Source organism: Arachis hypogaea, chromosome 16 (assembly GCF_003086295.3).
Source record: "Arachis hypogaea cultivar Tifrunner chromosome 16, arahy.Tifrunner.gnm2.J5K5, whole genome shotgun sequence".
Classification (NCBI taxonomy): domain Eukaryota; kingdom Viridiplantae; phylum Streptophyta; class Magnoliopsida; order Fabales; family Fabaceae; genus Arachis; species Arachis hypogaea.
In genome coordinates this window covers 122611794-122673996 of record NC_092051.1, presented here as the reverse complement: position 1 = coordinate 122673996, position 62203 = coordinate 122611794, and the positions used below count along the sequence as shown (strand labels likewise).

The 62203-nt window shown below is 35.9% G+C and overlaps 5 protein-coding genes across 7 annotated transcripts; 3 read left to right on the top strand and 2 right to left on the bottom strand.

Moving 5' to 3' along the window:
• Nucleotides 1-10564: 10564 nt before the first annotated feature.
• On the top strand, nucleotides 10565-15407 carry LOC112754822 (4-alpha-glucanotransferase, chloroplastic/amyloplastic). Of its 2 annotated transcripts, none has more exons than XM_072221039.1 (16): nucleotides 10565-11072; nucleotides 11148-11210; nucleotides 11380-11468; nucleotides 11559-11619; nucleotides 11754-11832; nucleotides 12363-12499; nucleotides 12637-12771; nucleotides 12873-12949; nucleotides 13306-13445; nucleotides 13526-13557; nucleotides 13634-13708; nucleotides 13867-13939; nucleotides 14055-14143; nucleotides 14436-14480; nucleotides 14567-14719; nucleotides 14842-15407. In XM_072221039.1, exons 1-16 carry the CDS (start codon nucleotides 10722-10724, stop codon nucleotides 14944-14946), a joined length of 1704 nt encoding a protein of 567 aa, XP_072077140.1. In that variant the 5' UTR covers nucleotides 10565-10721; the 3' UTR covers nucleotides 14947-15407. The 2 variants fall into 2 exon arrangements, with proteins under 2 accessions (XP_072077140.1, XP_025658387.1); XM_025802602.2 differs by having other exon boundaries at nucleotides 12613-12771.
• A 1237-nt stretch (nucleotides 15408-16644) lies between these two features.
• LOC112754821 (F-box/kelch-repeat protein SKIP6) lies at nucleotides 16645-18215 on the top strand. The gene has a single exon (XM_025802601.3). The coding sequence runs from the start codon at nucleotides 16876-16878 to the stop codon at nucleotides 17989-17991; it is 1116 nt and encodes a 371-aa protein (XP_025658386.1). The 5' UTR covers nucleotides 16645-16875; the 3' UTR covers nucleotides 17992-18215.
• Nucleotides 18216-18563: 348 nt separating this feature from the next.
• LOC112754820 (shikimate kinase 1, chloroplastic) lies at nucleotides 18564-21211 on the bottom strand. Of its 2 annotated transcripts, none has more exons than XM_025802599.3 (11): nucleotides 20993-21211; nucleotides 20538-20758; nucleotides 20376-20434; nucleotides 20231-20285; nucleotides 20045-20117; nucleotides 19852-19939; nucleotides 19602-19684; nucleotides 19383-19512; nucleotides 19224-19302; nucleotides 19022-19086; nucleotides 18564-18883 (listed from the first exon to the last, which is right to left on the bottom strand). In XM_025802599.3, the coding sequence occupies exons 2-11, from the start codon at nucleotides 20743-20745 to the stop codon at nucleotides 18833-18835; spliced, it is 891 nt and encodes a 296-aa protein (XP_025658384.1). In that variant the 5' UTR covers nucleotides 20746-20758; nucleotides 20993-21211; the 3' UTR covers nucleotides 18564-18832. The 2 variants fall into 2 exon arrangements, with proteins under 2 accessions (XP_025658384.1, XP_025658385.1); XM_025802600.3 differs by having other exon boundaries at nucleotides 20538-20755; nucleotides 20993-21107.
• A 4797-nt stretch (nucleotides 21212-26008) lies between these two features.
• Nucleotides 26009-27385, bottom strand: LOC140180203 (serine/threonine-protein phosphatase 7 long form homolog). The gene is made up of 5 exons (XM_072220643.1): nucleotides 27269-27385; nucleotides 27119-27187; nucleotides 26664-27007; nucleotides 26459-26546; nucleotides 26009-26365 (listed from the first exon to the last, which is right to left on the bottom strand). Exons 1-5 carry the CDS (start codon nucleotides 27383-27385, stop codon nucleotides 26009-26011), a joined length of 975 nt encoding a protein of 324 aa, XP_072076744.1.
• A 10206-nt stretch (nucleotides 27386-37591) lies between these two features.
• LOC140180202 (uncharacterized) lies at nucleotides 37592-39213 on the top strand. Its single transcript, XM_072220642.1, has 4 exons — nucleotides 37592-37899; nucleotides 38035-38671; nucleotides 38740-38775; nucleotides 38887-39213. Exons 1-4 carry the CDS (start codon nucleotides 37592-37594, stop codon nucleotides 39211-39213), a joined length of 1308 nt encoding a protein of 435 aa, XP_072076743.1.
• Nucleotides 39214-62203: the final 22990 nt, after the last annotated feature.

Genomic DNA, 62203 nt, shown 5'->3' with positions numbered 1-62203 from the left:
GCATTTTTTAGGGATAGGACTTGATCTTTTCTTTTCTTTTAGTCCGGGTACCAGCTTAGGGGTTTTTATATGAACCAGGTATCTGGGAAGTTGTCAGTTGTATACACATCTATATATATGTGTATTTCTAAGTATGTCAAGTTTGTGTGAACTAACTTGAGGTGTACATATGCACGAAGCTTTTCTGTAATCTTGTTGCTAGTTTAATTTTGCTGTAAGTTTAGTGTTTATTTTATATTGTATATCTTTGAAGATGTTTATGGTTTTACTAATAAGTTTGTTAAGAAAGACATATTATAAAAATAAGCTAACATACACAATTCCGTTAGTACAAAAGGCTCATATGTAGTAAATATTACCGAGTCTAGAGTAATATAAAGCTATTGAGAAGTAACACCTGATGACTGGCAGTGATTCGGACCTGCTGGAAATCGGGTCGTTACATCTAGGGGTGCACATGGGTCGGGTGAAGCCGGGTTTGATGGGACCCAGACCCGACCCGAAATATACACCGGGTTTATTTATTAGACCCGAACCCGACCCTAGACCCGATGAAACCAATACACTTTCGGGCCACAATTATACCGGGTGAAAACCGGGTGAAACCGGGCCGTTAACATTACATTACGTTGATACCTTCTTGTAAGCTAACATGTAAAAATATCCAATTTTGCAAGACTCCAACCATTATTTAACATGGTAAAATTCACTTAGAAAAATATAACAAGAACCAACCCTTCTTTAAAATTAAAGCATAACCACAATCAATACTAAAGCAAAACCACAATCAATACTAATATTGTCTAATAATATCAAATATTTAAATCAATACAAATAACACAATATTATGCATTAGTCTAAAGTCTTATGCATTCTAAACATAAAACATTAACTTATAGTCTTATAATGACTAATAACACAAAATATTAAGGTTTACAATACTTAAATTTCACATAAGAATAGTCATGATCCATTACTAATAACACAAAATATTAATTGTGTATGATGACCGGGCCACCGGGCCGACTTCGGGTGACCCGAGCTATGCCCCGGACCCGACCCGAAATAATGACCGGGTCTATTTTTGAGACCCTTACTCGGCTCTAAACCCGATGAAATCACACCAAATTAGCCCCTAAAGTGTTCGGGACCGGGCCAGGCCTTCGGGCCGGGCCGGGTCTGTGCACCCCTAGTTACATCTACTACACAGTAGCCTCATCTCTTATATTTTCCTTATCTATTGTCATGAGAGTGTTGATAAAACTTCTCCTCTATATATCATTGTCATTTTAAATCCAAACATATCATGATTCATTATTTGCATTAGCTATTCTTATCCATGTGTCATACTTGTCGAAGATGTTTTGTTCTCTATACTCCAAAATCAAGGTCTGCAAATCTATAAAAAAAAATTCAAATGTCATTCTTAAAGTTTGATAAACTACAACATCAAATCAAAAGCATGTTTAATTTCAATTTATATATGAATTCATTCATCACACATGAACAAATTTCACACATATTATTATGCCATTATAATTTCCATACCATGCTAATTTTTTTTTCATGAATTATATTTATTTATTTATTTTTATTATCATCTATACAATTAGATGAGTCCAAGCCTCGAATGTAATTGAATTCTTTCAAAACTCATAATAAAACTTTCCAATAATACTATTTCAATCTCTATTATTTATTTTATTATCAATACTTCATTCTTTTTTATTACAAAATGTACTTTTGCATGAACTTAAATTAAAAATTGAATTGTTCAGAAATAATCCTAATAGCTCTATGTCATTTGATTGATTTTATATTCTTTATTCTCTAGCAATATATAACTATTGCACTATTTATTTTATTAAATTTTGTTACTATTGATTTAATACAAAAAGTTAAGAAAAAATATGTGTAAACATTCAAAATTTACTATTATTGCACGAGAAATATCCCTCGTCATACTGTAACTGCTAAAAATATTATACTAAATGTATCATTCAATGACTGTTATTTTATTGTTTTATTATCAAATTAAAGCATGTCCTGCAAAACAAAATTCAGATATTCAAATTTGACATGTATGACATTCATATATGTCGTATTCTTCTCTACAATTATCAACTTTTAAGTTATTTTTCTACTTTGAATTTTTTTACTTTTACAATATATATTATTCAATATATGTTGCGACTTTGCACGTATTCATTTTCTCAATTTATCTTATTCATTGCATACCTTCACTATAAATTGTAAATATTCAATAACTAATTGCTTTGAGCGAAAAATTCATCAATAAGTTGTTGTGGGCTGGAAAATTTTTCAAGATAATTAACCATTATATTCTCGGATTGTACAATCGATTCCATCAACAGATATCTATTTCTGAACTTTTCAGTTCACATACAATCAAATGCTAAAATTATTCTTAAGCAAAAAAGTATTTCCCACACAATTATCTTGATTGAATGACTCTTATCACTCAATTATTTTTTGAATAAGTGCCGACATAATAACCCGACTAAGCTTGGGGGCTCATCATATCATTATTCACTTATCTTTTAACCGAGTTATAACTTATTTTATTTTCTATGCTTAGCCTGGATCATATGATCGGCAGACAAAGCTTAGGGGCTGTGATCCGTCACCTTATAACTCAGTCTTTATTGTGCATTATGAGTTATAACTCGGCGTTAACTATCATTTATTCTTTGCTTGTAACCGACACCTTTATTACCGACTTAATGACCAAACAGTCATAACATGAATATTATTCATCAACTTTATGCCTACAAAAGGCACCAATTTCTATATCTCAAGACAGGCAATACATGATAAGTTCTATATCATGTCTTATATTTTATATTCATAGAATTATTATAATACACAACACATGATATGTTCTATTTCATGTTTTACATTCTATATTCATAGAATTATTATAAGGACGCTCACGTGATAAGTTCTATTTCACGTCTAACATTCTGTATTCATAGAATTATTATATACCTCTTAAATATTTACTGACTTGAGCGTGGGAGTGTCTTTTGTAGGTACCACCCCCTTGTTCTCTCATTGCCGACGTATACCTCATCTCGACAGACGAGCTATACACCAACTAACCTCTACAAGAACAAACTCATTACATAATACATATGGTGCTAAATATTTAATTTTTTTGAGGAGTTAAATCGGTAAATTTTGCAAGCAATGAGACATTTATGTGAAAATTGAATTTAAATACCCTAAATAATCTATCTAACGCAAAAAGTTTAAGCAATAAGACTTGTCATGATCGAGTTTTTATATTGGGATTGATCCGTTCAAATAAGTCTAGGTAGATAATTTTATAACATTTATATAAAAAATTAGTTACCATTCATCAGTCATTAACCAATTATTTGATTTTGAGAGTAGAAAAAATAATTCAAAGAGTTGCAACCACTCTTAGAGATGAGAGTGGCTTCATAAGGGGATTTGGGGCCTATATCACCACTGCCTCGTGGATTTCCTAGGTAGTCTTTCAAGTTGCTTCGGTTTATTTTTTATGCTTAGCCTGGTTCATATGATCGGCAGACAAAGTTTGGGGGCTGTGATCCGTCACCTTATAACTCGGTCTTTATTGTGCATTATGAGTTATAACCCGGCGTTAACTATCATTCATTCTTTGCTTGTAACTAACACCTTCATTACCGACTTAATGATCATCATTTCCATCTTAATGACCAAATGGTCATAACATGAAGATCATTCATCAATTTTATGCCTATAAAAAGCACCAATTTCTATATGACAACACACAACACATGATAACTTCTATTTCATATCTTACATACTATATTCATAGAATTATTATAAACAAAACACATGATAAATTGTATTTCATGTCTTACATTCTATATTCATAGAATTATTATACACGCGCATGATAAGTTCTATTTCATATTTAACATTCTATAATCATAGAATTCTTATACCTCTTAAACACTTACTGACTTGAGCGTCGGAATGTCTTTTGCAGGTACCTACCCCCTTGTTCTCTCATTGCCGATGTATACCTCATCTGGACGGAGAGCTTACAAGTATTCACCGGTGGACGAGCTATACACCGGCCAGCCTCTACAAGAACAATTGGCCATCACCTTATAACTCGATCTTTATTATGCATTATGATTTATAACTCGACGTTAACTATCATTCATTCTTTGCTTGTAACCGACACCTTCATTACCGACTTAATGACCATCATTTCCATCTTAATGATCAAACGGTCGTAACATGAATATCATTCATCAATTTTATGCTTATAAAAGGCACCAATTTCTATATTTCGACACAGACAGACAGACAACACAACACATGATAACTTCTATTTCATGTCTTACATTCTATATTCATAAAATTATTATGAGGATACACATGTGATAAGTTCTATTTCACATCTAACATTCTATATTCATAGAATTATTATATACCTCTTAAACACTTACTGACTTGAGCGTCGGAGTGTCTTTTGCAGGTACCCACCCCCTTGTTTTCTCATTGCCGACGTATACCTCATCTTGACGAAGAGCTTATAAGTATTCACCGGTGGACGAGCTATACACCGGTCAACCTCAGCAAGAACAATTGGCGCCCACCGTGGGGCCGGTAAACTAATTTTCTGCTCCACCGAATATATTCAAAGAATTTGAATTACATTCAAATACTTGAATCAATTTTCAAATAACATTTGCATATTTTAGCAATTTATGTTTTCTAATTTTTTTTCTCAACCTCTATTCAAAACTCACTTTCATAAGGCTAAATAATATTCATTGAGGATTTTACAAACAATTCATTTTGAATAATGAAATGAGTATTGACACTAATCTTTAATTTGTTATACTTTCTATCAATAATTCAAATTCTAAAAATATGCACTTCAAACTCCTAAAATTTTAAATAAATCAATGTATGTCACCTACAAAATTTCTTTAATTTCATGCTTTTTAATTACTTGCCATATTCTATCTTTTTTATTCTTGACCAAAAGCGAGAAGAGTACAAAACCTGTTATATAGTCGCTTATAATTTTGCTTTCAGTTCTTGGGATCATCTACTATACAATAGCATCATCTCTTACATTTTCCTTATCTATTGTCATGAGAGTGTTGATAAAACCCTTCTCTATATATCATTGTCATTTTAAATCCAAACGTACCATGATTCATTCTTTGCATTAGCTATTCTTATCTATGTGTCACACTTGTCAAACATGTTTTGCTCTCTATACTCCAGTTGCGCAAAGACTTCTTTATACTCAAAATATTCCTGAATTATTATTAGGTTTAATTACTCTGTTGGTCCCTATAGTTTCGCAAAATTTTCAATTAGGCCCCTATACTTTTTTCCTTTTAATTGAGTCCCTAGACATTTTTTTTTCAATTTGGTCCCTATTAACATTAAACATAAAAAAAACGTTATTGAAGTGTGAAATTACTTGTATAGCCCTGTCTTCCACCTATAAACACTTCATATTTCTGATTTCTTTTCTTCCCCATTTTTTCTTCTTCCTAATTTTCCTCTTCCACAATACAGCCCAAAACTTTCTCATAATACAACCCAACCTACAACATCCAATTAATTTTTTCATCAATCCAACATCATTGTACCATTTTATCATTTTATAAAACTCACTTGCACAAGAACAATTGATGAACAACGAAGTTCAATCAACTTAAGGATCTTCACCCTCTGTTCGTTACAGTGAACAGACATTCAACAACTTCTACATATGATACTTACCAAAAAGATTCATCAACAGTTCTATAAAATGAGCTGTGATCATATTGGGTAGCAAATGGAAAAACTTTTGAGGCAGTCAAACAAAGAAGCAAATGACCACTTTTCCCATTCAACCATGAAAGTACCAAAAATAATCTAAATCATTACTGAAACTCACCATGAGATAGAGAATCCACAAATGCCTAAGGAAAAAACCATATTCCCTTATTAGAAGCATGAAAGTACCAAAAACCTACCATTTCTCTATGTAAAAACCCAGCGCTTGCAAAATTCATCATGTAATAAATAGAAACACATGAATAATTGATACATACATAAAAAAGAAGAATAATATAATTTAAAGGTATGACATCAACCAATATTTGAATTTGAACTTGAAATTTTTAATTCAAACCATCAACTACGTCTAAAACTAATGCCTGTAGAGGTGTTTTGAAAGATTGACATGAACCCTTTTTTACTAAAAAGCATGCCCATAACCTCCAATATAATTTAGAAGTTCAGAAGTTCAATCAAAGCAAAAACAGCAAAACCAAAAGACAACAGAGACCTGCCTAAAGATCTTAGAACAAACACCAGGTGAGGCGTGGCGCGGTGGCGTCGCCCGGCGAGGCACGGTGAGGGAGCGCGATGGAAGCCACGGACGAACAACGCGGAGCAGAGTACAACAGATGCACGAACAGCACAGAGCAGTGCAGTGCAGACCAAGGATGATAGACCACGATGGACGCTTACGCTACCAAGGACAACAACGACGACACAGATGGACGGCGGAGGAGAAACACCATTGACTTCAGAGAACAAGTGATGGCTAGGGTTCTTTGATTTTAGGACAAAATATCAAGGGTAGTTTTGGTATTTAAAAAAATGGAAGTGGTTTAATTAGCTAATTTAGCTTAATTATGAGAATATTCGATTTTTTAACAGAATATTCTGTTATTCCAAACGGTTTTGTCACGGTAGGGACTAAATTGAAAAAAAATTAACGTGTAAGGTCTCAATTGAAAAGAAAAAAAGTATAGGGACCTAATTGAAAATTTGGTAAAACTATAGGGACCAACAGAGTAATTAAACCTTATTATTATTATTATTCAAGTTTCATTAAGTTTGCTCTCTAAACTCTAAAAATCAAGGTCTGCAAATCTATAAAGAATTTTCAAAAGTCATTCTTAAAGTTTGATAAACTATAACATCAAATCAAAAGCATGAACATTATTTACTAGTTATTTCTTTAGCACTTTTTTAATTTCAATTTATATATGAATTCATTCATCACACATGAATAAATTCCAAACATATCATTATGGCATTATAATTTCCATACCATCATGTTAATTTTTTTTCATGAATTATATTTATTTATTTATTTTTATTATCATCTATACAATTAGATGAGTCCAAGTCTTGAATGTAATTGAATTCTTTCAAAACTCATAATGAAATTTTTTTCAATAACACTATATTAATTCAATCTCTATTATTTATTTTATTATCAATATTTCATTCTTTCTTTTTCCTACATTTATAAATTTAAATGTATTCTTATATGAATTTAAATTCAAAATTGAATTGTTCAAAAATAATTCTAATAGCTCTATGTCATATCTTCTTTATTTTCCAGCAATATATAACTATTGCACTATTCATTTTATTAAATTTTATGTTATTATTGATTTAATACAAAAAGTTAAGCAAAAATACGTGCAAACATTCAAAATTGAATATTATCGCACAAAGAATATCAGTCGTCATATTGTAATTGCTAAAAACATTATACTAAATGTATCATTCAATGACTGTTATCTTATTGTTTGGTGAATACTTGTAAGCTCTCCGTCAAGATGAGGTATACGTCGGTAATGAGAGAACAAGGGGGTGGGTAACTGCAAAAGACACTCCGACGCTCAAGTCAATAAGTATTTAAGAGGTATGTAATAATTCTATGAATATAGAATGTTAGACGTGAAATAGAACTTATTACGTGTGTATCCTTATAATAATTCTATGAATATAAAATGTAAGACATGAAATAGAACTTATCATGTGTTTGTTTATAATATTTCTACGAATATAGAATGTAAGACATGAAATAGAACTTATCATATGTTGTGTTTGTTTATAATAATTCTACGAATATAGAATGTAAGACATAAAATAGAACTTATCATATGTTGTGTGTTGAGATATAGAAATTAGTGCCTTTTATAGACAAAGAGTTGATGAATGATATTCATGTTATGACCGTTTGGTAATTAAGATAGAAATGATGGTCATTAAGTCGGTAATAAAGGTGTCGGTTACAAGCAAAGAATGAATGATAATTAAGGCCGAATTATAACTCATAATGCACAATAAAGACCGAATTATAAGGTGACGGATCACAGCTCCCAAGCTTTGTCTGCCGATCATATGATCCAGGCTAAGCTTAGAAAATAAATTAAGTTATAACTCGGTTAAAAGACGAGTGAATAATGATATGGTGAGTCCCCAAGCTTAGTCGGTTATTATGTCGGCATTTATTCAAAAAATAATTGAGTGGTAAGAGTTATTCAATCAATATAGTTGTGTGGGGGATACTTTTCTGCTTAAGAACAATTTTAGCATTTGATTGTATATGAACTGAAAAGTTCAGAAATAGATATCCATTGACGGAATCGATTGTATGATCCGAGGATATAATGGTTAATTGTCTTGGAAATTTTTCCGGCCCAGAACAACTTATTGATGAATTTTTCGTTCAAAGCAATTAGTTATTAAATATTTATAATTTATAGTGAAGGTCATATGACATGAATAAGATAAATTAAGAAAATGAATATGTACAAAGTCGCAACATATATTAAATAATGTATATTATAAAAGTAAAAGAGGTTTTGAATAGAGGTTGACAAATAAAAATAAAAAAATTAGAATACATAAATTGCTAAAATATGTAAATGTTATTTGAAAATTGATTCAAGTATTTGAATATAATTCAAATTCTTTGAATCTATTCGGTGGAGCAGAAAATTAGTTTACCAGCCCCACGGTGGGCGCCAATTGTTCTTGTAGAGGTTAGCCGCTGTATAGCTCGTCCGCCGAGATGAGGTATACGTCGGCAATGAGAGAATAAGGGGGTGGGTACCTGCAAAAGACACTCGACGCTTAAGTCAGTAAGTGTTTAAGAGGCATATAATAATTTTATGAATATAGAATGTTAGACGTGAAATAGAACTTATCACGTGAGTGTCCTTATAATAATTCTATGAATATAGAATGTAAGACATAAAATAGAACATATCATGTGTTGTGTATTATAATAATTCTATAAATATAGAGTGTAAGACATGATATAGAACTTATCATGTATTGTGTGTCTTGAGATATAGAAATTGGTGCCTTTTGTAGGCATAAAGTTGATGAATGATATTCATGTTATGACCGTTTTGGTCATTAAGATGGAAATGAAGGTCATGAAGTCGGTAATGAATGTGTCGATTACAAGCAAAGAATAAATGATAGTTAACGTAGAGTTATAACTTATAATGCACAATAAAGACCGAGTTATAAGGTGACGGATCAGAGTTAATTTTCAATTTGGCCCCTGAATTTTGGCTCAATACTCAATTTAACCCTTAAAATTTCGTTAGCTCCAATTAGAATCCCCAAATTTGCAACAGTGGTTCCCAGTTACCCCTGCGGTCATCTCCACTTTACTTCACACTGTGTGGCCTGTTTAGTGCTGAGTGTGCTTGGTAATGATTATATGACTTAGAGAATGTATTAGATAACTTAATCTGGCCCCTACAATTAAATGAATCCCTAGATGAAGTCCCAAAATTCTCAAACAGATCATCTAGTGTCGTCTTCCTAGAGCTCTGCTAGGTCACGTTCATATGGAACCAACCATTCCCATCTATAATCACACTCACTATCCCCACCTAATTCCTATCCAAACTACCGACTCCCTCCTCTTCCCTAAACTATATATCACCAACAACTCCAAACCCACCACACCCTAAACACATGCAATTCGTGGTGGCTCGTGCTAGTAACAACAACAAAAAGGGAGGCAGTAGTGGCCTTCGGATCTCGCAGTGCCTCACACCTCTCTTTTTTCCAACTTGGTCGAGATCGTGGGTCTCACAAGAGTGGTATTCAAATCCTTATTTTTCTTCTCTTCCATCGATGTTTGAAAACTTTCACTCACGATGTTGCCTCGAAATGGCGTCGTTTTGGTCCCCTTTCCTTCAACAAAAAGTCCCGCCGCAACGGTCATGGTACAACAACTTTGCCTCTTTTTTTGCCTTTCTCTCTGTCTGTCTCTCCTCTGCCATTTTTTTAAAAAAAATTCGAATGTTTTTATTATTGTTGTTGTTGATGGTAAAGGGAGTTATAGTGAAGCTTGTACATGAAGAAGAAAATAGTGGTGGTTATAATGGTGGGATGGTTAAGAGTCTTTGTTGTATGGTGCGATTTGGAAAGAGAGTTTTAACACCATCCATACTTAAAACGACGTTGTTCATGGAATTTGAGTGCGAAACCAATATGACGTCGTCTTAGATGTGTCATGTGTGTTAAATAAATGTGTTAGATCAACATTTCAATTATAAAGATTATTGTAGGGGTAATCAAGAGCTATTGCTATAAATGTGAAGGTTTTAATTGAGGTTAAAGAAATGGTAAGAGTTAAATTGAGTATGGAGTTAAATTTCAAGGGCCAAAATAAAATTTAACTCGTAATGTACGAAAATATCCCTGCTTTATTATACAAACTTCTCATAATAAAAAATAAAAAAATAAAAAAATGCTTCGGATCAAACAGTTGAGTTGTGTGACGGTGTATCTACACATTGGATGAATGATTTGCTCCATGCAGTCACGATTCCCGTGCTCTCTGCAGCGTCTATTCTTCTTTCTTTCTAATTTCTACTGTCTTCCACTAAAACTCCAAAATGAACATCAACATGGCTCTCACCAATCTCCCATTCTGTTCTCCACCACATCTCCACCGCTGCACCTCACTCACTCTCACTCGCTCCACCACAAAACCCACTCTTTCCGTAACCAATTGCCTCTCCCTCGAAGAACCCTTTACTGCTTCAATATCTAAACTCAGCGTCGGTCAAGATTTGCCGCCAAATTACGGCGATTGGCTTCCCAAACCTGACCTCGATAATCGCAGAAGAGCCGGAATTCTTCTACATCCGACCTCGTTTCGGGGACCGTACGGCATCGGCGATCTCGGCCAAGAGGCATTTCGTTTCATTGATTGGCTCCATCAATCTGGTTGCTCCCTTTGGCAGGTTGCCAAAACGTGATGATTTCTTCTTTTTGTTTGAAAATGATTTCAATCTGAAAATATCTAATTCTTGTTGCAGGTGCTACCACTTGTGCCTCCTGGCAGAAAGGCTAACGAAGAAGGTTCCCCTTACTCCGGCCAGGTTCTATTTTTTAATTTTATTTATTTGTTTTTGTCTCTTTTCGTTTTTGTTTTTAGGTGTAGAGGAGTTGACTGAGATTGAGGGTCAACTCTTTTATTTTGTTTTTTTTTAAGTAATGCTCTTGTGCTGAAAGCTTACCTGCTTTTCTTTTTTTCTTTTTTTTTTTAAGGATGCAAATTGTGGAAACACCTTGCTTATCTCACTGGAGGATCTTGTTAAGGATGGATTATTGGAAAACAATGAGCTTCCAGAACCCATGTGAGATTTACTGCTATGTTTTCACTCCCTTTTCTAGTGTTTCCTGTTTGTTTTTCTTGTTCTTATGGTTATATTCTTAAACGAACGCAGTCATGCTGAGCGGGTGAATTTTTCACTTGTTGCTGACCTTAAGGATCCCTTGATAACTAAAGTAAGATATTCATCACTGCCATTCTTCCCTTTCATCTAATTAAAATAAAATTGTTACATCATGTCTTTAACTTTGGTATAATGAACGCAGTACTTAATGTTTATTTTTCCTTTTATTTTAACCCGTTTTTATAGGCTGCAGAGAGGCTGATTTCAAGTGAAGGGGAACTCAAAACACAGCTTGAGAGTTTTCGCAGGGACCCTAACATATCAAGTAAGAAACCCAGTTAGTTGCACTTCTAATGTTTACATCCCAACATGCCTATGTTAGCTTGTAAAACATTTACTTTGACTTCAAGATGTTTGTCTGCAAACAAAATCTGATTTGAATTAACGTGCTGTAAGATTAGTATCTCTTTGATATCTTGCTTTTCTTTTTTATATTTTATTATTTTTTCTTGTTGGGATTCTTGATCCTGCTACGTTATGCAGTTTCCTCTCTGCTAAGTACATTCTTCAATTCTCAGCAAGGATTTTTCTAGGAAAATATATAAGTATTAAAATTCCAGTCTTGTGATGGATTTCTTTATCCAAAGCTCATGTAAGGACACTTGTCTTAGATATGCACAGTTGTCACACATATTCTATGATCCATTTTCAAGTCTTAGACATGGAAAACTTTGTCAACTCTTTACGAAGTAGATCAGGGATGGGTGGTGTTATTGTTTCCAAGGCGAACAATGATTAAATTTTATCATAGGTTTTTCTCTTGTAATGATGTGATCTCTTCTCCATGTTGTATAGGCTGGCTTGAAGATGCAGCTTATTTTGCTGCTATTGATGATAGTTTAAATACAATCAGCTGGTACAATTGGCCTGAACCTCTAAGAAACCGCCATCTTGCAGCTCTAGAAGAGATTTATCAACAAAAAAGACACTTCGTAAGATCATAATGAATGCTTTCCAGTTATAATTTATAATTAACACTTGATTCATATCTTCCTACTTGTAGCCAGAAGTTGTTTTGCAGAGTCACTTATGCTTTTGAATGCAGATAAATGTGTTTGTTGCTCAACAGTTCTTGTTCCAAAGGCAATGGCAGAAAGTTCGTAACTATGCAGAGAGTAGGGGAATTAGGATAATGGGAGACATGCCCATATATGTTGGTTATCATAGTGCAGATGTTTGGGCAAATAAGAACCAGTTTATACTGGTTAGTTTCTCTAAAAAATCTGACTCTGAAGTTGTCTGATATACATTTTTTCACCCCATTTTCCTCCTTGTGATAATAAAAAATCTCTACTTATCTGGCAGAACAGGAAAGGTTTTCCTCTTTTAGTTAGTGGAGTTCCACCCGATGCATTCAGTGAAACTGGTCAGCTGTGGGGCAGGTTTGATCTTAATCCCAGGATAAATGTTTTGCCATAAATTTACTAGTTGAACCTTTTCCATCTTTTTTAATTTTTTCTCACGAACTTTTTGTTGTTGTTGAAGTTATGTGGCAATTTTAACAACCATTCCCCATGATTATGTTATTTTTGTTCCTCTTCTGTTTCCATAACTCTTTAACCACCTATGACAATATCCTGATTGATTTTTTTTATAAACCTTTTAAAGAAAATTTCCCCATCTTCTCCACCTTTATATTGTAATAATTGCTAACATGTCATAGTACATTGTAAGGCCTCCTTTCTCATTTGGGTATCTGATTTCTTATTTTTTAAAATTTTCATATTTTAATGAGAAGTCCTTTGTATGATTGGAATGCCATGGAGAAAGAAGGATACTCGTGGTGGATACGCCGCATACGCCGTGCACAGAATTTATATGATGAATTTAGGATCGATCACTTTAGAGGACTTGCTGGATTTTGGGCTGTTCCCTCTGGTGAGTCTACACGAAGTTTATTTCAACATTTTACCTGGTGTGATGTGTTTTTTAACATGTGTGTGCTCTATAATGTGCAGAAGCAAAGGTAGCAATGGTTGGAAAGTGGAAGGTCAGATGCTATTATTTTTTTCTATCTATATATATTTGGTCAAACTATAATATGCTCTGTATCATTTGAATGATAGGTAGGACCTGGGATATCCTTCTTTGATGCCATTTTCAGAGCAGTTGGAAGAATTAATATTACAGCAGAAGACTTGGTACATAATATCATAACAAATTCTTAAATGTTTCTATGTTATTTTATAATTTGTCATGAGACGGATGTTGCTTGTCAATCATATATCAGTGAAATAAGTATATGAATCTTTCTAAGGCAAGCCCGTGTAACTTTTCTGGAGTTGTTATTTTATGACAGGGAGTTATCACAGAGGATGTAGTTCAGCTAAGAAAATCCATTGGAGCACCTGGAATGGCAGTCCTCCAGTTTGGTAATTATTAATTGCTTATTTTGTCTACCATCGTTTCTTGTCCTGCAGTCCTGCTCTAAAGTAGTAATTCTAAGTCTCATTTCCTGAATAATTTTATCATCTATTTATTCTCCAGGGTTTGGAAGTGATGCTGCCAACCCACATTTGCCTCATAATCATGAGTGCAATCAAGTTGTATATACAGGGACTCACGATAATGACACAGTAAGAATTTCTTGTCTTACATTTCTTAACACAGCATGTCTCTCTTCATGGGAAGGAGACCTGGGTATACACTTTGAAATATGTAAAAGCTTTGCTGATGCAACTGATAATATAAGATTTGTGATATGGGCACCTATTTTTCTTTAAACTTTATGATAATGATAATGGTGTTTTACCCATTGTGATAGCTACATGATATTGACATATATCTAGTTCCAAATTATTGTATGTCTTCAAATATATTAGCAGTTAACATTAATAAACATTGATAAGAGAATTCTTTCTGCTACAGATCCAAGGTTGGTGGGAAGCTTTGAAGCAAGGAGAAAAATCAAATGTGGGTGCTAAAGCCTGTGTGTAATAGTGAGATGCGAGTTTTTAATCAAGTCGGATGGGGTTCATCGCCTTTATTTCATGTTTCAGGTGATAAATTATCTCTCACTAAGTGAGCCAGATGACATTTCTTGGGAACTAATCAAGACAGCACTGGCTTCTGTTGCTCAAACAACAATAATACCTATGCAAGATGTTCTTGGACTGGGGAGTTCTGCCAGGATGAACATTCCTGCCACTCAGGTAAAAGTTTATTCCGAGTTTTCAGTTTGTTCCAGCAACTAAACTCTACGAAAAAGCGAACCATTTTAGCCTCGAAAAGATATAATAAAATTTATGAAATGTTGATCTTATGACCAATGCAGTTTGGAAACTGGGGTTGGAGGATTGAAAGTTCTGTGAGCTTTGATAGCTTGGAGAGAGAAGCAGCTAGACTTAAGGAGATGCTTTCAATGTACGGCCGATGTTGAATGTTGAATCCTTTTCTGATAGTAAAGTAGAAGAGTTTGCTTGGACACTGCAGCATAGCAGTTGAGAAGTGGAAAATGCTAAACCCTTGATGTTTGTTCCCAAGTTGACAAGTACGGATGTGTTGATCAATGCAAGCCAAGTTCCTGATCAAGAAATTTGAGAATGTTGGATGCTTCTATCAAAATTTGTAATGCGATCTAGCAAGTTCAGGGTCCTTGGCTGTATGTTTTGGTTTGGTGATCTGATGCCATACCTTGAAACGTTTTGGGAAACACAAAGCAGCAGCTACGGCATATCCACAAATGTCTGATGTCATCATGGTGTGGGGCAATTTTCTCAAATTATTGTATGTTTTTATTTTTTATTTTTTTTAAATGATAAAGCCAAGCTCTTGCTCTTGCATTGTTTTGTGAAATAAACCATGTTCATAAAAATAATAAAAAATGACATTTATTATCAACACGAAGTCCATAGGAAATAACTGGCCTAAGATTTTGAGAGTCCTACCTCTTTAATAATGTATAAATAAAACACATACAAGCAGCTATGGCATACCCACAAATTTCTGATGTCATCATGGTTTTATATGTGATAAAAAAAAGTGTCTTTAAAATTTAAAGATAAATTCTATTGCGCTGTTATTAGGCCAGCAATACTTTATGATATAGAGTGTTGGATAGTCAAAGGAGAACACGAATATAAGTTAAGTGTGACAAAAGTGATTTGGATGTGAGAAGAAAATCGATATAATACTCCAATCAAGAGGGTGGATGAGATGGAAGATGGATAAGGAGTGAAAAGTAGAGGAAGGCTTAAAAAGACTATCTAAGGTTGACCAACCTATCAAGGCATTGTATGTTGAGGCGACATCGATCACAATGTAATCAATGCTCAGTGTCTTTGATTTTGCACCCTTTCTAAAAGTGGTATATAAAGAAATGTACCCAAGAGGTCGAATCGCCATATCCCCCAATCTGAAAAGGTTATCTGGATTTGTCTTTAGATCCTTTTGTTCTATAAAAGTTTGCGTTGGCGAGGATCATTGTTATTTCCACGGGATCATTGTGTTCAGGTGTTATCCATTGAGCGTCCTCTTTAGTGAACGAAATGGTGGGCAAGTCGGAGAGTCTGTTGTTTTTCCTAACTCGGTAAATCTCTTTTAAATGACTTTTTCGTGATGATTTTGATATTCCTCCTTCCGCAAATCCTCCATTAATCATATGTATGTGTTTCTCAGGAGTTTGAGGTGGATGTTCTTGTTGTTCCCTTTTTTATCTTTTTTTCTTTTTCTCAAGTAGTTCGACCCATCAGCAAAGTATCTATTTAGTCGACTTTCTCTAACCAACTTTTCTATGATATTCTTTAAATCGTAGCAATCGTTAATAGAATGCCCATAAAATTTGTGATACTCACAATATTCTATTTGATTTTTCGCATTCTTGTGTTTAATTGGACAAGGAGGTAGAAGCTTTTTAGTATGAAAATTTTTTGTCCTATTTCAAATCGTTAGTCTCATTGTAATTTTTTTTGGCCAATTCTATAGTGCCTATCAATTGTTGTCTAACTTTTGCCTAACTTATTTTTTGTGATAAATTTTAAATTTTTAAAATAATTTATTTTTATATCTTTTAAATAAAATATTAATTTTTAATTTTTTTTAATAAATAGATACTATTTTTTAGGCACGGTGACATTCACTTTTTTTTTTCTCTTTCTAAAATTGTTAGTCACTATTTTTTATGACATTAACAACTTATGTACCAGTGTATTATACCAAATTAGTGTAAGATTCATGTATTACACTCCTCCCTTTATAATATCCAAAAAATTAGCCTTTCTCGAAACAGAGAGAGTGACTGACACCCACCAAAACGAGGAAATTCAGCCCCAAATCCGTCTAGGCCCTCTCCCCAGTCCCCCTCGCAACGATGTCGTCGTCGTCGTCGTCGTCGTCGTCCTCCTCCTCCTCCTCCTCCTCCGAATCGGAATCAGAACCTCCGACGGGCATATGCCTGATCCCCTCCCTACCTGATGACGTGGCACTGAACTGCCTAGCACGCATCCCTAGGCCCTACCACCCGGTCCTCTCCCTTGTCTCGAAGCCCATCCACTCCCTTTTCTCCTCCCCTCACTTTTACCACGCCCGCTTTCTTCTTAACTCCACCCAACACCACCTCTACCTCACGCTCCGCTCATGCGCCTCCACCCTCCTCTGGTTCACCCTCCATCGAACCCCGTCCCGCATCCTCCTCGTCCCGTTCCCCTCTCAACCCTCCCCCGCTATCGGCTCTGCCTACGCCGTTCTCGGTTCCACCATCTACGTCATCGGCGGCTCCATTAACGACGTTCCCTCCTCTCACATCTGGCTCCTCGACTGCCGCTTCCACCGATGGCGACGTGGACCCTCCATGCGCGTCGGCCGCGAGTTCGCCGCTACAGGAGTCGTCGACGGAAAGATTTACGTCATCGGAGGCTGCGTCGCCGACAATTGGGCCAGGTCGGCCAACTGGGCGGAGGTTCTTGACCCCGCCTCCGAGAAATGGGAGCGCGTGGCGAGCCCCGCGGAGGTTCGGGAGAAGTGGATGCACGCAAGCGCCGTGGTGGACGGCAAGGTGTACGCCATGGCGGATCGCGGCGGCATCGCGTTGGATCCCCGATGCGGCGCTTGGGAGAGCGTGGGAACGGAGCTGGACCTCGGGTGGCGAGGGAGGGCGTGCGTGGTGGATGATATTCTTTATTGCTACGATTACTTGGGGAAGATTAAAGGGTTCGATGTGAAGAGTGGGGTATGGAAAGAGCTGAAGGGGTTGCATAAGGGGTTGCCTCGGTTTCTGTGTGGTGCTACCATGGCTGATTTGGGTGGGAAGTTGGTTGTGGTGTGGGAGTGTGGTGGTGGGAATGGGAAAGACATGGACATTTGGTGTGCTGAGATTCAAGTTAGCAAGAAGAATGGTGAACTGTGGGGTGAGGTTGATTGGTTCCAGAAGGTTCTTTCTGTTCCCAAAGGCTCTTCTATTGTGCACTGTTCTTCAGTTGCTTTGTGACACTTGATCCAACAAGTGCCATTTACAGCTCCATTGTTGTATGAATAAATGGGGTTTGCTCAAAATAGTATGTGCATTTTACAACTGTATATTGCCTTGTGTATTTTAGGCTTTTAGCACTTTAATAGTTCAACATTCCCTTTGTTTGCGTTATGGATGTGGATGAGTAACTTGTAGATTGAAGGTTGTGTTTGTGAGATAAATCCATGGTGTATTCCACTGTATATGGTACTTTTCTCCATTCTATTTTGTTCCCTTAACTATTAGACAGTAATCCAAAGTTCCAAACATTTCTTAGAAAGTAATTGCTAATCCAAATTCTCAAACAAGAGGAATTATATATTAATATTACCTAAAAGGTTTTAAAAAAGAGTTTTGGTATGGCTAGTATGGATAATTAGTTAAGTATATTATTATTGTTCAAGCTTATGAACCAGTAATAAATTTGTTCATCTCTGGAGAGTGCAGTTAAACATAAAGCGCATATGGACAAGATAATGTTAATTGAACACCAGTGTATGCCAAGTAGAAAAGAATGAATTTAGGGTCACTTTACCACGAGCAGACGCATCTGAAGAAAGCGTACACAAAACTGATATAACCATATCATATTACAATGCACGTGCTTTGCGCCTGTTTATAATGGAACAAAAAATCAAAACTGTATATACTGAATACTTGCTGCTTCCAGTTCCTCTCAAATTATGTAACACTAATCGTGCATGAACATTAAATATGTGCCATGTTGGTGCCGCATTACATCAATTCTTTCCAAACACAAAGGAAAAGCATATTCTCCTGCACTAAATGAGGTTTGAAGAGAAATTATAACCAGCTTGAGCTAGCAATATCCATCTTCACTCTTTAGAAAGCCTAGGATTTGTTCCAGAGCCTGAGAAATACACAGCCTCAAGTCAGATAAGTGAAAGCGTTCCAATGGTAATTCTACTAATGTTTTCAATTGTATGTAATCAAGAGCAAACAATTAAGTTTAGGAATCAGAAGGTAATAAGGCAGAAAGTGACATGACCTCAATTGCAATAGCAGTTGGAGTCAAATCTGATACATCTTTTTGGCCCAGTTTTGCTGCTATATCTGCAAAATAACACAATAATCATATACAGATTTTCTAGGAAGCATACCATGAGATAGTTATGTTACTCTAGTGCTATATTTCCACATATTTAAGTAAGGTACTAGAGAAGAAGAAATAATATTATTGAGAACCATACTTTCTAAGGAGACCTTGGCATTGGCATTTGCATATGCTTGGCTTCGTTCTTCAAAAAGAGAAGACAAACGCATGAAAGTCTGCAAATTAAATCCAAAGTGTAAAATCAATATTGATCCCAATTGCTCCACTTTGTGATCAAATTCATATTGATTACTACCTTAGTGTATGCATCTCCTACTTCAGAATGTAGAAGTGGGCGAGAATTAGTTCCTACAGCTGTTATTCTCTGAGCCAATGCTTCTACAGGTACATCCAACCATATGCTAACCCCTTTGTGCATATATTTCCTAGCAATTCCACATATAATTAAGTATAAGTGAAGACTCAATAATCTCCATAAGAGTTCATCGTTAACATGAAGATTAAATTGGTATACCAATTAATAGGCCTCACAACAGCACCTCCGCCCGTGGATATAACATGTCTATGCGTCATTGACAACTTCCGCAACACCTCAGTCTGCAACCGTGAAAATAACCACAGAAAATGAATGGCTATATTGTGATAATAATAATAAAACAACAAAAGAATCACATAAACATTGATATGATACAATAACAAGTGTCCTTATTACACAAAGGTAAGGAGATTTATATCGCATAAACTGAAGATATTTTTGAACTGACCTCTTTATCACGGAAAAAAGTCTCTCCATAGTGCTTGAATATATCAGCTACTGAAGTTCCATCAACCTCCTCCTCAATCAATGTATCGCTGGTCCCATGAAAAAAGATTGCTACAGAAAATGTTGAGGTGGAACTATATACATATATTGTTCCCTTGAAATAATTTCTGATCTTAATTACAGTCAGTACCAACCTATCAAAAAACGAATAACAAAGCACTTGTGACAGAATCTTCCCTACAGTTGTCTTTCCAGATCCCATCATTCCTGCAATCTCAAAACCCAGAAATTGAGGACCAGAGTAATTAACAATTATTCTTGGCATCTATATTAATTAATGTGTACAACATAAGCACGAGTATTTCAACCGAAAGACTAACCAACAAGATATATACAGCGTCCACTTAAATACGGTTCCACCTCTTTGGATTTACTCTGAAATTTAAATGATTCAATCAAGTAAGACAATAATGGCATATCCATAACCACACCATAAGAAAGATGAAATGTGTCATACTTTTTTACCTTCAGAATCAACTCTTCACTGAGAGGAGTCTTAAAGCTTTCAGATTTCAATGTTGAAGCTACAAATTTGAAAAAATAAAAAAATAAAAAAATAATGAACACGAAAGTATGATTGCAATAAAAATTATATTAAAAAAGTCATTAATTAATTATCTTAGCAACCTGGAACTTTGTTATTAGAACATGCAATCTTCAAAGGGAGCTTTCTCTGTTGAATCTTCGTCGAAGGCACTGAAACAAAAACCCGAAGCTTCTTATGTTCCATAAAACCACAAGACACGTTAAGAGAACCACTTGGTACTGTTCTTCCACCCTTATCTGAATACACCATGGCTGGAAACTGTAACCTTTGAACAGCTTTAGATTCCATGGCTTCACTTCTACTGAAATGGTTTCAGTCGATATATCAGTGTTATTTTTTTTGGTAACTTATATCAGCGTTAATCCAGAATAAATCAAACAAATACATTTAAAAAAAAAAACTCCGACACTCGATTCACACTGTTTCTATGATTTTGGCTTGAATTCGGTTCTCCATATGAATGTTGAAAACAAAATATATAGAAAATTAAAAAAAAAAAAAAAACAGAGAGAATTTGAAATCTTAAAACTCTGACCTCGTACTTGTTACGTGGACAAAGGCTTTCACGGTTCGGAGGATTCGGGCGCCGAAAAAGAAGGAAAATATTAATGTAATATGAATGAATTGGTGGAATTGAATCAATTGATGACGAAAAAGAATGTGGAAGAGAGATCAAATCATGGTTGATTGAAAACAGAATAGTGTCATACATTATTATTATTATTATTATTATTATTGTGGTCATGTGGTGGATGATTATTAGTGAGACTGTAGAAGAGGATTTAGAATTGGAATTGTTTCACAATCTTTCTGTCAGTGCGAAATTTTCTGTCATTTATATTTTTTTTCTTATGAACAGAAATGGCATTATCAAATGCATGACACACACCACCATACGCACTCATGCAATTATCGCTTCTTCTATTCACCAAAAAGTGAAAAGAAACGGTTGTCTGGTGAAGAATAAAAAGCTGGAGAGGCAAGTAAGGGCCAAAATATGAAAAAGCTGATAAGATTAAACCTTTTTTATTTTTTTGTTATTGAGATAAGATTAAACCTGACATGCGTATGATAGGTAATTAATAGAGAAAAACCCAAATCAGCCCCTAACAATTACCTCGAAAGACAACGAGGTTCCTGACAAAAAAAATCCCAATCCGATCCCTGACAAAAAAAAAACTCAACCCGGCCCCCGACAATTACTTCGAAAGGACAACGAGACTCCTGTGCCAAAAAAAAATTAATGTTATTTTTTTTGTTACAGGGGCTAATCAGTCCAAAAAAAATTATCAGGGGCCGGATTGGGTGTTTTTTTTCTTGGGGGCCTCGTTGTCCTTTCGAGATAATTGTCAGGGTCGGATGGGGTATTCACTCTAATTAATAATACTAGTGTATGTTCTCGTAGCCGGTACGATAATACACAAAATTATATAAAAAAAATTTATTAAAAATTAAATAATATATATAATAATTATTATTATAAATATTTTATAAAATTATAATTAAAATTAAATTTTTAAAATTTTTAATATTAAAATATTAAAAATAATTAGTATTTGTCTTAATCAATTTGAGTTTGTTGAATAATCATCTCACTTATCCGTTTAAACAATTATTAGGAGTTAGAATATTGTCTTGTGTATATAGCAATCCATTGGATAATGATAAACCCTTAATAAATGGAGTATTAATACGCGGTTAGACTTGGTAGGAGTATCCGAATACGCGGGTACCCGACCCGTCTATACTCGATTGGAGAGGGTAATAACTTAACCCGAGTTGAGGCAGATTTTGCTCAGGACAGAGAACGGTCGGATTTAGGGTGTACCCGCCCCGAATATATACATATAAACACTTTTTAGGAATTAGGATTTGCCTCACATCACAGATTCAGATTCAGTGATTAACAACTTCAGTCCGTACTTTATAGCCATGCAAGATAAACTCAGTCATCCTCACCTAGAATCTTCTTCTTCTCGGCTTCTTCACAAAAAACCGCATAGCTCCCATCATCGTTGTTGCTGAGCCCATTGCCGCATACCCCTTCACAGCTCCATCTTCCTTCACAGCTCATGTCGTCATCGCTGCTCATCCCGTTACTGTCACTGTTGAGCCCGTCGCCACCTTTCTTCTGCCGAGTCCATTTTCTCTAGATAAATTCCCCCCATCTCTCTCTCTTATTGTGAGTCTCTTAAGTTCTTCTCTTCTTCTTCCACAAACTCATTACTTACTCGCCGTCGTTATGAGCCTGGACGTTGCCGTTGCAGTTTCATCTAAGTCTGTTACCGAATAAAATAGAATTTTTATTCAAATTGAAAATAGACATGAATGAGATTATTTTTGCATGTAATTTCTGAATTTTCTCATCCAAATTTTATCTATATGGTTGAGTATTTTAGTATGGGATTATCGTGGTTTCGTTGCGACGCTAATGTGATAAAAATTTCGGTAATTTCATAACTAATATATGAGACAGACCAGATTATTAAAGTAAGAAGGGAAATAACATTTAGATTTGCGTGTAAAATTTATAAAAGGTGATTATCTCAGAAAAATATATATGTATAGTTCAAGTGGAAGATTGTTAGGAAATTATTATCTCTTAATATATTTATGGACAATACATATATTAATTATAATTGCAAATTAAGTAATTTCACATTAAATGACTTATATAACGGTGATTTCATTTATTGTCATAAACGTTGAATTAAATAAGTCATTATTACTTTTGATTTTGATAAATGAGATTAAAATCATAGATACTATTTTATTTGAGTTTTAGGGTTTAATGAGTGTCACACTCAAATATAAATAACGACTTCAGATTTTTGGTCTCCAACCCATCAAACTTGCCTTCGTAGCTCTTTTCTCACAGTGAAATTGTGATTAACCCCAATCAGGAATACAGAAGATTTTGGTTGACGAAGATCAAAGAATCACAAGAGCCAAGCTCTCTTATCTCAATCATACTCTCGAATGAAGAGACGCTTTCGCACTCTCTGTTATATTTCTTAATGATTTAACATGAATGATTTTGAGGTTGAGAAATCCTAAAATTTTCAACTAAAATAGCATTTTTATTCGATCAAATAATAATAAATAATTTGATTGAATTAAATTATATTAATGTGATCATTGGATGATAAAAAATGCTAAAAAAATAAATAAATAATATTTTAAGAGTATCAAAATATTAAATTGTAATTTCAATTTACTTTTTTAATCAACGATAATAAATACCTTAAATTAATTAAATTTTTACAAAAAATTATACACCTAAAATTATTTCATTTTTTCAAAAATCTTTTGAAAATACAATGAGAGGTTGACTATTGAGAATTGAATATAATATTTTAAATTCTTATTTTCAATAAAAATATTTACTTAGTTCTATCCATCCTAAATAATTTTATGTTCACTATTACTTATCCATCTAAATAATTCTAACATTGATAGAATATTATTTTTAGATGCAAAAAATTTAAAATATATTTATTCTTTTTCAAAAATCAATATTCATATTTAACTTAGAATTTCAACAAATATGACAAAAAATATTATATTTTTTAGTTAAAAAAGTAAAATATCTATAAATATATTTTTGTACTTTAGCTTTATATTTTTTAAAAAATTTTGGCAAGTTAATGGAATCAAATCATATTTCTATAACATATATAAGAATGTATATTACACATAAATAAAAAAAATTAGGTATAGTAAGAATAAGGGTAAAAAACTTATATGCGCCAAGGGGAGTTCAAAATTACCCAAATCAGCTAAACGAAATTCTGATACATCATTCAACCAAAGAACACTTTAATATAATTCAAATCAATAAAATTCGAATTAGATTTCCACATAATTCGAATTGACATAATTCGAATTATTCCCAAGCATTATTCCAAAGTAGTTCGAATCAACATGCATCAAATTAAGGAAGCATAGTTCGAATTACTATCATCACGTGTTAAGGGGAAAGTTCGAATCTTCTTGATTCGAATTACTCTCGTTTGGTAATTAAAAGTAATTCGAATTGAGTTAATTCGAATTACGTATATATAGTGCGAATGGAATTGATTCGAATTACTGTGAAGCAGAGCTCTATATATATGAGGTGTACGTGAATTGCTCTCAATAGAGGGGTCAGGTGGCTAGTGAGGATAGTTTTCTAGTGTTGGTTCACCACAGAGGATCGATTAAGAAAAAAACTCGATCTGGTGTGAAGTTCACCAATAGGATCCTCTCTGTATTATCGTGAGGCCTACGACGAGTTATGATGACCTTGTTAGCTCTGTACTGCTGAAACTTGGTCTGGATGGTGTGAAAAGGGTTAAGAAGTTTTTTCTATCGCATTCCAACCACGGTGCTCCAAGATACCGTGAAGTATGATTGTTTCACGATCAAGAGTGATGAGGACTTGCAGGTCATGTTTCATTGTCGCCGGTAGTTTTCCAAGGTGAGGACACCTGAGCTGTTGGCAAAGTTGGTTGATGTAGTTTCTAGCTCGGGGGGTTCGAACCGGAATACACACACTTTAGCCACGGTGGCCGGTTCTAGCTCAAGACCTGCCGTTGCTTCTTCCTCCGTCCCTGCATACGAGCCACCGATCCAGCCTGTCACCTCCCCTTCGTTCGCTGTTGATCTCAGCGGCAATGTCGGCGACGAGGTTGGTACAGGAGAACATCTTCCGACCTCATTACATTGTGCTACACCGGCTGGTATTGGAGACGGATTGTTTGATGATCCAGATGACGATGATGTTGAGCCGAATCTGATTGCTGATGACAATGGCGATGACCTCGGAGCGAGTGACCCGAGAGGGGCTGCAGGTGGATCTAGTTCTGGCACATAGCAGTACCCACCCCATTTTTCATCATTGGACCTGGATGCCATGAGGCAGGCTGTTGGATTTGGCGCTAGAGATGCGGACGGGTCTGCTGGTATGACAGAGTTCCAGGTTGGTCAGCAGTTCTAGGATAAAGATGAGGCCCTGTTGAGTGTGAAAACTTACAGCATCCGCCGAGGGGTACAGTACAAGGTAGTTGAGTCTGACTATCGCCGGTATGTGCGAAAGTGTTCTGAGTTTGGGAATGGGTGCACATGGTTGATTCGGTTGAGTCTCCGGCAGCGCAAGGGCATCTGGGAAGTGAAACGGTACAACGGATCCATACAACTCTCCACCATGTCCGCCATGAGCGGACATGACACCCCCAACCGGAGCCCCTCCTCCAGCGGCATCCTCACCACGATCAGGCATATCCTGCCTAGGAGCAGCCCCCCTCCTCCTGCCTCCACGTCCTCGTCGTCGTCCACCGCCCCTACCGATCTCATCACCCTCCTCCATAGCCTGGTCCAGCCACCTCCACTTACGCTGACTACGGCGTGTCCCGACTCGAGCTCTCCTCTCCACCCGACGCCTGTCAGGAACGTCGTCAACTCGGTCCATATCAAGTACTCTGCCGGCCCCCCTCTGCGTCGCCTCAACCGGAATAGGAATACCTCTCGGATCCCCCAAGTACATCTCAGGTGACAAGAACCTCTTTCCGTGCTAATGCCACCAGTCCAAGAACTCATGTGAGGGTCCCGGGTCGGCAACAACGTCGAACCGTAACACGTGATCCGCACGTGTCTCCCAGTGAAGATGCCAATGCTGTAAATGGGACGGGAACCAACGATCACCTCCTCTCTCGTCCTTCGACATCAAGAAGTTGATGTTCAGGGCGGGATGCAGTGGAGGCTGTACGCCGCCGAACTGCGGTAACACTCTATCAACCTGATGCCACTCAACCACCGCAAAATATATAAGGGACATCACACACCGCCATAACATCGTATGACGAGGCTCCAGGACCTCCGGATGGACAACCTGAAGGACGTCGGGTGTGCTATAGGGCATCCATATAAACTGAAAAGAGCAAATCAAATCCATTTGACAAATTCGTTAAACCATATAAACTGAAAAAGGCAATTACTATACATAAGAGGTTAGCGTACTTACATCCCTAGCCTGTAACATGTCGATCCTCAGTCGAGCCATCTGCACCCGAGGTCCCTTCTCGCTAACCCCAGGATTGTAACCTGACCACCTGCATAGGAATTTAAACATGGTAGTGCAGTCATGAATGATTCTAAAATGGAAAAAATTGCATGCGAAACTGAAAATAAATAAAATAAAGATGAATTGTACACTACAATAGTGGTACCTCGAGGCAAGGGGCCAGCTAAACGCATCATACCCAGCTAGCCTAAAACCAGAAAACCGCCAAAAGATCCAAGACTGAAGTAACTGTAAAGGCCTATCTAACTTCACGACGTGTCTGTTGGCCACTCGGTACATGCACATGTACAACCATGCTAGTGCCGTCGACCTCCAGCTATAGCCACCCATCTCCTCAAGCCTAGCCACAAACGGTAGCCACCTTATGTGAATACGATTGCCGGACTTGTCGGCAAACAGCTGGGTGCCCAACAGCATCATGATATAGGCACGGGCAAAGCGCCTCACCGTCTCCTCATCTGCCCCCTCGGGACACTCTCCAAAGGTCTCCTGGAACCAGGTGCAGTTCACTGCGAACTTTTGTATTTGGTTCGCAGGAGGTAACACACCAAGCAACTCCTGGAACTACTGCCAAGCTGGCCTGGCACCCTCTATGTATACGTGGAAGTCTGTTAGGCAACCACTGACGTAACGTCCATCCACTGGCAACCCCAACTGGTACGCAACGTCCTGAAGTGTGATCGTGCACTCTCCGAACGGCATGTGGAATGTGTGCGTCTCCGGACGCCACCTCTCCACGAAGGCACTCACAAGGGGCTCGTCCAATCGGAACCATCTGTCGTTCAGTCTCGCAAGATAGTATAATCCGGCCATCTGCAAGTACGGAACGTACCTCTCATCGAGCCGCATCCCCTGCTGCCGCCGCATGCTCGATATGCAACGCCGGGGTTGCGTATTACATAGACCGCATAATTAGAACGATTTACAGTATCACTAACAGATACAATTCACGACGTAAACAAGTAAAGGATACCACATGCAATAGCAGATATAGTCAACCACTACCAAAATTGCTTACGAAAACCGCAAACATAGACCTTTTCTGTAGACCTTTTCTGGAAAACCACTTGCACAAGCAAATTGTAGTAAACCACTAGCAAAATCGCATACTAAAATCGCATACAAAAAATCACAAACATAATCCACATGCAAATCCACTTACCAAAACCACATGCAAAACCACTCAATTAACCACCTCCAATACCGCCACCCTAAATCGCTAACAAAACCCGCTAAAATAAACCACCATTAAAACCGCAAACAAAAACACTAGATGAAACCGCATGCAATACCACTGAGTGAACCCACTAACATAAACCGCCAATAAAACCGCATGCAAAACAACTAACATAAACCACTAGCAATACCGCTTTCATAAACCACTAACATAAACCAATATCATAAATCACTATCAAAAACCACTAACCTCGTCGTTGATCACCCCGGCGATATGAGCAACTCCATCTAGTCGATACAGCCTTCCCAGATCGTCCCCCATCGTCTGGCTTTGCCTTTCCACTCTTTCTCAGACCGATTCTGGGTCGTTTTCTCTGGAATTTGGTGGGGTATGAGAATAGAAAACTGATTCGAATGACCTTGGTTCGAACTCCTTATATAAGCCACTCCGTTATAATTCGAATTAACTCGTTTCGAATGACCCTTTATTTCGCAAATTGAGTAATTCGAATCAACTTTATTCGAACTATGTACTAATCACGTTTTCTTACTAATTCGAATTGATACAATTCAAATTACGATTCTATAATTCGTTGCATGTTAATTTGAATTACGTGTTGGCAATGGTTTCGAATAATTCGAACTATGTCAATTCGAATTATGTGGAAATCTAATTCGAATTTTATTGATTCGAATTACATTAAAGTGTTCTTTGGTTGATTGATGTATCAGAATTTCGTTTGGCTGATTTGGGTAATTTTGAACTCCCCTTGGCGCATATAAGTTTTTTACCCTAAGAATAAATACATAAATTAAAGTAAATTTTAGAAAAATAAGAACCAATAAAATATTGAAGGAAGAGAAATAATTTAATAAATTTTATGTGTATATAAAAGAGGAACAAAAAGAAGATATACAGTACCTTGTTTAATTTAGCAAGATTTATGAGAATAAATACATAGAATAAGAGAATAAAAAATAATAATAAAAAAATTAAATATCTAAATTAATATCAAAAAATAAAAAATAATAAAATAATGATAATTTATCATAATCTTAATTTTTTAATATAATTAATCTACCATACTCTTAATCTAATCTTTTAATATAATTAATTTTAACTAAATAATCAAATAAATTAAATATAAATAGGTCTAATCTAATTGTATAAAAAAATAATAGATTTTCTACAATTAGACATATATATATATATATATATATATATATATATATATATATATATATATATATATATATATATATAATTGGGAATAAAATATCACTTTAAAATGATATTATTATTATTAATGACATATAAATATTAAAATTATATTAATGCATTAATTAAAATACATTATTATAATAAAAAATTACAAGAATTAAAATAACTGAAATTTATTAACTTTAATTAGTTAAATTAGCATAAAATAAGAAAGAGATAATTAATCAGATTAATCAGATTAAATAAATTAAAAAATATTACTGAACAAAGTAAATATCATAATAATTATATTACTAATTGAAAAAAAAATCAATTTAATTAGTTTAATTTTTTATTGAAAATAGACAATTAAAGATCACCAATGAATAAAAATAAATAGGATATAATAAATTAAAGAATAATTTTGGTAGTATAAATAATAAAATTAAATTATTATATACAATTTTTATTTTTTACCTTATCATAATTTAAGTTAATATTAATGGTAAAAAATTAATTTTAAATAGTCCCAATTTGTATTTTACAATATAATTAAAGCACAATTTATAATTTTTTATTTTGTGATTAATCAATATTTTTTAAATTTTTTGGTTAAGTCTTCTACATTTTATGATTGATAATTTTTTTCTACAAGACACAAATTTATGATGAATTATTACAATCATAATTAATTTAGAAAATCAAGAAAAAATTGTAAAAAAAATTCAAATAAAAGATAAAAATAGAGTAAACATTTATTTTGAAACTAAAAATTTGTTAATTATGCTAGAAATTCTAAAAATTTGTATCTTATTATATAATCAATTTTGTTACTCACTTTAACTTTATTATTCATTTATTGTATCTAAAAAGTATCTAATGTTACACTTATTTTAAAAATGATGAAACTTTTTAAATACACGGTATAATGTGTAATTTAGGGCAAAAAACATAAATAAGCCAAGGGAAGAACAATTTTACAGAAATCAGCCAAAGCAAAATCTGATTCATCAATCAACCAAACCACGTTTACATGTAGTTCGAACCTACCTGCTTCGAACTTAGATTACATGTAATTCGAATCATGTAGATTCGAATTACTCACTGACACACAAAGCAACATAATTCAAATTCAGCTGATTCAAATTACACAGTAACATGTAATTCGAATCAAGTTGATTCGAACAACTTCCAATGACGCAATTCCATGTAATTCGAAGTGGATTAATTCGAATTAAACAAAGTATAGTTCAAACCAGGCTGGTTCAAATTATAAAGGAGTAGAGCTGTATATATATGGTGTGAACGTGAGTTGCTCTTATTAGAGGGGAAAAATGGCTAGTGAGGAGAGTTTTGTAGTGTTGGTTCACCACAGAGGATCGATTAAGAGGAAAACACGTTCCGGTGTGAAGTTCACTGATAAAGATCCTCTCAGTATTTTTGTTTCACAAGCTAATTCGAATCAGCTTGCTTCGATTTATGCAATTGTAATTCGAATCCATGCGATTCGAATTATGCAATGTTCAGGTGCTAACGTAATTCGAAACAGCTTGTTTCGAATTACATTCAAATCTAGTTCGACGTAACCTAATTCGAACTACATGATTTTGTGCAATGGTGGATTCCTGAATCAGTTTTCCATTTGGCTGATTTTCGTAAAATTTGCTTCTCCTTAGCTTATCTTAGTGTTTTGCCCTATAATTTAGGAACAATAAAATAAAAATATCTAGAATTTTATAATAATATTTAAAATTTTCAATGACAATAATACAAAGTGTTTAAATCGACCAAATAAATTCAATAGTTATCTTTTGCACATCTTATTTAAATTTAAATTTTAAAATTTAATTTGTAACTTTTTTTTTCTAATATAAATTATTTTAGACAAAAAATAGAGAAAAAAATTATTAAACAAAAAAAATATTTTATCAAAAAGTTAGTATAAGGAGATTTATAATTAGATAAGAAAAGAATAAAAGCATTAACAATAATAAAGAAAAAGAAACGAAACTCGTATTAAAGAATGTTAGTAAAGAAATAATAAAGTTCTTATTAATAATAATAATGCCGAGGAATAATGTTGCTACTTTAGGCTTCTAATCTCCGTCTTTAGCCATTATTTTTTTTCCTTTCTTTGCGTTTTTTTTAAATTATCAAGTCATAAAAAAAAGAACAATTTAAGAAAATGAAAACAGTAAGATCGAAAACAGCAAGATCAATAGTAACTATACAAATCAAAATACATAGGAGAAAAATAAACTATTAAATTAAATTGTATTTATTATTATTAGAAAGGGTAAGAGAGAGTAGCAGAGAAAAGGTTTGTGTGTATTCAAGTTTTGTAGAATGATACAACATAAAAGGGTATTTATAGGTGCTAAGAGAATCGAAATAATAAAGACGTAATATCGTATAATAAATATTCAGATATATTAAATAATGCTAATTAATCATAATTATACTCTAACATCCTCCCTCAAACTCAAGTGACAACTTGAGTTTGAAATTTATTTGAAACAACTAAATAAAAAAAATACATAAACTGATAGAACAGGTGCAAACAAAACAGCCTAAAGAAAGTGCAGACAAAACTGCCACAAGAAAATGCAGAAGGAACTGTCGGAAGGAAGCGTAGACGAAATTGTCAAAAAGAAACGCAGACAGAACTGGCGATAAAAAAAACGCAGACGGAATTGCCGCAAGAGTGGCCAACTGTCGAAAAACTGCTGAAAAGATGGCGAACTGCCGGAAAACTGTTGAAAAGTGACAAAGTACGAAGAGATGACAAACTATCGGAAGGTGACGAAAAACATATAGTTTCTCCATGAGAATAAGTAAGTAGTGGATTAGCTAATCAGTGGGGTCAGAAAAGTATCAAAGCATTAACAAAAGATAAGAAAAAAATGGCATGGAAGAAAAATATAAAAAGTACGGCGATTTCACCAGAAGAAAATCAACTTATCCTCCTCAAGGAGGATACCATAACTCTGATACCATGTTAGAAAAGAAGATAATCAACTTATCCTCCTCAAAGAGGATACCATAACTCTGATACCATGTTAGAAAGGGGAGACGGAGTAATAGAAAAAAGATTTGTAAGTATTCAAGTTGAGTAGAATGATATAATATAGAAGTGTATTTATAGGTAATAAAAGAATCGAAATAATAAAGACGTAATATCATATAATAAATATTCAAATATGTTGAATAATGCTAATTGATCTAATTGATCCTAATTATACCTTAACAGTTATATTCAATTAATTGATATACATAATATTAAATTGTGTGATACTTAAATATCTAATTGAATCAATTAGTTGATATAATTAATCTACCGTAATGAATTGTATTTAATGAGTTAAAAGAAATAAATCAGAAAACACTGTGAGAAGCATGCCACGTCAGCTTTATCATTAAGTACAAAAAGTTAATTTTTATGTAATAGAATAAGTATCTCATTATTCATTATTTTAACTTATCTATTATATATTTTTTTATATTTATCACTCAATATATTAAAATACAATTTATATCTAGATAGGAATTACATAAATATTTAATTAAAAGAGCATTTAATTTTTTAAAATATAATAATAGTTTTAATTTCTTTGATTTTTCTTTTACATTTTTTTATATTTTTTTAACAAAAGATAAGCCTAGCAAAAACAGGAAAAGATGGTAGTATTTATTGAAGAGGGAAAAAATAAATATAATTGAAATCCCTACATTCAAAATGTGTTTAGATTTTGAAAGATGAGATGAGACATGAGAACACAGAGACACTTGGCTTTAATAAATCTATGTCATATGAATTTATCAGTGCCAAACATGTATCACATAGAGTCTTCTTTAACTCCATCCTAATCCATATATTATATTTGCTAAACAAAATATAAAAAAAAGGCAGTAAATAAATTAAAGTTATTATTATTTAAAGAGAAAAGGGCAGATTAGTATTTTTGTATTTTAAATTAATTAAGATCTAAATGAAAGATAATGTTAATTTAAAAAAGTTAAATTAAAATTAACTCAAACATTGATATTTAAATTATAAAAAAAATTGACTTTCATATTTTATAAAATATCATACCGACGGTAATTATAAATATGACGCTACTTAAAATTAAATAAAGTAACACAGATAAAACAAATAAAAAAATAACTTAATCTTGTATAAAATTTACCCATAAAATTTTGCACCGAAAAATGAATTTAATTTTAACATATTAATAATATAAAATATTTTATATAATCATTCAATTCAATTAGATTTATCTATTTAGATCATTATTGAAAAATAAATTTAAGATACTAATATACAATTACTTTAAATTAAGCAACAATTATCAATACTATATAAGAGACACACTATTCCACTAAGAGTGATTGTCATAAGGGATCATTTTTCAATATTCTATAATAATATTGAAAAGTTTATATAACACTATATAATAATATTATCATTATCAATACTATATGATACCAAAACAAACAAAAATTACCGTGCTAATATAATATTATCAATACTATATAAATCATCTTTGTATTTATTTTTCTATGCGTATATAATATTTAACTAGCACATTAAGATATATATAATATTTCGTTAATACATATATAATATAAAGTGATTTACAAATTATTTTATTGAATATTATAAATTAGAGTGATTTATAAATTATTATTAATTCGTATAAAATGTATAATTAAATTTAATGAATTCAATTAGAATAAATAATAAATTATTTATTTAATTTTATTTTAGACTTTATAAATGAATAAATTAATTAACGAATATAACAAATTACAATTAATGTAGTAACATTAATCAAGTAATATTTATTTTATTTTAGACTTTATAAATGAATAAACTTATTAACTAATATAACAAATTATAATTAATGTAGTAAAATTAATCAAGTAATATATATTATAATAAATTATATTGATATTTAAGGGAAAGTATGAGGAACCAATGGAATATTTGTACAATGTGTACAATGGAGGTTTAGGGAGTATTAGAGATATAATCATTAGTATTACATTTTTTCATCAGTTGAAGCTTTTGGGATGAGTGGTATCATGACATGGTATTAGAGCTCTAGATCCGAAAGGTCAAGAGTTCAATATGTTTATTATCCCTAGTACTCGGATGGTTATTCTAGATAGTATAGGTGATGTTCATTTTGTAACTCAATAGCTCATTGTACACATTGTACAAATAGTCCATTGGCTTCCTAGCAGGACTCGATATTTAAATATCTAATCAAATCAATTAGCTGATATAATTAAGTCATGGTAATAAATCAATTAGCTGATATATTTAAGTCATGGTAATAAATTGTATTGAATGAGTTAAAATAATTAAATTGGAAACACTCTCCAGAGCATGCCACGTCAGCTCCATTATTAAATGTAGAAATTCGATTTTTATATAATAGAATAGATAGATAGATTCTTTTCATGATATTCTTAATTTATACATACACTTGGGATAATTATTTTAGTCTATTAGGTCTACTCGTAAATAATTAAACTAAGAGTAAATTACCAATTATGCCCCCGAATTTGTAAAACGCTGACAAAAATAACCCTAATATTTGATAACGACAATCATACCCTCGAAAAATTTAAAAACGCTACAAAATTGACTAATCGTGAGGAGAACCCTTCTCCGTTTAACGGAGCTTGGTGATGTGGCAAACGGAAATCCAACATGGCCTCCGTATTAGGATCTCAATCCCTTTTCTCCCTGTATCCCTAATTTATGAAACCCTAATTGCCCAATTCAAATGAAATTACTAAATTAACCTTTAGTGAAAGACCATATTTAACTAAGACTATGTTGGACATGCAAAAGTGAAGAGTTTCTTGGTGGTGGTCTTTGCTTGTCTTCGTCACTTGTCGCTTTATATCCATCTGTTGGATTTGGTAAGGTCACATGCAGTGTCACGTTTGGCGTTGATACGGAGTGAAGAAGTCGCCGTGGAACAACTAAGGTTTTGGTAAGCATTTTATGTTTCCGTTGGTTTTATTATCAGTCGTTTGGGGTTTGAATATGGAGGTATTGTGATGGTGTTTTGATATGTTGTGTTAGCTGATTATGACTTTTGTGATGATTTTTGTCAGATGGCTACGCATATCACATTTGTTTATCACCATCGGGGTTGGTTAGAGAAAGATGCGGATGGTGTGCTGAAGTATAATGGTGGTTCAGTGAGTATCATCGAAAGGGTGCACGTTGATACATGTAATCTATTCCTTGTGGAAGGCTTGTTTCTAGATTTAGGTTATACTAGGTATAATGAAGTTTATTGGTTGGAGTCAGGGAAGGATTTAGCTAACGGGTTACGGGTGCTCAGGAGGGATGCCGATGTGGTTAAGTTGTGTGATGCTGCATTGGGGAATGAAAACAGGGTCCACTTGTATTTTGAGCATCCAGTTGATGCGGATCCAGAGTATGTTGATGAGGCTGAGGTTATCAGTAACGAAGAAGTTGAGATTTCTCATTTAGAAGATCAGCAAAATCAGCACCAGGAACCCCAACAAAATGAGGAGGATGAAGGATCTGAAAATACAGAAGTAGAGGGAGATCCTTCAGAAAATGAAGCAAATCATCAAGATGATCCCCCACAACACGAGGAGCAAGAGCAAGAAGAGGATGAACCAACGTTGAACAAAGGGGGGTATGATGCTGCGTTGCCAGATGAGGCTACTATTGAAAAGCTTTCTAATCAAACTCAGGCTGCAACAATTGAAAATGAGGCCCCCAATTTAGGAGACTGGTGCACGAAATTGTGATCTCTAAAACGGCGCCAACAACTTGGTACACACGAATGTAATCTCAACTCTTTGTCACAACTCTGCACAACTAACCAGCAAGTGCACTGGGTCGTCCAAGTAATAAACCTTACGTGAGTAAGGGTCGATCCCACGGAGATTGTCGGCTTGAAGCAAGCTATGGTCATCTTGTAACTCTCAGTCAGGCATATTCAAATGGTTATGGGATTTTGATAATTAAATATAAATAAAATATAAAATAGGATAGAAATACTTATGTAATTCATTGGTGGGAATTTCAGATAAGCGTATGGAGATGCTTTGCTCCTTCTGAATCTCTGCTTTCCTATTGCCTTCATTCAATCATTCATACTCCTTTTCATGGCAAGCTTTATGTTGGAGGATCACTGTTGTCAATGGCTACCGTCCGTCCTCTCAGTGAAAATGGTCCAAATGCGTTGTCACTGCACGGATAATCATCTGTCGGTTCTCGATCATGTTGGAATAGGATCCATTGATCCTTTTGCGTCTGTCACTACGCCCAACACTCGCGACTTTGAAGCTCGTCACAGTCATCCCTTCCCAGATCCTACTCGGAATACCACAGACAAGGTTTAGACTTTCCGGATCTCAGGAATGGCCACCAATAATTCTAGCCTATACCACGAAGGTTTTAATCTTAGATTAGAAACCCAAGAGATACACATTCAAGCTTGTTTGCATATAGAACGGAAGTGGTTGTCAGGCACGCGTTCATAGGTAAGAATGGTGATGAGTGTCACATAATCATCACATTCATCATGTTCTTGTGTGCGAATGAATATCTTAGAGAAGAAATAGGCTTGAGTTGAATAGAAAAACAATAGTACTTTGCATTAATTCATGAGGAACAGCAGAGCTCCACACCTTAATCTATGGGGTGTAGAAACTCCACCGTTGAAAATACAAAAGTAATGAAGGTCCAGGAATGGCCGAATGGCCAGCCCCCATAAAGGTCTAAGATAGCATAAGACTAATTAAAGATCAAAATACAATAGCAAAATGTCCTATTCATAGAGAACTAGTAACCTAGGATTTACATAAATGAGTAAATGATGCAGTAATCCACTTTCGGGGCCCACTTGGTGTGTGCTTGGGCTGAGTATTGAAGCTTTCACATGTAGAGACTTTTCTTGGAGTTAAACGCCAGCTTTGGTGCCAGTTTGGGCGTTTAACTCCAGCTTTTATGCCAGTTCTGGCGTTTTGACGCTAAAATTTTTATGCTGACTTGGAACGCCAGTTTAGACCATTAAATATCGAGCAAAATATAGACTATTATATATTTCTGGAAATCCCAGGATGTCTACTTTCCAACGCAATTGAGAGAGAGCCAATTGGGCTTCTGTAGCTCCATAAAATCCACTTCGAGTGTAGGGAGGTTAGAATCCAACAACATCTGCAGTCCTTTTTCAGCATCTGAATCGGATTTTTGCTCAGGTCCTTCAATTTCAGCCAGAAATTACCTGAAATTACAGAAAAACATACAAACTCATAGTGAAGTCTAGGAATGTGATTTTTGAATAAAAAACTAGTAAAAACATAATAAAAATTAACTAAAATATACTAAAAACATACTAAAAATAATACCAAAAAGCGTATAAATTATCCGCTCATCAGAGACAACCATCAGACACATGTTGAAGACCAGGAGGGGCAATCTAATCCTGAAGAAGCTAATGGCAGGGGAAGAAAATGCAGGAAGAAACATGCGAGGCCCCAACCAACTGGTAGAGCTCAACCTGCACAACAAAACAATTGTGATGCACATGCTGGTAAGTATATGAATTGTAGATCCTAGTAGTAATATTGTTTATTGTTGGGATTGTGTTTTACTTACCATAAGTTGTTTGTTAATTAATAACATAATCATATGAATGCGTAATGTTGTAAAATTAGATGAGGATGCATGTTGTGGGGTTCAAGGCCGGAGGAATCATCGAAGACCCCGTCCATCCGGGCAGAGGATTCTGCCACCTAGGGAAGAGAATCAGGCTCCAAGGGTGGTTGTTCCTAACCCACATGACCATGATGAAGAGCCCACTGAGTATCAGTATCATTCTGAAGAGCTGCACACCCCACCCGGTTTTGATTCTGAGGATGAAAACCCGGTATTCCCTCAACATAATCCTGATACAAAATTTGACAAAATTAGACTGGAGTTAGGAATGGAGTTTGGCACGATGTAGCAGTTTAAGGATGCAGTCAGGAAGTACAGTATTCAGCTGGGCAGAGAGGCCTTTTTTCTCAAGGTTGAACCACATAGGTGGATGGTCATCTGTTACAACGAAACTTGTCCATGAGAAGTTTACTGTGCAAGGAGAAACCAGCCACCTAGTTACCAAATCAAAACATTGGTCGATGAACATAAATGTCCAAGGAGTAACAAAAGCAGGTCAGTCACTTATAAATGGGTTTCGGAGGAGTTGATTAGCAAGATTAGGGTTTGTCCTAACTTGTCTCATAGAGAGGCTCGAGATATGTTCAAGGTTGAGTTTGATATATATGTCGGAGAGAGGATGATGTTTAGGGCAATGGAGAAGGCTAAGGATGTCATTGAGGGCACAGAAAGGGAACAATATTTGAAGTTAAGGACTTACTTGAATGAGCTCCGTAAGGCCAACCCAGGATCCACTTGCCGTATGAGCACAACCCCACAACAAGAAGGGTTGCCTAAGTTTAGAAGTCTTTACATGTGTCTAGATGCCTGCAAACGGGGATTCAAGGAAGGATGTAGGCCTTTCCTATGCCTTGATGGAGCATTTTTGAAGGGTTATTTTGGGGGGCAGCTGCTGACAGCCGTTGCTCAGGATGCCAACAATCATCTATTCCCAGTTGCATGTGGAGTAGTTGATGCAGAAACAAAGAATAATTGGAAAGAATTCCTAGAGTATTTGTTGGAGGATATCAGGGATCACAGGCAATTTGATTGGCACTTCATGTCTGACAAACAGAAGGTAACTTGTCTATAACTGGTGTCTTCAGTTATCTTATAGTATATGATTACTAACTTAGTTATTGACAGGGGCTAATTCCTGCTCTACAAGAAGTTATGCCAGGGGTTAATCATAGGTTTTGTACTATGCATATGTGGAGGAATTTCAACAAGCGCTGGAAAGACCTAGAGCTTAAACAATTGCTATTTCAATGTGCAAGGGCATTGATTGACTAGGAATTTAATGAAGGTATGGATGCTATCAAGAGAATTAATACTTCTGCATGGGAATATCTGGCTAAGTATGAGCAAGAAACTTGGTCAAGATCAAGATTCTCTACTTGGCCTAAAGTGGATAACATAACCAATAACAATGATGAGTCACTTAATGCAACCATGGTGGGGCTAAGAGGCAAGAGCATCATTACCATGCTAGAGGAGATTAGATATTACCTCATGAAGACTATGGCAATGCATAAAGATGCACTAATGGCCTATACGGGGAAATTGGCTCCTATCCAAATGAGCAGATTAGAGAAGGAAAAGAAGGAAGGAAATTACTAGGAAGCTCAATGGGTGAGAGATGATGACCACAATGTCTTTGAAGTTAGAAGGCATGGTCGAACAGTTCGAGTCAACACTCAGGACAGGACTTGCACTTGTAGAAAGTGGCAACTGACAGGTCTGCCGTGCTGTCATGGAGTGGCTGCAATTCAAAGAAAAAATCATCGACCAGAGGATTATGCCCACCATTGGCTGACCATGGAGGCATACAACAGAACATATCAATTTCACATCAACACTGTCCCTAGTCAAGAGTATTGGGCTGATGCAGAGGGCCTGCCGTGTCTCCCTCCACCTTATAAGAGGCCAATAGGAAGGCCTACAAAGAAGAGAGCACGACATGAATCAGAGAGTCATAGTGGGAGCCAGTACAAACTCAAGAGGAGCTATGGAAAAACAAGTTGTAAATATTGCAGAAAGGTAAATAAAAACTCACTTGTTCCACAACTCTTGCTGTTGACTGTTCTTTTCTGTTGATGCTTGGAATTATGTTGTCTTCGTAGGTGGGACACAACTCCAGGACCTGTCCAGATAAGAATCATGTTGCACATGGGGAAGATGCAGATGTACAAGAAGCACCTCAAGCAGGTCAGCCAGCAACAGGAGGAGTTGTGCCAGCCAGGGGCTTACAAGACATGTCAGACTCAGAGCAGGAGATGTATTGGGAGGAAACCATGGATGTAGTTGAAGAGGAGCTCACACAAGGCCATCCACACTCTGAAGCTGATGAAGAGGTAGCACATTTTTCAATAATTGCTGTTTACACTAACTTCAGATGTATTAATTAGAGTTAATTTATTGTAGGCCAACATGAACACATCCAGCTCAACTAGTCATGCTGAAACAAGGAGAGCTGCTAGATCCAACCTTGTAAGGAAAGCACCAAGATCTACCAAGAGTGCTGCAACAACTCCTAAAACTCCCTCCAACACTGCTGCGGCTGCTGCAGCATCTACTAGCACGGAAAGAATCAGGGTAAAGATGCCTATTATGAGACCCCCCTTAGCCCAATCGCATCTGAGGCTTACAGCTACAGCTCCAACAGCCCAACACCATGTTAGGCCCACAGCTCCAGGCCCACAAGCCACTCCAAGGCCCAACCCACCATTTAGGCCCTCACAAATAAGGCCCCCTGCATGGTACACAAAATTGCGATCATCAACAATGGCGCCAAAAACTTGGTGCTCTCAAACATGACTCACACTTTGTCACAACTTCGCACAACTAACCAGCAAGTGCACTGGGTCGTCCAAGTAATAAACCTTACGTGAGTAAGGATCGATCCCACAGAGATTGTCGGCTTGAAGCAAGCTATGGTCACCTTGTAAATCTCAGTCAGGTGGATTTAAATGGTTATGGTGAATTGACAATAAAAACATAATTAAAATATAAACTAGGATAGAGATACTTATGTTCATTGGTGAGAATTTTAGATAAGCGTATAGAGATGCTTTTGTTCCTCCTGAACCTCTGCTTTCCTGTTGTCTTCATCCAATCATTCCTACTCCCTTCCATGGAAAGCTGTATGTAGGGCATCACCGTTGTCAATGGCTACATCCATCCTCTCTGTGAAAATGGTCCAATGCGCTGTCACTGCATGGCTAATCATCTGTCGGTTCTCGATCATACTGGAATAGGATTTACTATCCTTTTGCGTCTGTCACTATGCCCAGCACTCGCGAGTTTGAAGCTCGTCACAGCCATCCCTTCCCAGATCCTACTCGGAATACCACAGACAAGGTTTAGACTTTCCGGATCTCGGGAATGGCCATCCATGGGTTCTAACTTATACCACGAAGACTCTAATATCTCGGACTCGGTCCCCTGTATTAGATATCTAAGAGATACTCATTCTATCTCATCTTCATGTAGAACGGAAGTGGTTATCAGGCACGCGTTCATAGGTGAGAATGGTGATGAGTGTCACATAATCATCACATTCATCATGTTCTTGGGTGCGAATGAATATCTTAGAATAGGAATAAGCTTGAATTGAATAGATAAACAATAGTACTTTGCATTAATTCATGAGGAACGGCGGAGCTCCACACCTTAATCTATGGTGTGTAGAAACTCTACCGTTGAAAATACATAAGAGCAAGGTCCAGGCATGGCCGAGAGGCCAGCCCCCATGATCTAAGAACTAAACGTCCCCAGATGTCTAATACGATAGTAAAAAGTCCTATTTATGCTAAACTAGTTACTAGGGTTTACAGAGATAAGTAAATGATGCAGAAATCTACTTATGGGGCCCACTTAGTGTGTGCTTGGGCTGAGCATTGAAGCTTTCACGTGGAGAGGTCTTTCTTGGAGTTGAACGCCAGTTTATAACCTGTTTCTGGCGTTTAACTCCACTTTGCAACCTGTTTCTGGCATTTAACTCTAGAATGCAACATGGAACTGGCGTTGAATGCCAGTTTGCATCATCTAAACTCGAGCAAAGTATAGACTATTATATATTTCTGGAAAGCCCTGGATGTCTACTTTCCAACGCAATTGAGAGAGCGCCATTTGGAGTTCTGTAACTCTAGAAAATCCACTTTGAGTGCAGGGAGGTCAGAATCCAACAACATCTACAGTCCTTCTTCAACCTCTGAATCTGATTTTTGCTCAAGTCCCTCAATTTCAGCCAGAAAATACCTGAAATCACAGAAAAATACACAAACTCATAGTAAAGTCCAGAAATGTGAATTTTATTTAAAAACTAATAAAAATATACTAAAAACTAACTAAATCGTATTAAAAACTATGCAAAAATAATGCCAAAAAGCGTATAAATTATCCGCTCATCACAGCACCTGCTACAAATGCTGCTACTGGTTTAGGAGTTCCAGACTCCACAAGGACTCCACTTGTGTCAAATGAAACCATGAATGGAGCATCTAAGGCAACCACTTCTAGGTTCTCAAAGTTCATGCCAAATCAATCAGCTTGAAGGAGACTTGGCTATATAATTAGTTCATCTTTTGGGTTATAACTTGATATTTAGTTGCCCTTTGTTGGACAATTTGAGTATTTTGGGTTGTATGTTGATATTTAATATGGTTGGTTATTGACCTTTGTTGGATAATTTGAGTATTTTGGTGTCTGGTATGAAGATTGATTAGCATGTATATAGTATTTTGGTTGGAACAGTTAGTGCTAATGCTTAATGTTATGCAGACCAGTTGTTTCGGTTTTAATCTTGTGCTTTTACCAATTTTGATTTCTTAGGTCTATTTGAACTTATTTAACATATCTGAGTTGCCTTTTTAGTTAGTTGCACTTCACTCCATTCATGCTTTTCTTAGTGATGCAATTGAATTCAAGACACAGATCCAATTCATTAACAAGTAAATAAATAGCCACAGCAATGTCAACATAAATTCTACGCAACAATAACACATTACATTCGTCAATAAACCCTGTCCTGCATGCATCCGTTGTCCTATCTAACCAAACAAATCAAACTCATACTCAAACTCAGTACAAGTCCACCCAAAATGAAACACAGAAGTAATTCAACTCTCTCCATCTGCTCTATCAACATCTTTCGATCTCTCTGTGTCATCTCACTCTCAACACTGGTAAACCTCCCTTTCAAGACTCCACATGCATTGCATACTACTGTGCCATTCTTAGAGCATTCTTCCACCCCAGCAGATTCCTCATTCGTTTCGTCCATCCATTGAAAATAACGGCACCCAGTGTTCTTCATTTTCCCAACACAAAAACCATTCATCAAGGTCAATTGTCAACGGGAGGAACAAATGAAGTAGAAAATTCATACATACCTTCCACAGAGGACACCTGAAGAACCATCTTCCTGGGTTCCTCCTCGTCTTCGACTTCAACGCGCCACCACCTGAAGACGGCAGAAGCATGTGCCATCATATGGCTTGCTCACATGTTCTTCGAGCCCTTCAGATCTACTATTTTCCATAGACTGTGTCCTTCGATTACAATTGGACATGACTGAGCTTCCACCATGCATGGCAATGGTTAGGGTTTTGCTTTCTGCTCAAATTGGGGAAAACGTTCTCGCTCAATTCTATATAAGGGAGAAAAGGGATTGAGATCCTAATACGAAGGCCACGTTGGATTTCCGTTTGCCACATCACCAAGCTCCGTTAAACGGAGAAGGGTTCTCCTCACGGTTGGTCAGTTTTGTAGCGTTTTTAAATTTTTCGAGGGTATGATTGTCGTTATCAAATATTAGGGTTATTTTTGTCAGCGTTTTACAAATTCGGAGGCATAATTGGTAATTTACTCTTAAAATAATTAAATTGTATTGAATGAGTTAAAATAATTAAATTAAAAAATATTCTCCGGAACATGCCACGTCAGCTGTATTATTAAATGCAGAAATTTAATTTTTATATAATAGAATAGATAGAATAGATAGATAGATTCTTTTCATGATATTCTTAATTTATACATACACTTGGGATAATTATTTAAGTCTATTAGATCTACTCGTAATTAGGATTTGTTATTTGTCATTTGTGATTTTGTCATGTTAACTTAAATGCCTTGGCTTAGAAATGATAATGGGTATTGCCTCCGTCTTCGTCCAAGACTCCTCTCTAAAAATTCGTCTCATATTGATTTTAATAGTTATCCATTCTAATGGATAGAGGCGAGTCGAATATCTACCCTTAGTCTTTGCTAAATTTAATTTATATAATTCTTCTCTTTTAAATAATTAATTTTTGAGTAATATTTAAAATTAGTTCTTAACAAACTTTTAGTTAAATAGTTTAATTTTTAACAAATTTTAATAATTAAATTAGTTTTTAATTTTTTTTATATTTTATTTTGTTAGAGAAATTAATACTCACGTCAAATTTTGGTATAAAATTAGATAAATCAATCTCTATTATTATTATTTAATCAAGATATAATAGTAACTTTTATTATTTTTTTTTTAAAAATGCTCAAGTTCAAAACTTATCAGAGACAATTTAAAATAGGTTACTCTTGTTAAAATGTGGTACTTTGACTCCTCTTTTTTGCATCAACTTGTTGTAATTTATGGGCTTATCGTATGAGTTTTTGTCTTGCAAACGAATATTAGATGGCTACGGATTTGATGAACAAGAATAAGAGTTGTGTGGTTGAATTTTTCATCATTCAAGTTGCATGACACAGCCCCATCGAAACACTGACTCAAATAAATATAGATGGTTTGGAGAAATGCTCTGACTTTAGCCGCCTGTGGTGGCATCATCAGGGTATATTAGTGCTTGCTTTTAGCGCAGATTTGGGAGTTTGCTCAACAACAATGACGGGCTATTTTCTTTGGGTTATCCCTAGTGCGTCAACAAGGCTATGGCTACTCAAGATTCTCATATTGTTGCACCCATTGTATCGCCTTTTCGAGCTTTAATAAAACAACATTGGATGGTAGTTCTAAAGCATATGTTTAGAGAAGGCAATAGTGATGTAAATGAGTAGTTCTTGCTCATTTTGTTTTGTCCAAATTTTTCGTTAATGAGATTTCTATTTTGTTTTCAACTGATATAAGGAGAGTCTTTTTTCCAATAACAGCATAAAAAATAGTCTTTATAATTTTTTAATTGGATCGGTTGTTTGATACAAGCGAATAATTTGCTATACAGACTAATTTGTCTTTTTTTTTTGTGACTAAATAGAAAAGAAAAAAAAAGGCAAAACCAAATTAATTGGCTAGGTTCTTATCTAAATCTATTATATGTTGAAACTCACTCCATAGTTGACTCCAATTTGAGTGGATGTCGGCGCTATAAGCAGCTGCTTTAGCCATACAATCTGCAACACTATTTGCATTTCTCTGAATTAAAAGAATAGAGACTCTCCAATTCCAATTCATAAGTATATAATTTGACAAATCTCATTCCGGAATATCCTTATCAAGTATTCTTTGGTTTACCAATAAAAGGGCTTCTAAAATGTTTCATAAATAACCTCACGAAATCTACTATGATAATCGCCATATAGCCTTTGTTTTGACAATCAGCACTCCACATGTCAATAGTTATAGCAATGCGGCTTGAATTTTTTTCCAACAATTTTAGAAGTTTTACCTCTTCAGCTTCATACATCTTCTCAACATCACTTCTCAATGTATTTCTTGTATAAAATTTGAACAAAGGTTGAGTCTCAGCCATAAACTCATGAAAACCCACTTGCTCAGCCATAAACATAGGGTCTTCGTCCCTAATAGCCCATTTTGTGAGTGCTCGTCGTGCTCCCTCTTGACTAAATGTGAAGTTTCCAACTAAAAGTGAATCCATTGGCCTTCCTGTTCCTGTAGAGCCTGATGATTGCTGCACTGTTTTTAATATTGATTGCTTTGGTCCCCTAACAGAATGAATCGGGCAAATTCTAATGTGATCATGCAAGTGCTTAGTTTCTTGCTTCGTGTCACCTCCAATCTTTCTTTCGCAATATTTACATATTGCCTTCCACTTTTCATCTATTTGCTCCCTCCTAAAATGTTTCTAAGCCTCAGAAGTTAATCCTTTTTTGTTAGGACTGTTTTGCTTGGCTAACTTGTCCTCTCTATTGTGTTTCTTCTTGTCCTTCCTCTTGTGTTCCTTGAACATGTGCTTTAATTGCTTGACCCTCATCATTTTGAGTTGGTTCTGTCTCATTATTATTTTCAATAGGAGTCGAGCTAAAGCTATACATCCTATACAGTAAGATTTAATACAGAAACACTAAATTAAAAATCAATACATAAACAATAAATTAAAACAAGCCAAAATAAATTAAACCCAACAGCTCAGAATCAACTCAGAATTATTAATAAATTAAATTATAAAATCAAAAATAAATTAACAAAAAACAAGGATATATCAAAAACATAAATAGCAAAAGAACAATTGAAGAAGACAAGACTCAAGTTAAATGAACAAAAAACCAAAACCAGCAAAACAGTATCAAGGGATATATCGTACCCTCATTGTAAGATTAATAAAAATTTATAAATAATAATAATCTGTACAATATAGCTAAGGACTGATAGATAGAATCTAACAAGAAAATTGATGAAATAATAATTAAACAAGTGGCATAGTAGAATGAAGTTTGTGATAATGATGATGAATAGCTACCACAAACAAGAAGATGATGAAGAATCATGAACTGTGCTACTGTGGTGGTGCTTCGTGTGTGGTGGAAATTAGAAAATTAACAAACTTAACAAAATTAGAAATAAATTAACAAAATTAGAACAAGCAAACTCAAATTAACAAAATTAGTAAACAAACCCAGCAACTCAGAACTACATAATCAGAGTTTTCAACTCAAATTGAATCACAAAATCAACTCAAAACAAGCCAAAATAAATTAAACCCAGCAGCTCAGAGTCAACTCAGAATTATTAATAAATTAAATTACAAAATCAGAAATAAATTAACAAAACCAGTACAAGTAAAAATAAATTAACAAAATCAATACAAGAAAAAAATTAAATTAACAAAATCAGAAATAAATTAACAAAACCAGTACAAGCAAAAATAAATTAACAAAATCAGAACAAGCAAACTCAAATTAACAAGATCAGTAAACAAACACAGCAACTCAGAACTACATAATCAGAGTTTTCAACTCAAATTAAATCACATAATCAACTGAAAACAAGCAAAATAACTACATGCAGAAAACCAAAAATTAACAAAATCCTAACTAAATCCAGCAACTTAGAATCACAGAAATTATAATTAACAAAATCAAACCCTAGCTATTTCATAATTATAAACCCTATATATCTAATTGCTTCAGATACATAGAAGGAAAGAAAATCTAACCTGAATTCAAGTTGATGGGAAGGAGGAAGAGGACTGGAAGAGGGACAATCGGTGGTTGTTGCAGCGTCAGCAGCGACGCTCTCCAGTAGATGACGAGCAGCGAAGAGATGGTGGAGCAGTGGGATGCAACGCAGTGAGTAGCGAAGAGATGGAAGCAAACACACAGACGCAGGAGTGGAGAGGGGAAGGACACCGCGCCTGAAGAGAGAGAACGATGCGGTGGCGAGTGGCGCAGGAGTGGCCAGTGGCAGGAGTGGCGACCAACGAGGATGAATGAGATAGTAGAATAGAGTAGACAGCGCAGCAAAGTGACAAGTGAACAATGACTAAATAAGATAGTAGTAGACGGCGCAACAATCTGAGAAGGGAAGAATGAGATACTGAATAATAGGGTTAGGGTTTTTAATTGGGTGAAATTACTAAAACATCCCCTATATTAGTAATAAAGTAAGGGTATTTAAGTAAGTTCAAAAATTTGGAGAATTATCGGGGATGGGGCGGGGATCCCCGCTCGGGTCCCTGCGCTTGTCTTGGGAGAATTTCGCTCCCCATCCCCATCCCCATCCCCACGGGAAAAATTTCCCATCATCAAGGCCCCATTCGGGGCGGTCCTCGTGGGGATCCCCGCTTCTTGGGGATTTTTGACACCCCTACTACTATCCCAAGCTAGAAGTAAACCTCTCCAAATCGCATACAATTCAGTGAAAAGAACACTGCATACTTTGACTTTTCCAATGCAACCTTTCAACCAACATCCATCAGAATTGTGAATTATACAACCAAAACCAGCATAGCCAAAAGGAGCAAAACAACTAGCATCACAATCCAATTTAACAGAATGAACTGGAGGTGGAACCCAATGCAAACAAAGCGAAGGAGGAGACAAAGATTGATGCATAGCAAAAATAGTGTGGAACTCCCTTACTGACCTACGAATCAAACTCACCACTTTACTAGCACTCCAAGAGTCATTTGTATTAAATAAGTCATGATTCCTGCTTCTCCAAATCCACTAGATGGTCGAAAAGAAAAGAAAAACATCTCCACTCCTTGCACCTCTGTAAAGCCAATCACGTAAATTCGAGTTATCTGAATACAGGCCTAAAAGGTTCCAAACCTCCTTGGCACTAGGGCACTCCCGAAGACAATGAAGAATGGATTTAGAACCATTCTGACACCGATAACAAGTGCTAGATATAGCTAAGCCACGACCTAAACGAAACCCTACCGTAGGAATAGCGTTATGAAGACTGAGCCAAATCAAGAACTTGTACATCTCAGGAATATGCAGTCACCATACCCACAATCAATTATCACGCTTATTCCAGTCAAACTTTCTTTTGGCTAGCTGATGTGTGAGCACCTTTCCTATCCTTTCCTAGTAAATTTGTATTCAACTTGTTGAGTTTAATCAAGAATTAATTATCTTTTAGCCACTATAGATGTTACTTTGAGTCGTGTGCAATTCTGTTTATTTTAGATAGCATTTGGCTGGATTTGATGGAGTTTCCGCAGAAAAAGAGAATAAGACGAATGATGCTGTCAACCCTGACCTCTCTACACTCAAACCTGAATAACTCGAGCTTCAGAGGTCCAATGGACATGATTCTAGTGGCGTTGGAAAGCTAACTTTCAGAGCTTTCCAACGATATATAATAGTTCACACTTCTCTCCCACCAATTCAGCCAAGGCTGCGCCTAACTTGAGATTTCTAATCTCAAGTTAGGCGCAAGACAACAACAACAACACACAACCATAGGCGTGACTCACCAAGTAAGGCACAATAAACCCCCAAGTTAGGCGTAAGGCAGAATCAAAACACGCAATTGATACTTATTCTTCAAGTAAGGCGCACAAATTCTCCAAGTAAGGCGCAGAATCATTCCAGTGAACTCAAAACCATGCGGCCAACCTCAAGTAAGGTGCAAGGTATCCTTCAAGTAAGGCGCAATGTCAAGCCAAGTTAGGCGTGCCTTCCTACGAAGCAAGTGGTCCCCATTCATTAATTGAAGATGCGCGGATTGCTATAATTAATTCTGATTTAAACTTTATTTTTATTTTAAAATAGGAAAAGATATTATTTTAGTTTTAGAAAATAGATTTTAAATTAATTAGGATTATATATAAAAGGGAAAAGAAACTTCTCTTCTATTCCATCTGATCCCAAAATTCACAGTTTACCAGAATCCTAGTTTTCACTCTAAACCATGAGCAACTAAACCTCCACTGTTAAGGTTAGGAGCTCTGTCTATTGTATGTATTGATTCTATTATTTTTCTATTTTAATTCATGCATTTATTCATATAATTCAAGAATTATTTTCGTTCTTTATTTTATGAAATTGGGTGGAACAGAAGTATGACCCTCTTTCTAATTGAGTTCTTGTATAACTTGGAAAAGCTTTTTACTTGAACAACAGCTTGAAAATATATTCTCCTAAATTTCTAATTATCTGTATTTAACGGGATACGTGACATATAATCTTCTTATATTTGGGTAATTAGGATTTCTGTGGCATAGAACTAGAATTGAACTTCACCCTCTAATTGGAATTAATTGACCAAGGAATTGGTGGTTGATGAAAGTTAGAGGAGACTAATAAGGTCCAAGAAATTAGGGTTTAGTCACATATGGTTTGCCATGAAATACATCTTGCATGATTAAAATAGTTAGTAAGTCAATCAGGAAAATAGATAACTCTGAAGCCTTAACTGTTTCTCCATATATTATTCTCAACTTATTTAGTGTCTGTCTTCTGATATTCTGAGTTTACTGTTTAATGCTTTTTGAACTCTCAACACCATTTTCTATTTGTCTAACTATGTAAATCACTTAACCATTGTTGTTTAGTCCATCAATCCTCGTGGGATCGACCCTCATTCACTTGAGGTACTACTTGGTAGGACTCGGTGCACTTGCCGGTTAGTTTGTGGTTGTAAATTCCGCACAAAGTTTTTGGCGCCGTTGCCGGAAATTGATAGTGATTAACAACTATTAGTTGTTTGATTGCTTAGATTAGGCGTTTTAGTTTTAATTTCATTTAAATTTTGCTTTACTATTTTCGAAAAAAAATAAATAAATAAATAGCACTAATATTTTTCTTAATTTCTGAAATTAAGTTTGGTGTTCCCTAGTTAGCCTATTTTAATTTTTCTTATTTAATTTGCCTAATAATTTCAAAATTTTTAGTCTTAAGTTGAATAGTAATTTTCAAAATTTAGTGTTTGTTTTATTCAATATTTTTATCTCTTTAAACAGGTTACCTCACTGGGAATTCTCTGCACTCTGACGTAGAGAGTTCCATCCTTTCTTGTCTTCTGTCTGTTTATGTGCAGGAACAGAGACAAGGAATCTCTCTTAGACTTTGATCCTGAACCTGAAAGGACTTTCAGGCGGCGTTTGCAACAAGCAAGACTTTACAAGGCTGCAGAATCCACTATGGATCCTAATAATGCTGCTAATGCCAATATGGCAAATCCGAATGGGAATAAACAACCTAGGAGAGTGCTTGGCTCTTACACTGCTCCTACTGCAGATCTTTATGGAAAAAGCATTATGGTGCCTCCTATAGTTGCAAACAACTTTGAGTTGAAGCCACAATTGGTCACCCTGGTGCAACAAAACTGCCAATATCATGGTCTTCCCCAAGAAGACCCAAATCAATTTATTTCTAATTTTTTGCAGATTTGTGATACTGTGAAGACAAATGGAGTGAACCCTGAGGTGTACAAACTCATGCTCTTCCCGTTTGCTCTGAGGAATAGAGCAAAACTATGGCTAGATTCTCAACCCAAGGAGAGTTTGGATACTTGGGACAAGGTTGTTATTGGGATTCTTACTAAATTTTTTCCACTAAAGAAGCTGATTAAGCTTAGGGTGGAGGTTCAAACTTTCAGGCAGAAGGATGGTGAGACTCTTTATGAAGCTTGGAAGAGATACAAGCTACTGACTAGGCAATGCCCTCCGGACATGTTCTCCAAATGGACCCAACTAGATATCTTTTATGAAGGCTTGGGTGAAATGTCTAAGATGTGCTTAGATAATTCTGTGGATGGTTCATTGCACATAAAGAAGACACCGGAGGAGACTATTGAGCTTATTGAGTTGGTTGCTAGCAACCAATATTTATACTCATCTAACAGGAATCCTGTAAATTCTGAGACTCCTCAGAAGAAAGGTGTTATGGAAGTAGAAGCTCTTAATACTATCCTTGCTTAGAATAAAATTTTGAGTCAGCAGATGAATTTAATTACTCAACAGTTGAGTGGAATGCAAGTTTCAGCTGTCAACACCCAGAATACACCTCAAGAGGTCCCTTACAGCATGACAGGTAATTTTATACAAAATGAAAATTATGATTATGCTCAATCTACTTCTGAACAGGTAAATTACATGGGGAGTGGTCCTAGAAACCCTAATAATGATCCATACTCTAAGACATACAATCAGGGGTGGAGAAATTACCCAAATTTTGGGTGGAGGGACCAACCTTATAGATCTCAGATTTTCAACAATGATTCTCAGGGCGGTTTCCAACAGAACAATCATAATAACCGCCAATTTCAGTCTCATCAACAACAACCACTTCAGCAGGAAAATTCTCAACCCCAACAATATTCTAATTGGGAGATGATGAAAAATTTTATGCAGAAAACCAGAACTTTAATTAGAAACTTGGAGGTGCAAATGGGCTAATTGAGCAAGCAAATACCTGAGAGGTCCTTGAATACTTTTCCTGGTGATACAGTGGTGAATCCAAGAGAGGAATGCAAGGCTATTACCTTGATAAGTGGACAATTAGCAAGTATGGAAGAACAAGTTAATGAGGAGCCAATTGAAAAAGAAGCTCCAGAGGAGAAGAAGGAAGAAGTAGAGCACACCCCTCTAAAGCGTGCGGACAACCCATTCCCAGACTCTCTTGACACTTATTCTACATTGCCAAAGGCTCCTGAGTACAAGCCTAAAATGCCATATCCTCAGAGACTTCAAAAGGGACCAAGGACAAGCAGTTTTCAAAGTTCTTGGAAGTCTTCAGAAAGTTGCAAATCGATATTCCTTTTGCTGAGGTTTTGGAGCAAATGCCTCTCTATGTCAAATTCATGAAGAAGTTATTGTCAAAGAAGAAGCCTTTAAAGGGAGATGAGACTGTGGTCCTGACTAAGGAATGTAGTACCATAATTCAGAATAACTTACTAAAGAAGATGCTAGATCCAGGGAGCTTTCAAATTCCATGCACCATTAGGAGCACAACCTTTGAGAAAGCGTTATGTGATCTGGGAGCAAGCATCAATTTAATGCCCTTGTTTGTGATGAAGAAGCTGCAAATCCAAGAGACACAACCCACAAGGATGGCATTACAGATGGCAGACAAATCTATAAAGCCTGTATACAGATTAGTGGAGAATATCTTGGTCAAAGTGTGTAAGTTCTTCCTCCCAGCAGATTTTGTGATTCTTGACACAGAGGAGGATGAGAATGCCTCCATAATTCTCGAAAGACCATTCCTAGCCACTGGAAGAGCTCTGATTGATGTGGAAGAAGGTGAATTAGTGCTTTGAGTGCATAATGAGCAACTACTCTTTCATGTCTTCAAAGATATACATTCAGCAGGTGAAGAAGAGAGGTGCATGCAGACTGAGCTTATTGATCCAAACCTTCAAGAACCCCCTGATGATGCACAGCAGAATCTGTAGCTCAAACCTCCTTTGGTGATAATCAATAAAATTCCTCCTGACATCAAACCTAAGTTTGGTGTCGGGAATGCATCATCCACCAAAGAGGAGGTTCCCAAAAGGAAGAAAGTACCCAGGGATGGAGAAACAAAAAGATTCTCACTGAAGGCTTCTCCCCAGGAATGAAGGTGGTGTTGACTAGCAATCCAGTGTTCACTTATACAGTAAACAGAATCCTCTCTCTGGAGCATATTGAGCTACTTTATGGGGACACAGGGAGAAGATTCACAGTGAGGGGTGAAGAGCTGAGCCCCTATGATCCTCCTCCTTAGAGGAGCTGACCGTCAAGCTAGTGACGGTAAAAAAGCGCTTGTCGGGAGGCAACCCGATGTTTTCGTATCCTTAGTCTATTTTCTGTAGTAGTGGTTTTATTATTTGTTTGATTTTTGTTGAGTTTTACTATTTTTCCTTTGTTTTACGTGTGCTTTGATCATGCAGAGTAATTGGAATAGAAACAGGTACCTGAAGACAGAGTTTCGAACACCCTGGAGAAGCTGAGCTTGGATTGGGTGGCGCCTAACTTCACCCTTAAAGTTAGGCGCTAGTGATGCATATAAAGTGGAATTTTTCTCAGGAGGGGTGACGCCTAACTTGAGGTTTCTCAAGTTAGGCGCCACATGAGGCATTGAGAATGCATTCCTTTCGGGAGCCTTGAAGTTAGGCGCACCAAAAGTTGAAGTTAGGCGCCAGAAGGAGCATGCCATTTGGGACAGCTCACGCCTAACTTCCCAGCAATAAAGTTAAGCGCCAGGACAGATTTCCAAGCAAAGTTAGGTGCCATTGGCACCAAATTTTCTTTGCTTGAGGACAAGCAAACTTTTAAGTTTGGTGTTGTGTCACTTCGCTTGTGGTTTTTCTGTTTATTTTAATGGCACCAAAGGGAGATGAATCATCTTCACGGAGGAGCACAACCTGAAGAATGAGACGGCCACTAGGATAACTGAGGTGGTTGAGTTCCTTTCATTCTATATTTTCTCCCATTCTTATTATGTTATGTTCCTGTTTTCTATTGTTTTGTCTTAGTTCCTGCATGATCCTTTGTTATTTCAATTCTTAACTTCTAGTTTGATTTGCTATTTTAATTCTGTTATTTTATTTTAGTTCTAAAAAGTGTCTCATGTATCGCTTACTGAGCTTGAATTCAAAAGAAAAAGAAAAAGATTTATTACATGAGAAATAGAGTTTATAACAAAGAATAGTCTTATTTACTTAAATGTGGTGGTATTATCTGTGGTTCTGAATGCATGACAGCATATCTGAATTTGAATCAAAGGATATTGATGTATAAAGAATAAGAATTTAGAGAACTATTACGAATTTTCTGAAGTTAGTGAAAGCTTAATCCTTGAAGCAAAAGAAACAGCATGAGAAAAATAAAAGCAAGGTCCAAGGCTCTGAGCATCAATAACTAGGGAGGTCAGTCATGATTAAAAGCTCAAAGAGTTGTTTCCCTAGTCATCTGCTTGTGGAGTGAATGTGTCAAGTAATCCTTGACAGAGCACTAAGAGTCGAGATCAAATGCATTTAACAGAGTATGCCAAAGGCTTTGAGCACCATTGTCTGGGAGTAACTGAAAAAAAAATTTTAGAATTTACAGAGAGTTCCCCAGTTAAGTGCTTGTGGTGTTTATGTGTCAAGTGAAGCTTGAGACAAAAGATTTAAAGTCACGGCTAGGCTCAAGGTGTAAAGCACCAAAGAAAAGAGAATAAAAAGGGAATTGCTTTGTTCAAGGATTAAACTGAAGTATATAAGAGTAGAGAATTCATAATATTATCCGGATTCTAATTCTGAATGACAATGACATCCTTCTGATTCAAAGGAGAGTGAGATGCCAAAACTATTCAGGATTGCAGTTGTAAACCCCACTATAAGAAGAGACATGAGCTTAATCAAACTTTCATTCTCATGCAAATTCACATCCTAAGCCTATATTAGTTTGGTTGCTTGAGGACAAGCAACAATTCAAGTTTGGTGTTGTGATGCGTGAGCATCTTTCCTATCTTTTCCTAGTAAATTTACATTCAACTTGTTGAGTTTAATCAAGAATTAATTATCTTTTAGCCACTATGGATGTTACTTTAAGTCGTGTGCAATTCTGTTTATTTTAGGTATCATTTGGTTGGATTTGATGGAGTTTCCGCAGAAAAAGAGAAGAAGGTGAATGATGCTGTCAACCCTGACCTCTCTGTACTCAAACCTGAATAACTCGAGCTACAGAGGTCCAATGGACGTGATTCCAATGGAGTTGGAAAGATAACTTTCAGAGCTTTCCAACGATATATAATAATCCACACTTCTCTCCCACCAATTCAGCCAAGGCTGCTCCTAACTTGAGATTTCTCAAGTTAGGCGCAAGACAACAACAACAACACGCAACCATAGGCGTGACTCACCAAGCAAGGCGCAATGAACCCCCAAGTTAGGTGTAAGGCAGAATCACAACACGCAATTGATACTTATTCTTCAAGTAAGGCACACGAATTCTCCAAGTAAGGCGCAGAATCTTTCCAGTGAACTCAAAACCAAGGTTCTGAAAACCGAACCGATCATCGAACCGCTCTAGCTATTGGTTCACTGGTTCATAGGTTCAACCGATTTAACTGTGGTTGAACCGAAAAAACCATTTTATAATAAAATAATAAATAAAATATAAATAAACACATTAAAATATAATTATAGTCTAATATAAACCTTAAAATATTATCCAAATTAAAGTACTACATAAATCAGAATGTTATGATCTTATTCAAGTACAAACTCAAAAGTCAAATAACAAAATAAGACAACCAAACATAAAATGCCAACATCCAAACTTATCATCAATCATCAAAATCCACTATAAATCACAATGTTATTGATACTAATGCTGCATGCCATTAATTCTGGATGGAGTCATAAATTAAGGAATGGAATAATATATATCATCCAGCTTTCAGTTTGCTTATTGATTCCATAATATATATCTGTTCACTAGTTTTGTAATTTATCATCCACAAAAGGGAAATTACAATCTAGTGAATCCACAAAGACCTCAAACTTGTCAAGTTTCAAAAATTTAACAACAGCAATTCAATCTCCAGCAGCACATCACTAGGCAAAGAAATCACAAAATCCTACATAACTGAAATAAAAAATCATGAAGACAGTCAACATTTAAGCATAATTAAATCGTAAAACAGTAAAACAAATACAAACACACACAAAACAGCAGCAATTTCAGTTTTCAACAGCACATCACTATGCAAAGAAATCACAAAACACAACATCAGCACAACAACAGCAGAGCAGAATATATGCTGAATTAACTAACTTAACAATCTAAGCACAATTAAGCCCAAAGCATAGTTTTAATTGACTTAATTAAACACAAAAATGCTCAGCAATGAACAACAGAGAGCCAAAAAAGTATAGCACGGCAGCGAAGAAGACACAAACCAGGGTACAACACAGCATAGCAATAGTGAGCAAAGCCATTCAATAATCAATATAATTTGATAATTTATGAACTAAAAAAACAAACACGAACAGCAGGCACTAGTAGTGAGCTATGTGATACAAGTATTCCTTTAGGCAATGAGTACAATCAAGAAACTTTAACAAAATTTAACAGCAGAAAAAAATAAAAGCATGTACAAACCAGTATCAATTTATCATCAATCAGTAGGAGGATTGGCGTTGGGGGAATAGAAGGGCCTTCGAGCACCACGAAATAGGAGGATTGAAGAACGATCACGACGAACCAGGCGGCGACAGTGCGACCAACGGGGGCGCGATGGAGGCTAGGGTTTGTGTTTTGGGGAGAAATAATGAGAGTATGTATGAGACTGAGGAATCAGGAATGGGGCTCGAGACAGGGGCAAGGGCTTCAGGTCACTCAGGACGACCTGCGCGACGGCAAAGAGTGGTGGCGGTGGCTGCGATTTCCACGGCTGACTTCGATGGAAAGGGCTGCGCGAATCTCCAAGCTGGCTCCATGAACTTGCGACGGTGAGTGACTTCGATGGAGGTGTTGTGACGGCGGCGGTGGCTCGAGGTAGAGACTGCATGCGTGGCTACTGAGTGCGAGAGGCGAGAGTGGATGGCTGTAGGATGGAGGCTCGAGAGTGGAGGGCTGCAGGGGAGTGAACTGAAGAGTGAGGAGACCGAAGACTGAAGGCTAGGGTTGGTTTCTGGATCAAAACGCAGCATTTTTGACAAAATTTAAAAAACTGGCCCGGTCACGGTTCGGTTTGACCGACCGGTTCCCGGCCGGTTCGGCGATTTAATTTCGGTTCTTAAATTTGGCGATTTTGCCTTCTGTCCGAATCGTATTTGTTAACGGTTTGACCGGTTCGATCGGCCGGTTCGAATCGGTTTTCAGAACATTGCTCAAAACCATGCGGCCAACCTCAAGTAAGGCGCAAAGTATCCTTCAAGTAAGGCGCAATGTCAAGCCAAGTTAGGTGTGCCTTCCTACGAAGCAAGTAGTCCCCATTCATCAATTGAAGACGCATGGATTGCTTTAATTAATTCTGATTTAAACTTTATTTTATTTTAAAATAGGAAAAGATACTATTTTAGTTTTAGAAAATAGATTTTAAATTAATTAGGATTAGATATAAAATGGAAAAGCAACTTCTCTTCTATTCCATCTGATCCCAAAATTTACAGTTTACCAGAATCCTAGTTTTCACTCTGTCTATTGTATGGATTGATTCTATTATTTTTCTATTTTAATTCATGCATTGATTCATATGATTCATATGTTTTCGTTCTTTATTTTATGAAATTAGGTGGAACGGAAGTATGACCCTCTTTCTAATTGAGTTCTTGTATAACTTGGAAAAGCTCTTTACTTGAACAACAGCTTGAAAACATATTCTCCTAAATTTCTAATTATTTGAATTTAACGGGATACGTGACATATAATCCTCTTATATTTGGGTAATTAGAATTTCTGTGGCATAGAACTAGAATTGAACTTTACCCTCTAATTGGAATTAATTGACCAAGGAATTGGTGGTTGATGAGAGTTAGAGGAGACTAATAAGGTCTAAGAAATTAGGGTTTAGTCACATATGGTTTGCCATGAAATACATCTTGCATGATTAAAATAGTTAGTAAGAAAAGTCAATCAGGAAAATAGATAACTCTGAAGCTTTAACTGTTTCTCCATATATTATTCTCAACTTATTTAGTGCATGTCTTTTGATATTCTGAGTTTACTGTTTAATGCTTTTTGAACTCTCAACACCATTTTCTGTTTGTCTAACTATGTAAATCACTTAACCATTGTTGCTTAGTCCATCAATCCTCGTGGGATCGACCCTTATTCACTTGAGGTACTACTTGGTACGACCCAGTGCACTTGCCGGTTAGTTTGTGGTTGTAAATTTCGCACCACTAGCCAATTGTATCCACTTCTAGATGAGTAGAGTCTAGAAGATGTCATACCTCATGACCAACCGAACTCTCTCCAGCATTTAAATTCGGATTATAAGCATTCAAACGCTGTTTGACATCTTCTGGAATGTTAGAGAAAACATCATGGAGATTCCATTGACCATCTTTCCAAACATCTCTAATAGTTAAATCAGAGTTAGATATATGTACAAAAGGGACATCTTGAGCAATTGGGCCCTTAATACTCCAATTGTCAAACTAAAAAGATTGATCAAGTGACCCAAGGCACCAAGAGAAGGAATCCTTAAGAGCACCAAAAGCATTTGAGATACTCTTCCAAATATGAGAAGCATTGCAAGGGACAGGGCCATCTAAAACTCCCTCATTCCTCAGATTCTTCACCCTCAATAGGGCAACCCAAGGCTTGTCCTGACAATGAAAAAGTTTCCAAATCAATTTATCAAGTAAATATATATTAACACACACAGGATCTCTAACACCCAGACCACCAAAATTCTTTAGAGAGACCACGGTCCTCCAATTAACAAGAGAAAGACCTCTGCCATCAACTTGACCCTTCCAAAAGAACTATCTTATCATAGAAGACAATTTATCGTAAACCCAATTTGGAAAAAAAGATACATGAATATGATAGACAGGAATGGATGCTGCAACAAAATTGATCAAGCAAAGTCTCCCTTCTTTATTTAGAAGTCTTCCTTTCCAATTAGCTCATTTTTCTCCCACCTTTTCAATCACCAAATGAAAAAAAGTCCTACTGGTACGGGAATGATTAAGGTTAACTCCAAGATATCTTCCTAAGTCCAAAGCAAAACGTATTGAAGAAACACTAGTAAAAATATCTCTTCTACGAACAGTCACATTTTTAGAACAAAAAGCTTTAGACTTTTCAAGATTTACTTTTATGTCTGCAAAAAATGTTGAGAGAATACATGACCATTTGGACCTTACTATTTGTAGTCTAACAGAAAAGTAAGAGATCATCTGCAAACATCAAATGAGAAAATTTTGGGAGACCCCTAGTGACAGAAACTGGTTTCCACACACCCTCAACCATCTTATGAGATATCTAGCAAAAAAGTCTTTCCATACAAAGCATAAATAAATAAGGAGACATTGGATCACCTTGTCTAAGTCCCCTTCTAGGAGCAAAACTATCCAATCTATTCCCATTCCACATAATAGAAAGAGATGATGCACGAACACAATTCATAATCAAATTAACAGTGATGATAGGAAAACCAAAAGCAATGAAAGTACTCTCCAAAAACCTCCAATCCACCCTATCATAAACTTTTTCAAGATCAATTTTAAAAGCAAGAGTACCTTTCTTGGATTTTGTGTGCTTCATGAAATTCAGAATTTCTTGGGCCACAATAATATTATCAGGAGCACCACGACCCGGAATAAAACCTCCTTGTAAAGGACTAACAATATCTGGAAGAAAGGGCCAAAGTCGATTAGTCAATACTTTGGTGATAATTTTATAAACAACATTACACAAGCTAATAGGCTTGAAATTCTTCAAAAAGATAAGGTTATCAATTTTAGGAATAAGCACAATCAGAGTTTCCATGATGCTAGAATTTAAGTACTCTCCTAAAAAAGCTCTCCGGACAATATTCCAAATCTCATTGTCTACTATCTCCCAATATTCTTTTAAAAAATAAGCTTGAATGCCATCTAGACTAGGAGCCTTAAAAGGGCTCATACTGAATACTACTGACTTGACTTCCGCAAAAGAACAGGGTCAATTAACTTAGCACAAGTCTCAGTGCTTAGAGTGGGCATCGAAACATCTCCTAAACAATTAACCTTAACCTCTTCTGTTGTACCAAAGAGATTCTTGTAAAAAAAGAGGGCTTCTTCCTGGAGAATATCTAGATTAGTAGACCAAGACCCATATCTAACATATAATCCATGTACTCTATTATGGTTTCTACGCACCAAAATCTGAAGATGAAAGAATTTAGTATTTTTATCCCCATACTTGACCCATTGCCTCTAGATTTTTGGTACCAAAAAAATTCCTCTTGCAATAAAAGCCTATTGTAATCTTCCCTCAATTCAGCTTCTTTAATTCTCAGAGACAACACATCAGTAACCTCCAAACGCCGTTGAATCTGATCAATCTGATATTCCAGCTTACTTTTTCGCACAAAAATATTTCCAAAAACCTTTGAGTTAAAGTCCAAAGAAACCTGTTGAACCATATTAAACCTTTCAGTAACATCTCCAAACCCTTGATTTCAAGCCTTACTAATAACATGTTTATAAGAAAGGTGTGTTGCCCACGCAACCTGGAACCTAAAAGGACAAGAATCTTTCACTCTGGGGCCACCATGACAACGAACTAAAATAGGACAATTATCAGAATGAAGCCTGCTAAGAATTTCACAATAACCCTCAGGAAACATTGTCATCCACGCCTCATTAACTAGTGCTCTATCTAACTTTTTAGCCAAATCCCTGCCAGCCTGAACAGTTCTATACCAAATATATCTCCTACTAGACACTTTAAGACCAAAGAATTCACAGTCATCTAGAGTAGTAGCTAATAGACTAGCTCTGTGAGAAGAAAAATAAGCACCCGTACTCTCATCTGGCGCCACAATCTCATTAAAATCACCAACGGCCAGCTATGGTCCATTATGGTCTGAATTAATAGAATGCAAATGATCCTAAAACATACTTCTTTTTTCGAATTGAGGACTCCCATACACTGCACTACAAAGCCAAACTAAGTTACCCATACTCACTTTCACTGTAATACATTGGTCAGTTTGGTTAGTAACCACACAAGAAGCATTAGTAATAAAAGAGAGAAACCAAATGCCACCCCTGTGTCCTACTACTTTCTCAACACCAACACAATGAAAACCCAAATTATCCCAAAAATTCTTCATATTATTAAACACAGTATGAGTCTCAAAGAGAAAGAAGAAAGATGGTTTATATATTCTCACCAAATTTTTACAATGCACACGAGCCATCTTGTTAGACGCACCCCTCACATTCTAGGCTATGATATTGAAACTATCCATAAAAAAACAGCAAAAAGGGAGCTCCAATAACAAACCCGAGACTTAACATGGTGTCCCTGTCTTCGATGATCCTGCCTTTAATAGACTCTCAAATTGCAACACAATTTTCTCCGTCAAAACTTGCGCCACACCCGCCGCCGATGCTCCATCCTTATCTGCCGGCAACTTCTGCGAAGAGTTTGGGCGAAGACGCTTCCGCACAGTGCCATTTGTTGTCTCACCTTACTGTTGATGATCTACATTGTGACGGGTCTCCGAAGAAGCCACACTAACCGATTTTCCAATATTAATACCCCTTCTTAATTTTACTTTGGATTCGATAGCTTGTGTTGTACGTTGATGATTAGGCCTTGTCCAAGTATTGGTAGCATTGTTAGGAGTCTTCTTTGCTTTTGGTTGGACCTGATAGGTGCTAGGAGAAGGCTTTTGACCCATTTTATACTTTCCTTTCCTAATCACTTGAGTCCAACCTTCCAAATCCTCATGTTGAGCACGGTCTACATGAACAGCATTCAAATCACTCTCCACCAAATCCGGAACAGCAACAGTTACGGTCTCACCTCCAAGATTCTAGCCAAAATGGAAACTTGTCGTTTTCACATGCACCGGATTTTTTGAATTTAACCTTTCTGGCTGCTTTGCTACATCGTGGACCCCCTTGGCATTATTTCCTCCTCCCGCGTTGCTGTCAGTCTTGCACACCTTCATATCATGACCAAACTTGAGATAGGAGCCACAAATAAGGTGAAAACTTTCATATTCAACCTCATATTCAACCTCATATTTAACACCTTCAACAAGAATCTTCTTAGTCACGGGCAATCCTAAATATATCTGAACACAGGCACGAGCATATCATCCTCTTTCAGCTGATTTTGTTGCCAAATCAACCTTAACAGGGATGCCAACTGCAGCCGCAACACGGAGCATTGCATCTTCTTGGTAGCACTAAATTCGTAATCCAGTAATTCTAATACACACTAAAGTTGCTCTAAAACAGTTTTCACTTGATCTGAACTCTTGATCCCAAGACTTCACT

What these genes read in the sequence shown, in the direction of transcription:
- LOC140180202 (XM_072220642.1), top strand. Translation starts at nt 37,592, where the DNA reads ATGCGTAATGTTGTAAAATTAGATGAGGATGCATGTTGTGGGGTTCAA. An exon ending in TCATGTCTGACAAACAGAAG is followed by an intron (nt 38,672 to 38,739) that starts GTAACTTGTCTA and finishes AGTTATTGACAG; the next exon opens with GGGCTAATTCCTGCTCTACA. An exon ending in TACAAGAAGTTATGCCAGGG is followed by an intron (nt 38,776 to 38,886) that starts GTTAATCATAGG and finishes TTGATTGACTAG; the next exon opens with GAATTTAATGAAGGTATGGA.
- LOC112754821 (XM_025802601.3), top strand. Translation starts at nt 16,876, where the DNA reads ATGTCGTCGTCGTCGTCGTCGTCGTCGTCCTCCTCCTCCTCCTCCTCC.
- LOC112754822 (XM_025802602.2), top strand. Translation starts at nt 10,722, where the DNA reads ATGAACATCAACATGGCTCTCACCAATCTCCCATTCTGTTCTCCACCA. An exon ending in CAGGGACCCTAACATATCAA is followed by an intron (nt 11,833 to 12,362) that starts GTAAGAAACCCA and finishes CATGTTGTATAG; the next exon opens with GCTGGCTTGAAGATGCAGCT. An exon ending in TGAACATTCCTGCCACTCAG is followed by an intron (nt 14,720 to 14,841) that starts GTAAAAGTTTAT and finishes TGACCAATGCAG; the next exon opens with TTTGGAAACTGGGGTTGGAG.
- LOC112754820 (XM_025802599.3), bottom strand. Translation starts at nt 20,745, where the DNA reads ATGGAATCTAAAGCTGTTCAAAGGTTACAGTTTCCAGCCATGGTGTAT. An exon ending in TTCTAATAACAAAGTTCCAG is followed by an intron (nt 20,435 to 20,537) that starts GTTGCTAAGATA and finishes TCAAATTTGTAG; the next exon opens with CTTCAACATTGAAATCTGAA. An exon ending in GTTGTGAGGCCTATTAATTG is followed by an intron (nt 19,513 to 19,601) that starts GTATACCAATTT and finishes TGGAATTGCTAG; the next exon opens with GAAATATATGCACAAAGGGG.
- LOC140180203 (XM_072220643.1), bottom strand. Translation starts at nt 27,385, where the DNA reads ATGCGGCGGCAGCAGGGGATGCGGCTCGATGAGAGGTACGTTCCGTAC. An exon ending in GTTGCCTAACAGACTTCCAC is followed by an intron (nt 27,008 to 27,118) that starts GTATACATAGAG and finishes ACCTGGTTCCAG; the next exon opens with GAGACCTTTGGAGAGTGTCC. An exon ending in ACATGTTACAGGCTAGGGAT is followed by an intron (nt 26,366 to 26,458) that starts GTAAGTACGCTA and finishes TGCTCTTTTCAG; the next exon opens with TTTATATGGATGCCCTATAG.